Source organism: Saccostrea echinata, unplaced genomic scaffold (assembly GCF_033153115.1).
Source record: "Saccostrea echinata isolate AGI-Se365-2 ecotype Australia unplaced genomic scaffold, CSIRO_AGI_Sech_v1 ptg000004l, whole genome shotgun sequence".
Taxonomy (NCBI): domain Eukaryota; kingdom Metazoa; phylum Mollusca; class Bivalvia; order Ostreida; family Ostreidae; genus Saccostrea; species Saccostrea echinata.
In genome coordinates, this window is record NW_026889753.1 from 11021441 (window position 1) to 11093529 (window position 72089).

General features: G+C 33.3%; 2 protein-coding genes and 1 long non-coding RNA gene across 3 annotated transcripts; all 3 read left to right on the forward strand.

The window, feature by feature from the left end:
* The first annotated feature begins 13253 nt into the window (after nt 1–13253).
* LOC133179326 (uncharacterized) lies at nt 13254–15526 on the forward strand. Its single transcript, XM_061314107.1, has 3 exons — nt 13254–13380; nt 14778–14948; nt 15063–15526. Exons 1-3 carry the CDS (start codon nt 13254–13256, stop codon nt 15524–15526), a joined length of 762 nt encoding a protein of 253 aa, XP_061170091.1.
* A 9497-nt stretch (nt 15527–25023) lies between these two features.
* Nucleotides 25024–55121, forward strand: LOC133179327 (uncharacterized). Its single transcript, XM_061314108.1, has 4 exons — nt 25024–25179; nt 52307–52744; nt 54322–54714; nt 55114–55121. The coding sequence occupies exons 2-4, from the start codon at nt 52375–52377 to the stop codon at nt 55119–55121; spliced, it is 771 nt and encodes a 256-aa protein (XP_061170092.1). The 5' UTR covers nt 25024–25179; nt 52307–52374.
* Nucleotides 55122–55397: 276 nt separating this feature from the next.
* LOC133179483 (uncharacterized) lies at nt 55398–56369 on the forward strand. The gene is made up of 3 exons (XR_009720132.1): nt 55398–55536; nt 55719–55737; nt 56198–56369. It is a non-coding gene; the product is annotated as an uncharacterized LOC133179483 (long non-coding RNA).
* The last annotated feature ends 15720 nt before the right edge of the window (nt 56370–72089 follow it).

Genomic DNA, 72089 nt, shown 5'->3' on the forward strand with positions numbered 1-72089 from the left:
TGTCACGGCCCCCTGTCCACTTTCGGCGTGGGAGTATATCAGACCATATTATTTTGCAACTTGGTAATCTGTTCGCGATTACGCATATGTCATGCTCTATTCTGGTACACAATTCCTCGCTCCTTATTGATGTTATATCATTCCCCCAAGGTGGATTATCAAACATGCGGGAGGAGGACATTTAGCTAATTTTTTTCTCAATACAATCGATAATTTCCCCCATCTCATGCCCCTTTTGCCTATCTCAGTTACCTGTACGCCTAAATTATCCAAACGTAAGTTAGTAGTCATATTTGCAGCTGCCCAGTGCCCATCTATATGCCCAGTAAACAATCGAAGATCCAACAATCCAAACAAGGTGCTCTAGAGAATTAATAAATAATATGGTAAATACAATTCATTAACACCCTTACATCATATCTATTCTGATATACTTTAGGAATGCGCTTGATTTCCAGTGCCCTAGTAACTGAATTTTGTCATGCGATACCCCTTTTAAAGCGAGACACGTTGCGAGAATGCGATTTGTAAGCGAAGTCTGGAGTGGAGTTTGGAGTCAAATTTTGGAGTCTGATTTTTTTTTTAATTTGATTTTTGCTATTTAGTACAAAATTCTTCAGGTGACAACTCTGTAGTCTTATTATATTCCCATGTTGCTTTTAAGCACCAGCTATTGCAACGTTTAACATAACTCCTGTTACTAAAATTAGATTACGAGTATCTTGTTGAATCACCTTAAAATCTGCTCAAAAACAGACAAATGATGTTTTAGATAATGTCATTCATGCCCGTTTGATACTCCGTAATCCATTTTAAGGTATTTTTCTGCTCCTTTGACCTGAAATTTTCCGATTGTTTAGGCAAATATATTCTTTCTTGCAATACCCCCAAAATAAAGAGTTACTGAATGTGAGCTTTACATTGATCAATCTTGGTATAAACATGAGATTTAATCTGTCTTACTGATGTATAGAATAAAGATACAAAATTCTTCAGGTGACAACTCTTTTAGTTTTATTATATTCCCGTGTTGCTATTAGAAGTGATGCGTGTGTTCCTTGGAAAAATGTAGATGAACATTTTAGTTTATATTTCAGTAATTTAAAACTAGAAGTATTTCCATAGGACATGAATGCCCCGTCTAGTGTATATTAGTAATGCAACATGAAAATTTGTATTAGTGTATGAAGTTTGATGCCAACATCTTCTTTCTCAAAGAAACTTCTATAGTTTCTTTAAAATTGAAGTCTAAAAAAATTGGATATAGATAATGAATTTTCACCAAATTATGTATAAGTGCAATTAAGCTTTCATAAAAATATCTTAAATGTTTTTTAAGACTAAGCAAAATGCAAATTAAAGAAAAGTGAGGTCAAGGTCACAGGAAAGTGCAAGGTTAAAAGATTTCATGCAGTTGAATAGCCCTCACTAATAAGTATCAGCATATTAAGTTTTTATAAACATATCTTGAATGGTTTATTTAAAACTGAGGTAAACACTGATTTAAGAAAAGTGAGGTCAAGGTGAAAAATGTTGATGCAGTTGATAGCTCTCATCAGTATGTATTAGCATATGAAGTTTGATGAAAATATCTTAAATTCTTTATTTAAAATTGAGCTGAACATTATTTATCAGAAAAGTGAGGTCAAGGTCAAAAGAAAGGTCAAAGTCAAAAAATGTTAACATCAGTATGTATCAGCGTATGAAGTGAAGTTTAATTACACTATCTTGAATGGTTTCTTTAAAACCGAGCTAAACACTAATGTAAGAAAAGGTCAAGGTCAAAGGAAAGGTCAAAGTCAAAAAATGTTTACACAATTGAAAAGCTTTCACCAATACCTATCAACATATGAAGTTTTGTAAAAAATATCTTGAAAAACATCTTTGAAACTGAGCTTTGAACTGAGCTAAATGCAAAGCTTGATGGAAGGAAAGAAGGACGGAAGACAGACATGACAAACTCTATATGCCCCAACCATATTCACGGCGGGGCATAAAAATATTATGAAGTACACTAGTGGTATGCTTTTTTTTTTAAATATTTATCTGAATTATTAAAAAATATCAATTTTGACGATTTTTCATAATCATTAATCAAATTTCTTAGTAATATCAGTTAGAGCTTTTTTTCACAACCAGATTTATACTTATGAAAGACATTGTATCAGTCATATTTGAAAGCTTATGTTCTAGAATTTGAGATAATAGCAAATATTCATTTAAGATACTGATTGTTAGAACAAGTCAGTCGAAGATCACATTATCTATTACCCAAATCTCAGGATTGATATTATATTAATGTTAAATTTTATTTAGACAGATTAATCTTCTGGTCCAACTCTTGAACTTAAATCTTTTTCATCGAAAATGAATTTGTACTTTAATGAATAGCATACTGATGTGAATAAATGGGTCTATTATAATTGCCTAACACTACCAGCATGCTCTTGTATAAATAACTCTTGACAGATTATGTGGGACATACAGTGGCTGCATCAAATTCCCGCAAATTCTTTCAGATAAGGTCGTGGGTATTAATTTCACTCTCATTGTCAAAAAGTGTGTTATCTATAACAGTGACAGTTTATTCTATGTTTTAATCAATTTTAACTGTTACATAAATAATGATCACCATAGCTTTCAACACATAATTGGAAGGTGATAAAACCATTGGAACGAAATTTTAGCTTTCTGTCACATCTTTGTTATGTCTGCTTAAACTTTTATAGGTTTTTGACCACACAGCTGAACAATGTAGGTTAATATAATTATTGTTACAAGGTTGTTTGTAGAATAAGATTGATGATTTTTCTCTCTATATAATTTACTGTAGATTTGAAACCATCAATTTTGTATTTTAAAATTTGAATTTAAAAAAAAGATTATCAATAATGCATATAAATTTACTTAAATAATTAAATAATATTATGATACTGTAATATAAATTACAATACATTGGTGACTCACAATTTTTATCAATTTAGAAGTTAATGGGAAGGAATGCACTGTGATGCTACTTAAGGGATGATAATATTTATATAAATTCCTAAAGAATGCAATAATTTTAATGTATGCACGCTGTTCAAGTTAATTCACACTAGATCACATGCTCCAAAATTAAATGGTCATCGTTCAAGTTTAATCAGCATCTCTGAAACTGGGTGTAAGGATTCTGGCTCTTCTCTATGAGCCAGTGTAGTCTTACATAGCTTTCACTATCAATTAGAAAACTGACAATTTATTCAATGTTTAATAAAGATAAACTGGAGTACAAACAATTAACACATTGCATTCACTTGAAGTGTGATATGACCCATAGTTGATTTGTTGTTTTTGAGGGTGAGGGAGTGACAACCCAAGGAAAAGGGAGAGATTAGTATGGTAATTGCTATGTCGCTGAAGTAAGGGAGTGAGTGAACCTTTTAGTACACCATATAATAGTGGTATAAAGTGTGAAACTTATTCTAAAACTGATTATATTTTCTTTTTTTTTTGACTTAACATGGAAGGTAAAGAATAGGTGAGTGTATATACTGAAAAAAAGCGTTCTTATAAATTGCTTTAAACACTGAACCTTATAGCTCTTGACAAGTTTGTTAACACGTCGAATTAAACTATATTAAAACAATCAGTAAGACCGACTATATCTGTTGATTAATTATATTCAACAGTTTCCAGATATTTTTAAAGAACAGGGGTTATCTTGTCAGTATCATGTCTGTTTATTCAATACTGATGTAATTTTTAAAGTTACAAATACTTACTTAAGTTTCAGAAACTTAAAAATTTTAATAAAGTCATAGTACCTATGAATTGTCAATCTGTTTAGTTACAAGACAAGAAACAACAAACAAATATACAAAAAAGAATACTTTCATGCTAATGCAATTTCTTGAACATCTTTTTCCATTCATGTTTAAAAAAAAAATCTTAGACTCCAAAATTTGACTCCAAACTCCACTCCATAACTCCATTCCATGCCTCCAGTCCATGAATTACACGGTGCCCCGTTGGAAATAGTGTCGGCTGACTGTCTGCATCCGGAGCTAACTTGTGAAATCGCTGAAATTGTAAACGTGACAAACTGTCCGTCAATGAGTTCTGACAACCAAAGACGTGCTGTGCTTTGAATGAAATGTTCAACTGCAAGCATTTAAGAACGAATTTGCGCAACAAGATCATATCTAAATCTGATTTTGATGTCATCGAATTTACAATATGTACTACTGATTGATTATCAGATCGAAATAAAACTTTTTTGTTGCGTAACTCCCCCCCCCCTACAAATACTGAAACATTCTAACACAGTGATATCCTTGGTATAGCCCTTATTGAACCAAAACTCTGGCCATACGCCGTAAGTCCATGCACCGCTAAAGTAAATTCCCATGCCGTTTCCTCGACGCACCGAACTATCTGTAAAAAGTTCTAAATCTATATTAAAAACCCAAAACTTGTCTTGAAATACAACGAAACCATTAAATCTGTCAAAAAATTCCAGCCAAACATGCAAATCCGCCTTTATCTCTTTTGTTATTCTTAAATGATGATAGGGTTTAGATAACCCACGAGTTGCATTTGACAGCCGCCTGCAGAAAGTGCGACCAGGAGGAATTGCTCTACAGGCAAAATTTAAATAACCTATTAAAGATTGAATGGTTTTCAAGTTGGTTTTTGATATCAGCTGTCTCGTTTAAAGTCATCATTTCGTAAGTTCTATGGTTGATACAATGACCTTGTCAGCAAATACAATTTATCATTGAGTCAAATGCTGACTGACGTTTTTCATACTAATTGTTAGGCCATTATTTACACACCGAATTGTCGACGGATTTTTCCGTTATTTCCCGATCATGACAAGGAGCCGGTCGGCAGGGGATGCTCACTCCTCCATGGCACCCGATCCCACCTCTGATGTTTTAGAGGTCCGTGTTTGCTCTGCTCCTATTTTGTATTGCTTAATGGACTTTTGAGCTTGAATACTGTTCGTTATCTCCATACATTTCATTCCGCAATATGCCATTAATAATCATGCTGATTTCGTAAACTTTTTCTTCCGGTAATCTGACCTGCATTTTCTCAGTATCAATTTCTAGTCCAAGAAAAGTGATAACTTGTTGGGGACCCTCACTTTTTTCCCATGCCAGGGCTCTAATTGGCGTCTAATTTGGTCGCCATGGCGTCTTAAATTTTTGATTGGCGCCTAAATTTTTTCCATAAGTCGAATTGGCGACCATTTTAAATTGACTTTGCGATCGTCGAATTCCTGAAATTTTCACTTTTTTTTTTTTTTTTTTTTTACAGTTTTTCTAATTAGATTAAATTATTTTGAGCAATTGACATGTCATGGGTCCCTATATTCTATTAACTTTTAAAATAGGCGCCTTAGAAAAATTGCCTGGCGACTAAAAATTTGCATTGGCGACTAAATTTTTTTGATAAGGCGCCAGCTGGCGCCTAAATTTTGGAGTCCACTTAGAGGCCTGCATGCTATTGGAACCCCTAATTCCTTGCATACTTGTATGAAAGTATCGACGATCATTTGACACTCGTCCGCTGTATTGCCACCGAACAAAAAATCATCCAAGTAATGTAAGACTTCACTAGACGCGGGGCGCTCACGCACTAGCCACTCGAAAAAAGAAGAAAATTTCTCGAATGTAGAACAGGATATCGAACATCCGAAGGGTAAGCATTTGTCAAAATAATAACAGTAACTTGTTGTCGAATTTGAAACCCAGAAGCTCAAAATCACCAGGCCAAATGGCCATGGGCAATAATCTGAAAGCATTTTTGATATCCGATTTGGCTAGGAACGATCCGCGCCCTAAACGTTGAACCATGCTAATGGCTTCGTCAAATTTTGTGTAATTGACCGAACAAAGCGCATCGTCAATAAAGTCATTGACGGAGTTATGGGTAGGGTAGGAGGCGTGGTGAATAACCCTGAATTCCCCTTCTGTTTTCTTGGGCACTACTCCCAGGGCCGAAACTCGCAAATTTGACATAGGTTGCGATTTGAAAGGACCGGCCATCCGTCCTTAGCAATTTCTTTCTCGATATTATCTCTGGCAGCACCTGAATGTTTATAAAATGAGGGCAAATTACGTGTCTCCGTTTTTTTCTCGGGAACCATAATAATGCAAGCGAAAACCAAATTGAAAACCATTCATAAGTTCTTTCGCTATTTGCAAATTTGGACAATTTGTAAGGGCTTTTCTTAAAGCTGAAGTGTTAATAGGGGAGTTTGCCAATTTAAATTCTCTGGTTTTTATTGATTGCAGCGGTGCTGTTTGAAGCCTTTGAGGTTCGAAAAAAGTCATTTTTTGAACAATTCAATTTCGTGTGCTTTCCCTTACAAATAGAACATAGATGCGTATAACTGCAGTTGGCTGTGTTGCAACGGCCCCTATTGTAGCTAAAACAGACACCAGTTTTGATTGGCGCGTGCGTTGCAGCGAGGCTAGATTCTGGCTTGGGCGGGACAGCGATCAAGCGTAACCATAAATCAGAATTCAATTGTGACCCATTTCGGTAAGAATTTGCTTGGCGCATTCTGAATTGCTCGTCATAATTTCTCCAACCCATGCCGGGAAATTTCCTCGCCGCATCGCGAATAATAAACATATACTGCGCCAATTCGGCCGCCCTCCCTGGATGTCTTTGAATGTAAATATGCAAAAATATAAGAAAGGCATCTGTCCTTCTATCGATGGTTGTAATTTTTTCATTTAACACTTTAGGCTTAGCCTCAAGCTCGCCCTTTTCGTTCAATACAAAACTACTCCCGGCAGCAAACTGCTGCAGCTCTGCACTGCCCTTTGTAAGTAAGGCTAAATTGATATAATTACCAGCCCAAATTTTTGTTAATGAAAGTGGCACATATAAGTGCACCTATATCGTCCCCAGCACAAACCTCCATGTTTGGCATCGCCCCGAAATTATCTGCCGATGTCACGGCAGCTTCCTCCGGGGCAGGCCAAGAACTAGTGAAATCTAACTGCCTACCCTTATTAACCAGCAGCTCATGCCCAGGGTCCTCGGCCGTCCTCGTGGAGGCTGGACTGACTTCTTTCGAGCACATTTCGTCCCTGGCCTGCGATTCTAGCCTGTTTTCAGTTGGGGCTTGGCGGGCGGCCGCTAAATTCCTCCTTCAACCTCTACCCTTCTGCTGCTTTGATCCTCTGGTCCTATAGCTTGCTCCTGCCCTGGTGGAATTGGCAATGGCATTGGTCTTCTTGGATCTTATGGGTGGTATGGTGAAGGTTTTCAATAGAACCGTTCTAGGTTTACACGATTAAAACAATTATTACAAGTGCAGAACGCTGGAGTAGTTAGTTGAGTAAGAGGAGGAATTCACCACGTGCTCCCCTCTTTTACATTCGCGGCGGTCGGGGGAAAGTGTCAAAAACCTATCCCAGCATTTTTCGGAAATCAATTAAATGCGTTTAGTTTGCGATCACATTAAACGATCTTATATAATTTTTTTTTAAAAATCACGTTTTCCTTTCGTGTGTGGAGAGCCACGTTCCGCTGCTGAATTAATAAGAAATAATGTTATATAGAATCATTTTCTTCTAAACAATAATACTTCGTAAATGGAATAAACTGAACTTGGACATTAAATTATACGTACATTTTCTTTTAACATTTACCACATTGTTATATTTCTTCGTCGGATCAATTTTCTTCAGGTAGAGAAATGTTTAAGATTTAAAATAAATACGTATTAGGTAAAGACTAGTTTGCAAATCATTGCATTCCATCATGAACAGTTTAAATTAATTTGTGGTTTAGTTACATTGAATTACGATTTCTTTTAAAATAATACAAAAGTAAGAATTTATCAAAATAGCCAGTCTTCAATGTTTTATATGAAATGAAATATATGGAGATAACGAACAGTATTCAAGCTCAAAAGTCTATGCATCTAAACAGTACAAAATTTGGAGCAGAGCAAACACTGACCTCTAAAACATCAGAGGTGGAATCAGGTGCCATGGAGGAGTGAGCATCCCCTGCCGACCGGTCACACCCGCTGTGTGCTCATGATCGGGAAATAACGGAAAAATCAGTCGACAATTCAGTGTGTAAATAAGGTCTGGCTAACAATTAGTGTGAAAAACGCCGGTCAGCATTTGACTTAATGATAAATTGTATTTGCTGACAAGGCCATTGTGTCGACCATAGAGCATCCTCTGGCGTATTGAATCAACTGAGAACTATAAACCCCGCATGCAGGTGATGAAGGTATATTGCTGCATAAGTAAGGGAAGTTGACGATTGAAAAGTTAAAGTCATGAATCACGTTTATATAAAAGCTTGGTTGTAAGATAACCATTAAGGACATTGGCAAGGTTCTTGGATAGGTGTTTTTACCTCGATCTGTCATATACGCTATATTGGTTTTCGCGGTTTGAAGAATTCTACGCGGGAGGCCACTCTCAATCACTATTTTATAAGTGAAAAAACCTAAGTATTAAACCTTTTGTCTCCGGAAATCCTTGCCTTGCAAATGTCCTTAACGTTAACTTTTCCTTTTTTCTAGTAAAATATCCAAATACATGCATGAAACAGATGTGTCGGACTCTGTGGTACAGTGTATCTTTTTATTACAAGCTCACCAGGTAAAAGAATTTTGAAACAACAATACGTTATTTCTAAATCAATTTAAAGAAGAACAGCCGATCAGATTAAATATGACATCCGGTCGGATTTATACACAGTGGGAAGCAGGGTTTTAAAAAAAGGTGTACAGTATATTGCTGGTTATACAATAGACTGTAATATGGTATCCCCACCAGTCCGTGGTACACTAACAAGAAACAATATATACAACGTACAGCGACAGATTTCGATGATCAATTATTTTTACAGTACAAATTTTAAATTTAATGCTAGCAGAATAAATATAATGATTGTAAGCTAAAACAAATATTTTGATTCCCATTATATATGAGATTTGTTTGTGTTTGTTTGTTGTTAAACGTCTCTCTTGAGATTTTTCTCTCATATGGAGACGTCACCACTTGCCAGTGGAGAGCTGCAAATTTATACCTATACTCGGCACTCAGGGCCATTGAGTAGTGAGGGATCTTTTTCGTGTCAGCACCTACTGCGACATGGGACCTCGGTTTATACGGTCTCATATGAAGGACCGGTCTCCACGTCCCGAAGTGTATTCGAAACCGCGACGTAATTTAGGATCAGCTCCTTACTCCGCGACTCTTAGAGCAGACGCTCTAATCGCTGCGTACTACAAGACGGACAGAAAATTTGCTACAATATTAAGCCTTTGTGAAGAAGACACATTCTTTGGCCTCCAACTTGACATATCAGCCGACGTTTTATCAGTTAAGAGTAGTTCCTTCTATTCATTTCTTCGTCTCAATATATTCCTGTGAACTGTGATACTTGTATCACCCAAGAGTCTTCAGCATATGCTCTTAGACAAAAATCAGCATACATTACCAGAGGTTTTATACAGATATCAAATGATGAAAATCATTGTTTTTCAAAGAAAAATTAACAAAAGTATTATTTTATACGATATTTCTTTAAAATTTAATTTAAAAAGTGAACAGCAACATTAGGTATAATAAAAGACGAAGAGAGGCCCTTCAGCTTTTGGAACAAGTAAATAAAAGTCAAGACTACGTTGCGTATGTCCTTGATTAGACAAAATCAGGTACCGAATATAAGCAACGTTGTTATTATTTTAATATATTTTATTCTTTATCTTTTCTTCATTTTTCCTTCAATGAAAAGAAAATTGACAATCGATCTTTCGGGACTTTAAAAAAAATCTTTTAATTATTATATTAAGAAGGTATAACATCAAGTATTTTGTCTTTTTTTTTTTTACGTTTTTTATGTATATACAGAGAAAATGGTCATTGTTCTAAGACCAGTGTAACTTTGACTAACTTCCTTAGAAATAGCCATTATTCTTCTAACATACGCTGAACATTTTATACTTTCAGCTATATGGGGAAACTGGGGGTCATGGTCGTCATGTCCCGGTGACTGCTCTACTCAGAACATTGTAAGATATAGATCTTGTGTCAGGCCAGGTGGAGGATGTGGAACGGCTCCCTCACAATCAATGGGTTGTCTAAGATATGGTTGTTATTGTAAGTATATGAATATTGTACTTTACTTAAAATGTACTTAAGTGATCATTTATATAATTGTAAATAATTAACAATCAGGATCATTTACGATTAAGCCGAAACTACACAATATTAGAAGAAGGACCATTTGCAATGATGGTTAGGTACTTATCATATCCGTTTATTCTATCTACCATCTAAAGGTATATCAGTCTAAAAGCTCAAAAATACCATTGAATTAGCATAATTTATTTTAACTAAAACAGATATTGGCTAATCCGTATTTCTTCTTTTTTCCTTTAATTTTTGGGTAATATAAGTTATTTTGAAATGCCTCATGTATTTAATATTTTTTTATTTTTACATATGGTAAGGTAGCCATATAAAGATACAAAATGATACAAAAAGGAAAAATTAAAAGAAAAAACCCCCAATTTTTGTGAATTTTTGCTCGAATCTGTACTTAGATTGGAAGTTTTCAAAAGTCAACAAGATTCTAATTGTTTGGAAAATCATATTTATTTTGTATTTCTTTTAAAACTTTAGTTTATCATTATTAACTTAAGTTACAACAGAAAAATGTTTTAGATCTTGGATTGTTTAAATTTTTAACTAAATTCATAATTCTGTAGTAATTCTGAGAAGAAGAAAAACAGATATTTTCATACGCCGTCGTTCCGCGAAAAAATATTGCCCCTGCTTGATTTTAATCTCAGTTTACAATTTCTATTTAAAGTTGTACAATTATGAAGAGGAAAGAAAAATATGATCTTTGAAAATCCTTTTCATTTTAATATATAAACAAATATACTTTGAATATTTCATTTAGTCAGAAATCAGACAAGAATCCCTCCTTAAGAGTTTTTCTTAAAATTAAAAAAATAAAGAAAAATATTGTGTTTCTTAGAGACATCAATCAAAATTAAAGTACACATTATAAAATAAGTTATGGAAGGTTTCTTTTCTTGCTTAGTTCTTGACATTTCCTATCGTAATTTAAGCAGAGAGTGCTAATTACTTTTTTTCAATTACCCCATCCCTGGCTAAAATAATAAGCGGTTAAAAATGATAGTATAGAAGATGTATGTATATTTGTCTTCTTACCATAAAGGGAAAAAAAACTCGAGTAAATATTCAAATGGAGAGAGAGAGAGAGAAGTTAAGTCGAGATCATTTGTTTTTAACATGCACAGAAGATTCAAGGCGAGGAGGGATACATTTTATGCCGCTTCGTGGTCAGGGTGTCTAAAGTCACGTCAAAAATAACATTGCTTGCTTGCAGTGATGCTTAAATCCTACAGGCGGATTAAGCTTACAAAAAGACTATGAGGATCTATAACTTCTTTGATTTTTTAAAGACATGTAAACAAAACATATTTCACAACATTACATTTCAAACATTAGTATTGAACACCAGAGGCTTGTTCAACAGAGCGAACGTCCGCGCTCGCAAACGTTAGTGCTGTTGAACAGGCCTCAGTGTTCTACGTGTAGCTTGTCAAGAAAAAATTACTGCAACAGAGGGAGCAATACGAAAGGCAAAGACGTCACAAAATTCAACAGTGAGAACGTCAGATGATCATTAAATATCTAAACTTATAAATTAATAGATTTTGCAAATAAACTCTGAAACGCCTGCACCAGACTTCATACTTACTCCACTGATATTACGCTTGGTATGAGGTGATGTCCATAAACTATATTCAGATTTCACTTTCATAGTAATTATCGCAAACTTAATTAAATGTCTACTTTAATTTTCGATAAACAGCCATGAAATAGCAAAGAAGAGAGTAAAGTGGTGGTTATGGTCGGCGTATCTAAGTGGCGGACAATTTCTAATGAAACTGAAAACAAACAATTGTTTATTTATTTCATTAAACGTCGTTAATATATTATTCAATCAAAAGCTAATTTAACTGATGTAGAAGAAATAAGTTTTGATTACCGATTAAAAACAAAATATGGAAATCCCTTTCGTTTATATCCGATCTGAATCTAAACGGATATTTCTAGAATGTCAGATGGCATCGAACCAAAGGTAAAAAAAAAAATAAAATAATTATTTTGTAAATGGACAGGGAAATAACGGTAAAGCAATTGATAACATTATGAATATAGTGAATATATTTACATATCGAAAGACTCTTCGTAAGTTGTACTAATGATCCAGCAGTAAATTTTTCTATACATAAGGAAGTTAAAAGCTAAACTTAACCTTTAAAATTTGCTGAAAAAATCCAGTTAAACGTACAAATTCATTTTATTTTAAAATCTATGAGGGAAGTGGAAATTAACTGTACCCAAAGTTTAATATTTAATAACAGTACAATGATTACAATGTATCAAAATATAAAGATGCTAACACGTAAAGAGAAAACGTCAATTAATGAAATTAATATTTTTCAAGTTAAAAAAGAGAGAAAGGGAGAAGAAGGAAAGAAGGGGACTTCCCTACTTTGGAATTTGGTACAAAGTTTCTTCTTGCTATAAACTTTCAATAAACTGTCAGTAGAAAGTATAAGTTACATGTATTTTATTCGAATTGATCAGTCAGCAGTGGAAAAAATTCCGATTCCTGGCCGCGCTTGATCTGGGATCTCATCTATTTATGAAAGAATAATAGAAACTCGAACATGTATATAGCAAACAAAGATACTGTAGTCCATCACGTAATGTGCACGTAAATAGTTACATAACATACTTCCAAGACACACATGATAAAAAAAATACATAACCGACGTAAGCAGTATTTTCTCCCTTCTGTTTGGAGAGAGATTAATTTGTCAATCTGTACATGATGTGTTTTGGCTTATTTTTTCACCAGCATCCTCTGAAATCAGCAGATCTACTCCAAATGATTACACCTATCACAAGTTATCAACAAGCTGTTTTCTTGCCTTGGGGAGGACATCCTTTACTTTTAGAGCCAAGGCTAACAATGACCTTCACGTGTTGGTGAGTACCCAGGATAGCTCCTCTCTTACTTCAGCCTATGAATTCGTCATTGCCGGCTGGAGCAACACTAAGTCTGAACTCAGGATTAATGGAGGATCTAAGTGTGATGAACATTATCAAACGCTTTTGAGCCAATCTTGGTACGACACTTTCTGGATATCGTGGTCTGGGACTTCAATCCGAATGGGGACCGGGACGTCGGTCGGTAGTAACGTTAAATTGAGTTGTACACATTCCCCGAGACACGATGTCAAGTACATTTTGATCAAAACTGGATGGGGTTCTTCAGGTCAATGGAGGTTCCCTAACGGTAAGTATAGAAGCGGGAGAAATTGAAACAACCCGAATTTTAACATGTTTATTTAATATATAAGTAAGATATGCATTTGGGATCCTTTACTAATATAAAGCATAATAGCAGGGATGTATGTATTAAGGCATAAGAAACTTAAAGACATTAGTCAAAAGAGCATTCCTGATCAAATTATGTCAGTAGTGGACCTCCTCCGTGTTGCATGTTGTGTCTTTCTTTTAGGCTTTAGCTCACAAGAAATCACTGAAAGTACCTTTTCATATGAATCGGATCGACATTTCTTCGTGTATCGATTTGTTGGATCGTCTGTCTATCTATTAACTTCTACACTTTGATTTCTTTTTGTAGAACAAATGACCAAATTTCAACTAAACTTAGCACATACTACAGCGAAAGAGGATTGCATTTTGTTCAAATCAAGTTCCATAATCCATTTGAAGGATATACATATATAAGTTTAATTTAAAGATCTGCTTTTCAGGAAACATAAAAGAAAGCACCCTACTTTTTTCCCACTTTCCCGCTAGGGTGGAGTCAAAATTCGGGCTGAAAGTTTTAAATATCGATGAATATGAGAATTTTTTTTCAAAAACTTTAAGAACAGTACGGATTTGAACAGTCAGAAAAATTAACATGAACTTATATCCATATACCCTGTAGTTCTGAAGGAGATGATTTTTTTCATGTCGCAACTCCAAGTGGTAGAATCTGAGAAATGTTATAAACTGAAGTTTTTTGCAGTGAACTAAGTTTTGTTCAAAAAAATTCTCAAGAACAGTAGGGAGAAAAATGTAAGCCAACTATAAAGAAAAAAAAAACATGTTTAATAATTTATGTTTAAATAAAATGTCTGTTCTAACACCTATATGTTTATAACCCCAATAGGTTTAATATATATATATATATATATATATATATATATATATATATATATATATATATATATATATATATATATATATATATATATATATATATATATAACCAGCATCATAGTAACAGCTTAACACCATCTTACTACCATACGCACTTGTTAATGATAAATTTAAAAAATGAAAATATAATCATACTGATTTTTTACCTATAGACTTTCTAAGTTTATCATATTCTACGCATGCTTCGGCTACCAAGCAATTTTACAGCTTTGGAAAGCTCCGATAACCCATGTTCCTTGTAATTGGTACTAGACAAGAATTAATATTAAAATTATAATGATCAACAAGTCATGTGCTTCTCGTTACCCGTCTTTTGGAGGATATATAATTTTTTACGTGTATTGTTAATATAGAAACTTTATATTTTTTTATATATAGATATTATTAAAGATTTTTAAAAATATGTTAAAATACCTTGAATGTATCAAATTTTCTTTTGGTTTTCTTCTTTCCCTCAAGATGTTGCGTGTACCCATGAATTAAACAGTAACGTGAACGTTCCCACAAGCTCTACAGGCTGCAATGGCGTCAGCACCTATGCATGTAACTCAGGATACAAACAATTTGCTGGAAACACACAGCGTACATGTTACGGAAAGTTCTGGACGGGACACCCACTTGTCTGTTCTGGTCAATATCCAAATATTTATCTTGTTTGTCTTATACTTACTTAAATTGAGTGAAAGCATCATAATTTTGGCTTTTAACACGAATTTAGATTTAATGTTTTATTTTCCTTTTCAGTTTCAACTTGCAAGATTGACATCCTGTTCATTATAGAGGCTTCCTCATACACCTCTTCTATTTACTCAGAATTAGTATCAGTTATTGGTGATTTGGTGAGGACAATGCAAATTTCAACCAGTAATATACAAGTTGGGGTGATATCCTATGACAACGCTGTGGACCAGAATATCAAGTTTAACGTCTATTCCACGGCGGCATTACTGGACACTGCTATTACGTCATTATCGATACCAAGTGCTTCTTCAACAATTAACCTCGCCGAGGCATTGCGTGTTGCATTTTATGATTTTGTTAAATTGTCAAATGGGAACAGATATCAAGCATATAAATACATTGTTATTGTTGGTAAATCAACTCCTCACTCTCCCGGGGCAGCTATTGGACTCAATATAAGACAGGTGGCAAAAAATCAGGTTTTCGGAATTGGTAAGAAATGGAAATTTTATGTATTTCTATATTAAATCAAGATAATTCTTTTCTTATTCAGTAGCTTTCTATAGATGCACATAGTTGCTTTTTAAACCTATGCTTATGTTGATTATGCATGCATAGACGATGGTAATTGTAAAGACAATATAATTTTTTTTATTTAATCATATGAATAGAAAGTCAAAGAATTGAAAAAAAAATCATAAATACAAGTTCTGACATAGATAATTTACAGATATCATTTAATCAAACCTTTGAAAAATACAGCAGTAGATTGTATAGTTTATTATAAAATGTAGTACGTTTATTAACCATACATGTACTTTGATTTATTATGTTACTTTTACACCTTAATTTAAAGTATACATGAAATTTTGCAAAATACTTTTGAATAAACAAGCAACAATATCGCATTAAATTTCATCTCAATAATGATAATTTGGAAGTAATAACTGAATAAATTACTAATATTACCTTTTAATATCAGAAAATGACAATAAAATTAGGAATTAATGGAAGTCACCAATTATACCTAAATTGATTTTTGAACGGGAAAAATGTTGACACTTTGATTTTACTTATTTATTGTGATTATTTTTTTTCAGAAATCTTTGACACTTTCTTTTTCTATATATGAAAAGCTTTGACACTTTACTCTGGCAAAAAAATCACAATGACTATTGATTTACCGTGACTTAACAATCAAACAATTAAAAAAAAAAATCAAAAAAGTATTGTACGGAAGCGTACTGCTGCCAGCTGAAAACATTTTTTGCCATGTCGTATTTTTGCTATGTCGTACCTATGAGATACTCAGTCGAACGAACGAGATACTAAGTCATAAAAAGATAATTACGGGATAATATGTTGAACGTACCAGATACTAAGTTGTACGAACGACATAATTAGTCGTAATTACGAGATAAGAAGTACAAACGACATACATACGCCATAATAAGTCGTTATAACCAGATACTAAGTCGTAATAACGAGATAATATGTCGCACATAGTTAAGAGATAATAAGCGTTATTACGAGATAATGTCATTATAACGAAATATTTACATTTTAAATTTCTTCGTCCGAGATAAAACTACAAATGATAAAAACTTGATTTCTTGATAAAGCTATTGGTTCATCGAAAGGCGTAGTTAAATAAATCACATGCTGGGTGGGAGTGAGAGACATATAGAGAGCTAGAGAGATTAGTGGGCGTGGCTTGGATCGAACGCATGAATTTAAGGAAAAATGTAAATATAAGGAATAATTAACTGTCATTTTTTGGTTTCTTGATGAGGATCAAGCAATTGGCTTGGATGATAATTTTTTTGCATGCCCTCGGCGTTTATGCAAATTGCCAACTGCTTGGTCAAATCATGATTAGTCGTAATAACGAGATTACCCTCATACACACAATACACACTGACACTAACGAAATAGATTTTTCGCATTTGGAATCTTACATTTACATTTGTTTAATTAATTTTTTTTTTCTTAAAGAATTTCTGATACATGTGTACATTTTTGCTGTATACAACACCCCCTTTCCAGTTTCCTGGATAGGTCTATAGGTTTCTTATTAACAGAATATGTAAAATATTATCAGTAATTTTGTATTAGTCTTTTCGGAAATAAAACTAATTCAAACTATATGAAATATAACTAAGACTTCTATGCAAACAAGTGAATTTTTTAGTTTATTTTAGTGACAACAGCAAATTTTCTATAGCAACAATACAAGGAAAGTTTATTTTTGCACATGTGCTTCAACATTTGTAAAAGTTATTTCAAAATTCGTCATAAAATTGCGATAAAAAAAATTAACAATGTAATAATTATGTAATATTATTGTGTGAAATAAACCCCTGGCAACATCTTTCAGCAAATAACTGATATATCTTATTAAGAGTTAACGTGTTAGTCTTCCGGTAAAGCGGATTCAACTGAGAGAATATCACTTTTCTCTTTGAAAAAATGTCCAATTGTGATTCATGTAATCACACTGCTCAACGCGTTATCGGCTATTCGGTTGTTATCGGGCATTCGGTGCAAGGAAAGTAAAGTTTAGAAAACATAGGTGATTTTAAATTTCTTAATTCAACGATAATTGCGTACTTCAGCAAACACAGTTTGTGATCTTAGGCAGATAAATGATTATACTTTCAGCAGCAAAAAGAACAAACCAAATCACTCTCTTTCTAAAGATATACAGCTTTTTCAAATGATATTTTATTAAAATTTCGGAATATTTCATCACATTTTAGCTTTTGTAGAAGTCAAAATCAGATTATTCTATAAAACAAAACGGTTTATTTATTCTATGGACAATCATATACCTGGAGAAAGCAGACTGAGATCAAAAATCCAAATGAAGGGTTAGTTAACAGGCATCTAAAATGTCTCGTTAGGTTAAAACATGTTATCGTCAACAAGGTTGATTTTGCCGGATAATTCGGTTTTTACGGGTGTACGTTATCGGAGACTCAGGTTAAAAAGTTTCTTTCAGCTTTAGAAATAGATTGGGAAAAAAGTAATTTATAATCCGTCAATCCTTGAAAATACCAGACGTAATGTGTTTTAAGGATATGCAATCCTCAGCCATGAAGGGTAACTCTTAAAATTATTATTTAATTTAAAAAGTTTCAACATGAAGTTTGAAATACGTTCTATTTCCACTATGGAAGAGTTATACTTCTTAGTGCGCTCTTTTGTGAAAAAGTCGGTAAATGTACAAATCTCGCGGGATTTCAGGGACAAACGTAACGTAAACATGTAAACAGTATGTTGAATGTCGATGAACAAATCCTAAGAAAATGCAAATGAAATATTTTATTGTTGTGGACTTTATATACATCAAGAGTAGGAATGGCAACGATATCAATTTATATCTATATTGTTGATCGTATGTATCTATTTATCGTATGCTACATCTAAATACAGTATACATGCCTCGGAAATGTCGTATTTTTTATTAATGGATGATAAATTTAGGGTTCTCGCTCTCTTACATATGTCTTTTAGTTCTTCCATTCTTTAATTGGAATGACAAATACATTTAACATTAAAAATTGGATTGAGATTGGCATGTTTTGTATTATCCGCAACGCCATGCTGTCCCTGTCAGACGACCAAACGCGCCTCTAATTTTGAAGAGTTCACTAATGGAAATATAACGTATTGAAAACTATTCATGCAACAATTTCCATTTTATGCATCTTAATATAACTTGAGGTTTTTGAAGTCTTAGAAAGGGTCATGTAAAAGGTTGACATTTATTCCTTATACAAGTAAAAAATAAATACAGTGTTAGATGAATAGGATTTTCTTGAGTTTAACCTTAAACACCAATGCTTTTTAGCATAATATGAAATTGGAAGTGATTTGTGATTTCTTGTAATGATAGTACAAGCTTTTTACACTATGTATCATGTAAATTTTGGAAGAAAATAGAAGACCTATACATGTAAAACCAAAAAAGTATTTTTTGAAAAAAAAACATGCAAATTTCCCCCAAATGCCTGGATACCTATTATGTTTTAACTTAAAATATATTTGTTGATCAGTTTTCAATTAGAAAATGCATAGTTGATGTTTCTATTCGTCTTTTGAATATATTGGAGATTTGATTATTTTCCCTATGTAATATGATAAACTAGAATGATTAACTTTGAAGAAATACAGTGGGTAAATATACATTAATTTGTGAATTCAGGGATATATTTGTGAGCATTTTCAATTACATTACTGCCGAGGATCGGACTACCTTAAGTATTTTTTTTTTTAATTTTCCAGCTTTCCATTGTTATTTTGTTTTGATACTCGTACATGTATACAAATAAGAATAATTATTATAATTATGATTTTATAATTTAACTCCCTATCTGTTCAATAATTTTTCTGTTCTCCATTAAACATTATAAATATGACATGTATATAACAAATCTAGTTGCTTTAGTTAGTCACGTCTTCCGATCTAATACTAGTATGTCATTTTTGAAAAACATCGTCACTTCAAGTGCCCAAATGAGCCTAGAAGGCTAAACGTTTTTATGTTCAATATAGAGCAATAACACTGTTTATGTCAAACCGTTTGATTTTAAGGTTTAAAATAGAGGAAATAGAATGAGGTGCATATCGCAAAGAAATATTTCTTTATAAATTAAATTTAAAAAACGTTAAATTTCCCAAACGTGAAAAATACTTTGGGGGAGACAGGTCGATTCACTTCACTTCTTCATATGTTTAACTTTTTCTACAAACAGTGATCCGCGTTTTCAATGAAGGGGGGGGGGTACCAAGGGATTTTTTAATTTGTTTGAGTATAAAAATTCAATAACTCTGCAAATTCCAGGTGAGATTCGAACCTCCCCGACGCCCCCCCCCCCTCCAGGCATGAGCACCACCTACACATTGAATTATCTACGGGTTTTTTATTTGGCCGATAATGATACAGAGCACACTGTGGGTGTGACCGATCGACAAGGGGTGTTTATTCCTTCTTGCCCACTAAACCAGCCTCTGATGCTTTTAGAGGTCCGTGTTTTCTCTGTTCCAAATTTATATTGTTTCAATAGACTTTTGAGCTTTATTACTGTTCGTTATCTTCATAATTTCCTTCCGTCAGTAACTCTTTTTGAAAACTAGTGAAGTCAATCTCCTTTTTTCCCTCAAAAGTTAGAATTCTAGGTCATATTTGGCTTAACACCCTTTTGGGAAATTCATTAAACCACCCTTGAGTTTAGATTCTTTAATTGCTTGATACCGAACTAAAACATGTATGTACTTAGTACTAACAAAAGGTGGTTAAGGGTAGATCAAAAATGCAAAGTCAACGAATAAAGACGAAGCAAGGAAAACAGAGACAAAAGCGAAGAACAGTGCGTAACTGTGAAAGGCAATCACAGAAAACTAAGCATAAATTACTGTGAATTCAACAATTATTGCGCGTCTTTTATATTGCGAATAATGCAATGTAAGAATCGCAATAATTAAATCTGGAATCTGTATTTTAGTTACAATAGAGATTTATGATTCAGAGGTTTTAAAACTTATACCATATTTTCGAACAGGTCAAGATCATATACATTTCAGTGATTATGAGAAATGCCAAAAACACTCATTTTTTTTAAGTTAAGTATTCTAAAAAGAGACAAATGATAGCCAAAAATTCGAATTGTGTGCCTGCCATTTTAAATATTTAGATTTAATGAAGTTTTCTGTTGTTTCTTCACATTTTCCTAACCTATGACAACCTTTGTTTCCGATAACAAAAACCGAAATTTCCGATAACAAAGTGAACCATTCATCCTAAAAGTTAAAAAACGAGAATTTTTACCCTTTAATTGCATCTTTGCGAGATTCTGACGATGTCACATTGTGGACAATAACCAATATAAGGTAAATATAAGGATTTTGAAGAAAGAGGCTACATACTGCAACGCCAATCGGACAAAAACTTGCAAAATATAACAAATTTGACTTTTAAAGTCTTCCCAAGACTCGCAAATACTATAATAAGACATATTGGGGCTTTATTTTGTATCTGTATTCATTCTTGTTCACAAAAGCACAATCAACATTCTCTGTTTCTATTATTACAATGTTTATTTGCAACAATTTACAAACCTGTCAAAATTTGTTATCCACCGAATGCCCGATAACAACCGAATAGCCGATAACGCGTTGAGCAGTGTGGTAATGATCATATATATTTGAAATGGGAAAGAATATTAAACTTTGTATCATTTGTTACCATGGCAAAAAGGAATCTACCTTGCAATGGAGCCCAGAAGATTTATATTTTACCAAGAAAAAATTCTAGTACAATGTACCAATGCTATGGGTGTTGATTTTATATGATGTAAAACAGATTCTTCTCTTCATGTACTGAAAACTGAAACATCTAGAAACGAGGTCTAATCAAAGCATTTCTATGCTTCATAAATCCAAAGCATCATAAAAGAAAAGTTTAAAGAATTCATATAAATAATGAATTCAAGGGTCGTTCCAGGAATTTCGGGGAGGTGGTGGGGTAGGTGGTGGTGTCAATATCCGCTCAAAAAATCCAGCTCAGAAATTCTTTGACCAGAAAAAAAAGAATAAATACATGTATAGTATTTTAAATATTATATAAAAATGAAAGATAACAAACGTGAAATATCTATTTTGTGTGTGTTTTGGCAGGGGGGAGGGGTTGCGTTAATCTCGTTATAACAAATAATTTTGTCATACGTACAACTTAGTACATGTCGTAATTTACGACTTAGTATCTCGTTATAACGACTTATTATCTATTCATTACGACATTATCTCGTTGATAAGACCTACATGTAGTATCGTTAAAACGGCACATCTTGTTATTTGGACTTATGTCGTACGTACGACTAAATTTATGTCTTTGTATGTCGTTTGTACGACTTACTATCTCCTAATAACGACTTATTATGTCGTTCGTACGACTAAGTATCGCGTACATACGACATATTATTCCGTTTTGTTTAATATTTGAAAATTCAATACTACTGAAGCGTATTAGTGCCAGTTGAAAATATTTTTGCTATTTTTTTTAAGGATTTGCTATATTTCTTATAAAGATTGATTTGTATTTTCGGTATTTCATGACAGGTACTGCCCAACATGATTTCCTTTGAAAAATGAAAAACGGGGGAAAGACTCAAAACATGTTCAAAATGCATCATTCTCTTAAAAGGATAAATTGTTATCCGACCTTATTTGTGCCAGAGTAGTCACTGTAGTCAGATCTTTTACATGTAATATCATCTGTTCTGTGGTTTATTTCTGTACCTCAAGTGGCTCAATTGGCTGGTATTTGCAAAAGGAACATAAATATTTCAGTTTACGTGTCGTTTCGGTAGCATGGTAATAAAGTGATTATGAACCTGAAATCTTTACCAAATGTAATCTTTATTATGAGTTTTACAGGAAGAGTCTTTTTTCTCTTCAACTTTTTGGGTCACTTGAGTCACTCGGGCGACCTTTTGCTATCTGTTTTTATATGTCGTCGTTCGTCGAGCGTTAAGATTTGAAAATCTTCAGCCTCTTCTCTAAAATCGCTGAACCAGTATCAACCAATTTTTGCATATAACATCTATGGGTAAAGAGGAATAAATATTGAGAATTCATGGTGTCCCTGCCCCCTGGGGTTTGAGGGTGGGGTTAAACCACCAAAGTTAATGCAATCTTTAAAAATCTTCTTCCTTACTCCTGGATATCAACCAGTCAAACTGTTGGCATGATTGTAATGAGCATTGAGCCCCCTACCAAAATTATGAAATTTGTTTGCTCAGGGTCAGGAGTTCTGATGCTAGGGCGAGGCTATATAGATCATATAGTGAAACTGCATTATTTATTTGAAAATCTCTGCTCCTGGATATTAAACAAACTAACTGAGTACATTGTTATGATGAGGAAGGGTGCCTCTTCCAAAATTGTGAATTTCATGGCCCCTGAGTCAAGGGTTCTGGTATTAGGGCGGAGCTCTATTGATTGCACAGTAAAAATGCATTAATTCCTTGAAAATCTTCTTTTCTGCTCCTGGTTATTAAACAAACTAAGTAAGTATATAGTGATAATGAGCAAGGTTGCCTCTTCCAAACTTGTGAATTTCATGACCCCTGGATCAGGAGTTCTGGTATTAGGGCGGGGCTATATAGATTACATAGTAAAAATGCATTAGTTCTTTGAAACGATTCTTTTCAGCTTCAGGGTATTGAGCAGATAAACAGAGTGCACAGTCACGATGAGCAAGAGTGCTGCTTTTTACAAAATTTTTAAAACTTGTGGTCCCAGGATCAAAGGTTCTGGTGTTTCTCTATTGATAGTGTTAGGTTGGAGCTGTGTTGAATCTGTAGTGAAAATGAATTATTTCTTTGGAAATTTTCTCTGTTCCTGGGCATATCGGAGACAAACAGAGTAAAAGTTTTAACGAGCAAGGGTATTTTTATCGTATAATACAGAAAGTATTTTCATTGTTTTAATGATCAGGTAGACTTGTAAGTGATTGATAAATAAAAATGAGACAAAAATAACTTATTAAATGTTCTTTAAAGACCAAGAGAGGCCAATGTGAAAGGTAAAAAAAAAAAATAGAGATTTTGTTAGTTGTTTGCATGGTGATAGTGATAAATGGGGGACAGACAGATACTAGTCTAATAATTTTGTTGATCCTGATCATCCTATTTTTCTTGGTTTTGTGTAGCAAAGCTTCCTCTATCATGAATTTATACTTTATCATTTATTTTATACTCTATGGATCGTCTAAATTTTTGTATTGTAGCATACTTAAGGCCCTTGGGCCTCTTGTTTGATTTAAGGAAATTTTCTTTTGAAAAATATGCAAAAAATTATATAAAACTCCTGTTTTTAAATACTTCTGATGCATTCTTATGCATACGAATCCTAACATACATGTTCGCATATCCTATACCTTTATAAACGGGTAGAATTAGCATTGTGGGATCTTTGGAAGAAACTTAATACAAAGTATCCATTTATATACAGTGTTATTAATTGATACAATTTTAACTTCAGGTATTGGTCCAACCACGTCTTTAGCCAATGATCTGAAATCGGCCGCTGGAAGTACTGCTAGATACGTTCAGGCTACCTCCCCAGCAGACTTGGCTACAAAATTCAACACCGTTCTAACAAAAATCGCCGTCTGTCCTACGTCTACTTTTCCTGGCCCTACGTCAGTAGGTTAGGATGTCTGAGTAACACAGTGTTATATTGAATATCTCAATATCTCCTACATGTACCAAATTTTTCAACCTGCAAAGTTTTTCATTGAAATATATAGACAACATCTTCCTTTGATTACCTCAGATATATTGTTGTGTAATTGACAAGTCTAAGATATAATTAATGAGGTTGGGACTCCCATCCAGTATACTTCATGCTTGAGCAATAAACTTTTATACAAAAGACCTTAGTTGTATAGTCTACATGAATGCTTCAAATTAGACATTTTCAGTCACACGTATGTGATCTTTCTTTTCAGCTTGCAAGCTCGACATAGTTTTCATTGTTGAAAATTTTAACCTGCGTTTCATAAAAAGATTTGTGGCAGAGTTAGTCGAGGATTTACCTATTTCTTCAGATGGCGTCAGGGTAGGTTTTGTGGTATTTGATAATGGAGCAAGAACCGAGTTTGGGCTCACTTCTTATACGAGTTCCGAGGCCGTCAAAGGAGCAATTGAAGGAATTTCACAGACGTCTAGCAACTATCATTATGTAGACAAGGGATTAATTCATGCCCGTGACTACGTGCTCACGGCTGCTGGCGGAGATCGCGCAGATGCTAATAACTATTATGTCTTTATCGTGGGGCCATATTACAGTGAACCAGTCACAACAGCAAGAATCATCAGAAGAAGTGGGAATAATATAATTTTTGGCGTCCGTAAGTCAATATTTGTCAATTTCTTATATATGTGTAATGTATTAAGCCACGAGTTTCGAGTTTCTGTGTTCTAGAATAATACTTTCCTTTATAATATTTTAGATCTTGGAACGAGTTACATAACTACTTATAAGGAGACTGTTGGTTCCTGTGGTGATCACTCTAAATATACAAACTCAGCTACTTATAACGACTTGATCAACATTAAAAATACAGTGAAAGGAAAACTCACTACCTGTTATCAGGTTCCAGTATACACGCAAGGTATTATGTTGTCGTTTAAGCTTACATGTATCAAAAGTTGATCGAAAATCATCCATCCTCCAAATGAAGCTATTTGTTTCCATCACTTTATTGTCTGACGTCATGGCGTCAGACAGTACTGGTGTCATAATAGTATTTCACTTGAGGTTCACGTCAAATCATGGCTGACGCAAAATAATTCCTGAATCTTCCCTTCCGATTCGGGCATTTTAACACGAGACTGGAGCTGAATTTTTTTATGAGATGAAAAACAATATGTAAACTTCCTGTATTGACTAGATTCATTATAATTTAGGGCGTGCTGACTTTTCTATATACTGTATTTGAGTGGGGAGTGATTAGGCCCTGGACTTGATTTTCAAGCACCTGCTCGACTTCGACCGAAACAAACTTGCGTGCCTTGCTGGATGGCTATGTATTTTTTGGTACTAAAATCTTTATAAAGAATTGTTTTACAAGATCTGAAAAGGAAACTTCTCAAAAGTTTGTTTTCAATTAATACCACCTATTCAAAGTTGTGCATTTTTGGTAAGAATATATAGCGAAATTTAATACTGTTGTGCAACCTGCAGTAAAACCAGATTTTATACTTAGAAAAATTGTAGTCTATAATTTAAGGTTTAATTTCGTGAGTTTAGACGGAAAATGAGAAATAATGGCATTTTTTGGCCGTCATTGCTGTCCGTTCGCGTTTAATGGAGCATAGAAAATTAGTCCAGATTTCCTCTAAAATAATTTATCTTGACCACACAAGGGCCTGATTTCGATGTATCGGGTTGAGAGAAATGCATGAAAATTAGAAAACACTTTAACAAATACCTTGCCATCACACTCGTTAACATTATTTACTCACAAACAATTTCAAATTCTATAAATTTAAAGAATTTAGACTAAACCCGGAGCAAAATAAAAATTCTGAATTTGTGTAAATATCGGTTAATTTGGAACACAGTGGTAACAGATACAGAAATCTGGTTAGAAAAAAGAATTATTTAGGCAAAACAATCATAATTAAGCAGAAAACGCCATGGTATTTCAATAATATGCATTATTTCAATGCTCTTTTTAACCCCACCCCCCTTCCTTATGACAAAGACTACTTCTTTCGCCCTGTTATAAAAAGCAAACATATATTAAATAATTTTTAATCCTTATGTGAATCAGCATGCATTAATTAAAAATTTGAGACGAAAAAATAACAAAAGTTCAAGGCGCAAGATCATGACATACAGTTCAACTTTTGCCATATTTTTAGAAATCCGTGTTCACCGCGAACACCCCTGTCACCGAGTGTCGCCAATATTTTTCCTACCTTGAGACGGATTTTTATGAAACTTGCTTTATTACATTGAATATTCATTACAGATCGGGAAAATAGCATTATACTTGCAAGCAAAAATTTTAAGTTTTATTGCAGTAAAACTAGATTTTATACTTAGAAAAATTGTAGTCTATAATTTAAGGTTTAATTTCGTGAGTTTAGTCGGAAAATGAGAAATAATGGCATTTTTTGGCCGTCATTGCTGTCCGTTCGCGTTTAATGGAGCATAGAAAATTAGTCCAGATTTCCTCTAAAATAATTTATCTTGACCACACAAGGGCCTGATTTCGATGTATCGGGTTGAGAGAAATGCATGAAAATTAGAAAACACTTTAACAAATACCTTGCCATCACACTCGTTAACATTATTTACTCACAAACAATTTCAAATTCTATAAATTTAAAGAATTTAGACTAAACCCGGAGCAAAATAAAAATTCTGAATTTGTGTAAATATCGGTTAATTTGGAACACAGTGGTAACAGATACAGAAATCTGGTTAGAAAAAAGAATTATTTAGGCAAAACAATCATAATTAAGCAGAAAACGCCATGGTATTTCAATAATATGCATTATTTCAATGCTCTTTTTAACCCCACCCCCCTTCCTTATGACAAAGACTACTTCTTTCGCCCTGTTATAAAAAGCAAACATATATTAAATAATTTTTAATCCTTATGTGAATCAGCATGCATTAATTAAAAATTTGAGACGAAAAAATAACAAAAGTTCAAGGCGCAAGATCATGACATACAGTTCAACTTTTGCCATATTTTTAGAAATCCGTGTTCACCGCGAACACCCCTGTCACCGAGTGTCGCCAATATTTTTCCTACCTTGAGACGGATTTTTATGAAACTTGCTTTATTACATTGAATATTCATTACAGATCGGGAAAATAGCATTATACTTGCAAGCAAAAATTTTAAGTTTTATTGCAGTAAAACTAGATTTTATACTTAGAAAAATTGTAGTCTATAATTTAAGGTTTAATTTCGTGAGTTTAGTCGGAAAATGAGAAATAATGGCATTTTTTGGCCGTCATTGCTGTCCGTTCGCGTTTAATGGAGCATAGAAAATTAGTCCAGATTTCCTCTAAAATAATTTATCTTGACCACACAAGGGCCTGATTTCGATGTATCGGGTTGAGAGAAATGCATGAAAATTAGAAAACACTTTAACAAATACCTTGCCATCACACTCGTTAACATTATTTACTCACAAACAATTTCAAATTCTATAAATTTAAAGAATTTAGACTAAACCCGGAGCAAAATAAAAATTCTGAATTTGTGTAAATATCGGTTAATTTGGAACACAGTGGTAACAGATACAGAAATCTGGTTAGAAAAAAGAATTATTTAGGCAAAACAATCATAATTAAGCAGAAAACGCCATGGTATTTCAATAATATGCATTATTTCAATGCTCTTTTTAACCCCACCCCCCTTCCTTATGACAAAGACTACTTCTTTCGCCCTGTTATAAAAAGCAAACATATATTAAATAATTTTTAATCCTTATGTGAATCAGCATGCATTAATTAAAAATTTGAGACGAAAAAATAACAAAAGTTCAAGGCGCAAGATCATGACATACAGTTCAACTTTTGCCATATTTTTAGAAATCCGTGTTCACCGCGAACACCCCTGTCACCGAGTGTCGCCAATATTTTTCCTACCTTGAGACGGATTTTTATGAAACTTGCTTTATTACATTGAATATTCATTACAGATCGGGAAAATAGCATTATACTTGCAAGCAAAAATTTTTAGTTTTATTGCAGGTGTCATAACAGTATTTCACTTGAGGTTCACGTCAAATCATGGCTGACGCAAAATAATTCCTGAATCTTCCCTTCCGATTCGGGCATTTTAACACGAGACTGGAGCTGAATTTTTTTATGAGATGAAAAACAATATGTAAACTTCCTGTATTGACTAGATTCATTATAATTAAGGGCGTGCTGACTTTTCTATATACTGTATTTGAGTGGGGAGTGATTAGGCCCTGGACTTGATTTTCAAGCACCTGCTCGACTTCGACCGAAACAAACTTGCGTGCCTTGCTGGATGGCTATGTATTTTTTGGTACTAAAATCTTTATAAAGAATTGTTTTACAAGATCTGAAAAGGAAACTTCTCAAAAGTTTGTTTTCAATTAATACCACCTACTCAAAGTTGTGCATTTTTGGTAAGAATATATAGCGAAATTTAATACTGTTGTGCAACCTGCAGTAAAACCAGATTTTATACTTAGAAAAATTGTAGTCTATAATTTAAGGGTTTGGTTTTGTGTTCATCCAAGTGAAACTCGTATGAAATAAAAATCTCAATATCTTAATAAATACTTCTTGCTTACTCTTGAAAACTGACCTTTGACACCTTCCATGGGAAAGCTGTCTTGACATGTATGCAGTTTGATTGTCACTTGCAGTGTCATGCAGCAATAATGTGCATATTACACTTGCAGGACTGCACAGCTACAGGTCTAACAAAACAATAACATGACATTTGTTGTATATGTGCAGATAGTTGAACGTCATGGGTACAACTATTTGTTTCGTTCCTAGCAATTCTGAGCGTACTTTTTCCATAACTGTCTGTTTTTTCATCAACTAGGCATGTCCGCCATGCGAAATCTAGGGGCTGCCATTCCGGTATTGAAACCAACTGACTATTTCTGTAATCTGATTCTCTAGTACCCCGATTACACAAAGCAATTAGAGAGATATTTCGTAAAACATCTCCAGCTATTAGAATGATTCGATCTAAATGTTTAATATTGTTTATTATAAAAGTAACATTGATGTTTACGTCATATCAGGGAATGCTCCGTCTTTGATTTTACAAGGGACAGATAAATTAATACGCGCCCAGTTTTAGCAGTTCCGACTGAATTTTACGTCTGTTATTTCTTTCGCAGGTAAGGCTATTAATTACCTTTTATCAAATAAGCATATTAATCCTACAAATGTAGGACAATGTCATATAATATTGAAGAATACTGCACGAAAATTAAAAACTATAATCACTCAGCGTAATTTATTTCTGAGGTCTGTCATGCGATATTCGGCTAAAGTGAAAGTAGGAGCTGGTAAGTCGATTTGTTGTGTTTATTGTGATTTATGAGCCTTATCTCAGAAATACGATATAACTCCTAGTATCAGTAATACATTTTGAGTATGACAACGCCTGCGATCTGATGCACATCAATTTTAAAAAGGTTAAACGTTATACAAAGGATCTGAGAATTTCCACGTGTTTCTTGCAGACCACAATTTGGTAGCGGGCAATATTTAAGGTTCCTCTAATAAATGTTACTATGTTTCAAAATACTAAAAGTATTCGTCATTGTATCAAAATATAGTTCAGTCAAAAACAGGGTTTCAAATATTATGAGTAAAGTAAAGAACTTAATTTTGTTTTCATTAATGAGCGATTTTCGTGTAAGATCCTTCATTGAGCCTCAGACACACCAAGTTAAATGTCCAATGACGGCTAAGTGAAGTGGCTGTACGTAGTACACACATATGGTAAATCAGATGTGTTATTTGTAAATCAAAATTTTGATATTCAAATTTTATTGCTTTTTTGTTTTACTTTTTGTAAAAGAGATGCAAGTATTATTAATTATTTATATAAATAATTTTCACATGTTTGTACTATGTATACAAACCATCATTTTGGACTTGGTCCTTCTAATTTGCAGATTAGTGCAGTATATGTAGTTCTCATGGGGAAAAGTGAATTAAATGATAAAAATTTTCAAGGATATCAACTTAATTTGCTTATTGCTTGATATGTAAATTGTTCATCAAATAAAGAGTGCAGCAAAATTGAAAAATAGTTTTTTTTTAAGATGAAAATTGCATAAAGTATTAATAATTAATATGCTCTAGTTGAAATGGTTAAGATTTAAAACTTGAATTTCTGCAACTGCATTGGTTTCATCAAAAAGGGATAATAAAGGGGTCTTACCTGATCTTAAGTTACCATTGAGCATGCTGAATCAAATGCTACCAAGCATGTTTATTTTTAATTGAATGTTCATTTTATGGAAGTTTTTCATATGCTCAATCAGACTTAGGTTGCTGGTTGCACTTGTAAGGAAGAGATAAGGTGCTGGGGATGGGGTGGGGGGTAAACCTTGGTATTGACCCATAAATACCATAATATTCTTGTAGAAACCTCTAAGATTTTTCTATAAAATTGAAAAAAAAAAATGAATGTACATGTAGCCACCACTTTATCTCAAAGGTTATTATTTTTTTTTTTTGAGAACCTGCATTTTAATGGTACAGGCAAACCTTGTTATTTCTATCCTGATGGGACCAATAAAAAAAATCAAGAAATCTGGTATAGTTTGACACATTGAGGTTAAAATACTTAAAGAAAAAATGGAAGAGACTTTCAATGAAATATGAAGATAACAAACAATAATCAAATTCACATTTATTGATGTTCGAGAGATTGAAGCAAAACTCTATTCTTATAATGTCTCATAGAAAAAAGTTTTATCGGACACAGTTTCAGGAAATAAATACCATTCAGTTAAAACACGGACACCCTTCAACATGTTCAACAAAGATTAATATTAATATCTAGATTTAAAAGAATTGTTTTTGAACTTTTTTCCTAAAATTTATTATAACTATGTTTACCATGTTTACAGAATGCCTTGTTTCACAAAAAAGAACACTGTTCAGATATTTTCTCTGGACTGCCAATTTCTGCAAAGTTCTAATTCAAGTTCCCTCTTTGAGAGTGATCAACAGTATCGTTTTTTTAGTGGTATGTTATAAATCATTTATATTTAATATTTTACAGATTTCAAAGTTAAGGAGATCATTCAAATGACAGAGGTTTTGGTCCATGTTGGTTTATCTCAACAGTTAATCTTTTGGAAAGCAGTGTTGGAGAAAATATCAGCAACATGTGAAGACTGTGATTTAGTTTCATATGATATGGCTAGAGAAAGTTAATATTTTTGATTTCATGCTTGTGTGAACAAATGCATTGAACTTTCCAAACATCATTGAAAAAGAACATATGATGACCAAACAAAAATACATATTTGAACTTTCCACGAGTTTACAATGAAGAACATTTTGGGATCTTGATAAAGGATATTGTAATAGTGTTTTATCTAATTTATTCATATTGTTTAGTGCATTAAATGCAAAAAAATGTTTTAAAGTCACTCTTGTGAAACCCATGCTAAGAACACAGGTCTCAAATATCTTAGAGAGTTATATTAGAGTTATATTGTTAGAATTGAAGCTTATTTACAAAATTATACCTTATATCTTTAAAGAAAGTTTCACAAAAAATAGTCAAACTTGCATATACTGGTTAACATGTTGAAAGAAATATAATATCCTGGAAGTGATTAAGAATAAAAAAAAGTTCATTTATCCTCCTTTTCTTTTGTTCTTCTTGGTGACTTTTTTTTTTACAATAATCAAAGACATTTTACATTTTAGCTCATTTGAGCAGAGGCTCCATTGAACTTTTCTGATCAAAGAGTCTCTGGTGTCTGTCCATCTGTCATCCATAAAAATTAAACCCTAAAATAGGGGTATCAAAGTTTGACATGGGAATAGATAGGAAACAAGATGTGTACCCAAAGAAAGGTCTTGTCTCGAGGAATACACCTGTGAAATTTGAAAGACCTAGATACAACTGTTCAAAAGTTATGGCGAAGGTTAAAGTTTTTTAAATAAAAGTCAAACATCAAGGTCAAGGTCAAAGTGGTTGGTATCCAAAGGAAGATCTTGTCACAAGGATTACATATGTGAAGTATGAAAGCCCTAGCACCAACCATTCAAAAGTTATGGCCAAGGTTGAAGTTTTTCAAAAGTAGGTCAAACTCCTAGGTCAAGGTCAAAGGGTCAAAGTGGTTGGTATCCAAAGGAAGGTCTTGTCACAAGGATTACATATGTGAAGTATGAAAGCCCTAGCATCAACCATTCAAAAGTTATGGCCAAGGTTAAAGTTTTTCAAAAGTAGGTCAAACTCCTAGGTCAAGGTCAAAAGGTCAAAGTGGTAGTTGGTATCCAAAGGAAGGTCTTGTCGCAAGGATTACATATGTGAAGTATGAAAGCCCTAGCTCCAACCATTCAAAAGTTATGGCCAAGGTTAAAGTTTTTCAAAAATAGGTCAAACTCCTAGGTCAAGGTCAAAGGGTCAGTGTGGTTGATATCCAGAGGAAGGTCTTGTCACAAGGAATACACATGTGAAGTTTGAAACCCTAAGCACCAACTGTTCATAAGTTATGGCCAAGGTTAAAGTCTCATAAAATTTCGCAAAATTAGGTCAAACTCCAAGGTCAAGGTCAAAAGGTCAAATATGATGGTACCCAAAGAAAGGTCTTGTCACAAGGAATACACATGTGAAATATGAAAGTCATAGCTCCAACCAATCAAAAGTTATGGGCAAGGTTAAAGTTGACAACAGACAGACAAACGGACAAACAGATAAACAGACAAACAGACAGACAGGACAAAAACAACATACCCCCGGGATCTTTCGATCCGGGGGCATAAAAATCGTCCTTTAATGAACAACAAGGTAATGATTTACTCATAATGTATGCAAGCATCCTCAAGTAGTGAAGATTGAAGTTGGTCAAAATCATGGGCCATACTTAATATATAAATAATATTAAAATATTCCCTAGTTGTATTTTTTTTTTTTTCTTCAAATAAATCTGAGATCAGATTTTATATATAAATTGGTAAATGCATGTATACATGTGAAAAAAAAAACTTTAGAAAACATATAAGCCATGTTAGCCATATTGATAATGAAATATCCTCATGTTGTGGAATCAGTTTTGGATTAGACATGGCCTTATGACCCCAGGGTGGGGCCACAATATTAGGTCAAATTTGTTTTTATGAGAATTAAGGGGGATAAGAATGTCTTAGAAATCTGAAGAACACCAAGATGACTCAAGTGAATGTTGTGGGCCAGGCCTCTTATTTAAATTGCACACTTTCATTATCCCTGCAGATTTTTAACATCTTATTTGGCATATTTTTTAAGGAGAAAATTGTACACACCATAGAGTAATAGTTTAGATACATCTGGTTTAGTTTAGATACATCTGGGCTTTCATATAAAGTGCTATTTTTAGATCAACAGTGAGTCTCTTTAATTCTATTTTTAACACATTGCCATGTGGTTGGGACTACTTTCATGGCTAACATTTTCTTGTTTAACTAACAAGTATGCATTTAAAGAAATGTACCTATTGTAGTGAGTTTACATTTAAAACAAAGGTTCTTCACAAATAGTTGTAGCCACTTAATTGGTTTAATTATTTCATATTTTTTTGGATTTTTTGGTGCACTACTAAAACCTGTGGCTGCGCAGTCCTGCAGGTGTATTGTGCACTTCATAGTTGCAACCTGCTGCAAGTGTCAATTAAGCTGCATATACCCAGAGATTGTTTTCATTATGAAGATGATATGGACCAGTTTTCAAGTGTTAGCAAGGCTTAATTTTTGAGATATTAAGGTTTTTATTTTTAGTGAGTCTAACTTGGCTGCACCCAAAACCAAACCCTTAAGGTTTAATTTCGTGAGTTTAGACGGAAAATGAGAAATAATGGCATTTTTTGGCCGTCATTGCTGTCCGTTCGCGTTTAATGGAGCATAGAAAATTAGTCCAGATTTCCTCTAAAATAATTTATCTTGACCACACAAGGGCCTGATTTCGATGTATCGGGTTGAGAGAAATGCATGAAAATTAGAAAACACTTTAACAAATACCTTGCCATCACACTCGTTAACATTATTTACTCACAAACAATTTCAAATTCTATAAATTTAAAGAATTTAGACTAAACCCGGAGCAAAATAAAAATTCTGAATTTGTGTAAATATCGGTTAATTTGGAACACAGTGGTAACAGATACAGAAATCTGGTTAGAAAAAAGAATTATTTAGGCAAAACAATCATAATTAAGCAGAAAACGCCATGGTATTTCAATAATATGCATTATTTCAATGCTCTTTTTAACCCCACCCCCCTTCCTTATGACAAAGACTACTTCTTTCGCCCTGTTATAAAAAGCAAACATATATTAAATAATTTTTAATCCTTATGTGAATCAGCATGCATTAATTAAAAATTTGAGACGAAAAAATAACAAAAGTTCAAGGCGCAAGATCATGACATACAGTTCAACTTTTGCCATATTTTTAGAAATCCGTGTTCACCGCGAACACCCCTGTCACCGAGTGTCGCCAATATTTTTCCTACCTTGAGACGGATTTTTATGAAACTTGCTTTATTACATTGAATATTCATTACAGATCGGGAAAATAGCATTATACTTGCAAGCAAAAATTTTAAGTTTTATTGCAGGTGTCATAACAGTATTTCACTTGAGGTTCACGTCAAATCATGGCTGACGCAAAATAATTCCTGAATCTTCCCTTCCGATTCGGGCATTTTAACACGAGACTGGAGCTGAATTTTTTTATGAGATGAAAAACAATATGTAAACTTCCTGTATTGACTAGATTCATTATAATTAAGGGCGTGCTGACTTTTCTATATACTGTATTTGAGTGGGGAGTGATTAGGCCCTGGACTTGATTTTCAAGCACCTGCTCGACTTCGACCGAAACAAACTTGCGTGCCTTGCTGGATGGCTATGTATTTTTTGGTACTAAAATCTTTATAAAGAATTGTTTTACAAGATCTGAAAAGGAAACTTCTCAAAAGTTTGTTTTCAATTAATACCACCTACTCAAAGTTGTGCATTTTTGGTAAGAATATATAGCGAAATTAAATACTGTTGTGCAACCTGCAGTAAAACCAGATTTTATACTTAGAAAAATTGTAGTCTATAATTTAAGGTTTAATTTCGTGAGTTTAGACGGAAAATGAGAAATAATGGCATTTTTTGGCCGTCATTGCTGTCCGTTCGCGTTTAATGAAGCATAGAAAATTAGTCCAGATTTCCTCTAAAATAATTTATCTTGACCACACAAGGGCCTGATTTCGATGTATCGGGTTGAGAGAAATGCATGAAAATTAGAAAACACTTTAACAAATACCTTGCCATCACACTCGTTAACATTATTTACTCACAAACAATTTCAAATTCTATAAATTTAAAGAATTTAGACTAAACCCGGAGCAAAATAAAAATTCTGAATTTGTGTAAATATCGGTTAATTTGGAACACAGTGGTAACAGATACAGAAATCTGGTTAGAAAAAAGAATTATTTAGGCAAAACAATCATAATTAAGCAGAAAACGCCATGGTATTTCAATAATATGCATTATTTCAATGCTCTTTTTAACCCCACCCCCCTTCCTTATGACAAAGACTACTTCTTTCGCCCTGTTATAAAAAGCAAACATATATTAAATAATTTTTAATCCTTATGTGAATCAGCATGCATTAATTAAAAATTTGAGACGAAAAAATAACAAAAGTTCAAGGCGCAAGATCATGACATACAGTTCAACTTTTGCCATATTTTTAGAAATCCGTGTTCACCGCGAACACCCCTGTCACCGAGTGTCGCCAATATTTTTCCTACCTTGAGACGGATTTTTATGAAACTTGCTTTATTACATTGAATATTCATTACAGATCGGGAAAATAGCATTATACTTGCAAGCAAAAATTTTAAGTTTTATTGCAGGTGTCATAACAGTATTTCACTTGAGGTTCACGTCAAATCATGGCTGACGCAAAATAATTCCTGAATCTTCCCTTCCGATTCGGGCATTTTAACACGAGACTGGAGCTGAATTTTTTTATGAGATGAAAAACAATATGTAAACTTCCTGTATTGACTAGATTCATTATAATTAAGGGCGTGCTGACTTTTCTATATACTGTATTTGAGTGGGGAGTGATTAGGCCCTGGACTTGATTTTCAAGCACCTGCTCGACTTCGACCGAAACAAACTTGCGTGCCTTGCTGGATGGTTATGTATTTTTTGGTACTAAAATCTTTATAAAGAATTGTTTTACAAGATCTGAAAAGGAAACTTCTCAAAAGTTTGTTTTCAATTAATACCACCTACTCAAAGTTGTGCATTTTTGGTAAGAATATATAGCGAAATTTAATACTGTTGTGCAACCTGCAGTAAAACCAGATTTTATACTTAGAAAAATTGTAGTCTATAATTTAAGGTTTAATTTCGTGAGTTTAGACGGAAAATGAGAAATAATGGCATTTTTTGGCCGTCATTGCTGTCCGTTCGCGTTTAATGGAGCATAGAAAATTAGTCCAGATTTCCTCTAAAATAATTTATCTTGACCACACAAGGGCCTGATTTCGATGTATCGGGTTGAGAGAAATGCATGAAAATTAGAAAACACTTTAACAAATACCTTGCCATCACACTCGTTAACATTATTTACTCACAAACAATTTCAAATTCTATAAATTTAAAGAATTTAGACTAAACCCGGAGCAAAATAAAAATTCTGAATTTGTGTAAATATCGGTTAATTTGGAACACAGTGGTAACAGATACAGAAATCTGGTTAGAAAAAAGAATTATTTAGGCAAAACAATCATAATTAAGCAGAAAACGCCATGGTATTTCAATAATATGCATTATTTCAATGCTCTTTTTAACCCCACCCCCCTTCCTTATGACAAAGACTACTTCTTTCGCCCTGTTATAAAAAGCAAACATATATTAAATAATTTTTAATCCTTATGTGAATCAGCATGCATTAATTAAAAATTTGAGACGAAAAAATAACAAAAGTTCAAGGCGCAAGATCATGACATACAGTTCAACTTTTGCCATATTTTTAGAAATCCGTGTTCACCGCGAACACCCCTGTCACCGAGTGTCGCCAATATTTTTCCTACCTTGAGACGGATTTTTATGAAACTTGCTTTATTACATTGAATATTCATTACAGATCGGGAAAATAGCATTATACTTGCAAGCAAAAATTTTAAGTTTTATTGCAGGTGTCATAACAGTATTTCACTTGAGGTTCACGTCAAATCATGGCTGACGCAAAATAATTCCTGAATCTTCCCTTCCGATTCGGGCATTTTAACACGAGACTGGAGCTGAATTTTTTTATGAGATGAAAAACAATATGTAAACTTCCTGTATTGACTAGATTCATTATAATTAAGGGCGTGCTGACTTTTCTATATACTGTATTTGAGTGGGGAGTGATTAGGCCCTGGACTTGATTTTCAAGCACCTGCTCGACTTCGACCGAAACAAACTTGCGTGCCTTGCTGGATGGCTATGTATTTTTTGGTACTAAAATCTTTATAAAGAATTGTTTTACAAGATCTGAAAAGGAAACTTCTCAAAAGTTTGTTTTCAATTAATACCACCTACTCAAAGTTGTGCATTTTTGGTAAGAATATATAGCGAAATTAAATACTGTTGTGCAACCTGCAGTAAAACCAGATTTTATACTTAGAAAAATTGTAGTCTATAATTTAAGGTTTAATTTCGTGAGTTTAGACGGAAAATGAGAAATAATGGCATTTTTTGGCCGTCATTGCTGTCCGTTCGCGTTTAATGGAGCATAGAAAATTAGTCCAGATTTCCTCTAAAATAATTTATCTTGACCACACAAGGGCCTGATTTCGATGTATCGGGTTGAGAGAAATGCATGAAAATTAGAAAACACTTTAACAAATACCTTGCCATCACACTCGTTAACATTATTTACTCACAAACAATTTCAAATTCTATAAATTTAAAGAATTTAGACTAAACCCGGAGCAAAATAAAAATTCTGAATTTGTGTAAATATCGGTTAATTTGGAACACAGTGGTAACAGATACAGAAATCTGGTTAGAAAAAAGAATTATTTAGGCAAAACAATCATAATTAAGCAGAAAACGCCATGGTATTTCAATAATATGCATTATTTCAATGCTCTTTTTAACCCCACCCCCCTTCCTTATGACAAAGACTACTTCTTTCGCCCTGTTATAAAAAGCAAACATATATTAAATAATTTTTAATCCTTATGTGAATCAGCATGCATTAATTAAAAATTTGAGACGAAAAAATAACAAAAGTTCAAGGCGCAAGATCATGACATACAGTTCAACTTTTGCCATATTTTTAGAAATCCGTGTTCACCGCGAACACCCCTGTCACCGAGTGTCGCCAATATTTTTCCTACCTTGAGACGGATTTTTATGAAACTTGCTTTATTACATTGAATATTCATTACAGATCGGGAAAATAGCATTATACTTGCAAGCAAAAATTTTAAGTTTTATTGCAGGTGTCATAACAGTATTTCACTTGAGGTTCACGTCAAATCATGGCTGACGCAAAATAATTCCTGAATCTTCCCTTCCGATTCGGGCATTTTAACACGAGACTGGAGCTGAATTTTTTTATGAGATGAAAAACAATATGTAAACTTCCTGTATTGACTAGATTCATTATAATTAAGGGCGTGCTGACTTTTCTATATACTGTATTTGAGTGGGGAGTGATTAGGCCCTGGACTTGATTTTCAAGCACCTGCTCGACTTCGACCGAAACAAACTTGCGTGCCTTGCTGGATGGCTATGTATTTTTTGGTACTAAAATCTTTATAAAGAATTGTTTTACAAGATCTGAAAAGGAAACTTCTCAAAAGTTTGTTTTCAATTAATACCACCTACTCAAAGTTGTGCATTTTTGGTAAGAATATATAGCGAAATTAAATACTGTTGTGCAACCTGCAGTAAAACCAGATTTTATACTTAGAAAAATTGTAGTCTATAATTTAAGGTTTAATTTCGTGAGTTTAGACGGAAAATGAGAAATAATGGCATTTTTTGGCCGTCATTGCTGTCCGTTCGCGTTTAATGGAGCATAGAAAATTAGTCCAGATTTCCTCTAAAATAATTTATCTTGACCACACAAGGGCCTGATTTCGATGTATCGGGTTGAGAGAAATGCATGAAAATTAGAAAACACTTTAACAAATACCTTGCCATCACACTCGTTAACATTATTTACTCACAAACAATTTCAAATTCTATAAATTTAAAGAATTTAGACTAAACCCGGAGCAAAATAAAAATTCTGAATTTGTGTAAATATCGGTTAATTTGGAACACAGTGGTAACAGATACAGAAATCTGGTTAGAAAAAAGAATTATTTAGGCAAAACAATCATAATTAAGCAGAAAACGCCATGGTATTTCAATAATATGCATTATTTCAATGCTCTTTTTAACCCCACCCCCCTTCCTTATGACAAAGACTACTTCTTTCGCCCTGTTATAAAAAGCAAACATATATTAAATAATTTTTAATCCTTATGTGAATCAGCATGCATTAATTAAAAATTTGAGACGAAAAAATAACAAAAGTTCAAGGCGCAAGATCATGACATACAGTTCAACTTTTGCCATATTTTTAGAAATCCGTGTTCACCGCGAACACCCCTGTCACCGAGTGTCGCCAATATTTTTCCTACCTTGAGACGGATTTTTATGAAACTTGCTTTATTACATTGAATATTCATTACAGATCGGGAAAATAGCATTATACTTGCAAGCAAAAATTTTAAGTTTTATTGCAGGTGTCATAACAGTATTTCACTTGAGGTTCACGTCAAATCATGGCTGACGCAAAATAATTCCTGAATCTTCCCTTCCGATTCGGGCATTTTAACACGAGACTGGAGCTGAATTTTTTTATGAGATGAAAAACAATATGTAAACTTCCTGTATTGACTAGATTCATTATAATTAAGGGCGTGCTGACTTTTCTATATACTGTATTTGAGTGGGGAGTGATTAGGCCCTGGACTTGATTTTCAAGCACCTGCTCGACTTCGACCGAAACAAACTTGCGTGCCTTGCTGGATGGCTATGTATTTTTTGGTACTAAAATCTTTATAAAGAATTGTTTTACAAGATCTGAAAAGGAAACTTCTCAAAAGTTTGTTTTCAATTAATACCACCTACTCAAAGTTGTGCATTTTTGGTAAGAATATATAGCGAAATTTAATACTGTTGTGCAACCTGCAGTAAAACCAGATTTTATACTTAGAAAAATTGTAGTCTATAATTTAAGGTTTAATTTCGTGAGTTTAGACGGAAAATGAGAAATAATGGCATTTTTTGGCCGTCATTGCTGTCCGTTCGCGTTTAATGGAGCATAGAAAATTAGTCCAGATTTCCTCTAAAATAATTTATCTTGACCACACAAGGGCCTGATTTCGATGTATCGGGTTGAGAGAAATGCATGAAAATTAGAAAACACTTTAACAAATACCTTGCCATCACACTCGTTAACATTATTTACTCACAAACAATTTCAAATTCTATAAATTTAAAGAATTTAGACTAAACCCGGAGCAAAATAAAAATTCTGAATTTGTGTAAATATCGGTTAATTTGGAACACAGTGGTAACAGATACAGAAATCTGGTTAGAAAAAAGAATTATTTAGGCAAAACAATCATAATTAAGCAGAAAACGCCATGGTATTTCAATAATATGCATTATTTCAATGCTCTTTTTAACCCCACCCCCCTTCCTTATGACAAAGACTACTTCTTTCGCCCTGTTATAAAAAGCAAACATATATTAAATAATTTTTAATCCTTATGTGAATCAGCATGCATTAATTAAAAATTTGAGACGAAAAAATAACAAAAGTTCAAGGCGCAAGATCATGACATACAGTTCAACTTTTGCCATATTTTTAGAAATCCGTGTTCACCGCGAACACCCCTGTCACCGAGTGTCGCCAATATTTTTCCTACCTTGAGACGGATTTTTATGAAACTTGCTTTATTACATTGAATATTCATTACAGATCGGGAAAATAGCATTATACTTGCAAGCAAAAATTTTAAGTTTTATTGCAGGTGTCATAACAGTATTTCACTTGAGGTTCACGTCAAATCATGGCTGACGCAAAATAATTCCTGAATCTTCCCTTCCGATTCGGGCATTTTAACACGAGACTGGAGCTGAATTTTTTTATGAGATGAAAAACAATATGTAAACTTCCTGTATTGACTAGATTCATTATAATTAAGGGCGTGCTGACTTTTCTATATACTGTATTTGAGTGGGGAGTGATTAGGCCCTGGACTTGATTTTCAAGCACCTGCTCGACTTCGACCGAAACAAACTTGCGTGCCTTGCTGGATGGTTATGTATTTTTTGGTACTAAAATCTTTATAAAGAATTGTTTTACAAGATCTGAAAAGGAAACTTCTCAAAAGTTTGTTTTCAATTAATACCACCTACTCAAAGTTGTGCATTTTTGGTAAGAATATATAGCGAAATTTAATACTGTTGTGCAACCTGCAGTAAAACCAGATTTTATACTTAGAAAAATTGTAGTCTATAATTTAAGGTTTAATTTCGTGAGTTTAGACGGAAAATGAGAAATAATGGCATTTTTTGGCCGTCATTGCTGTCCGTTCGCGTTTAATGGAGCATAGAAAATTAGTCCAGATTTCCTCTAAAATAATTTATCTTGACCACACAAGGGCCTGATTTCGATGTATCGGGTTGAGAGAAATGCATGAAAATTAGAAAACACTTTAACAAATACCTTGCCATCACACTCGTTAACATTATTTACTCACAAACAATTTCAAATTCTATAAATTTAAAGAATTTAGACTAAACCCGGAGCAAAATAAAAATTCTGAATTTGTGTAAATATCGGTTAATTTGGAACACAGTGGTAACAGATACAGAAATCTGGTTAGAAAAAAGAATTATTTAGGCAAAACAATCATAATTAAGCAGAAAACGCCATGGTATTTCAATAATATGCATTATTTCAATGCTCTTTTTAACCCCACCCCCCTTCCTTATGACAAAGACTACTTCTTTCGCCCTGTTATAAAAAGCAAACATATATTAAATAATTTTTAATCCTTATGTGAATCAGCATGCATTAATTAAAAATTTGAGACGAAAAAATAACAAAAGTTCAAGGCGCAAGATCATGACATACAGTTCAACTTTTGCCATATTTTTAGAAATCCGTGTTCACCGCGAACACCCCTGTCACCGAGTGTCGCCAATATTTTTCCTACCTTGAGACGGATTTTTATGAAACTTGCTTTATTACATTGAATATTCATTACAGATCGGGAAAATAGCATTATACTTGCAAGCAAAAATTTTAAGTTTTATTGCAGTAAAACCAGATTTTATACTTAGAAAAATTGTAGTCTATAATTTAAGGTTTAATTTCGTGAGTTTAGACGGAAAATGAGAAATAATGGCATTTTTTGGCCGTCATTGCTGTCCGTTCGCGTTTAATGGAGCATAGAAAATTAGTCCAGATTTCCTCTAAAATAATTTATCTTGACCACACAAGGGCCTGATTTCGATGTATCGGGTTGAGAGAAATGCATGAAAATTAGAAAACACTTTAACAAATACCTTGCCATCACACTCGTTAACATTATTTACTCACAAACAATTTCAAATTCTATAAATTTAAAGAATTTAGACTAAACCCGGAGCAAAATAAAAATTCTGAATTTGTGTAAATATCGGTTAATTTGGAACACAGTGGTAACAGATACAGAAATCTGGTTAGAAAAAAGAATTATTTAGGCAAAACAATCATAATTAAGCAGAAAACGCCATGGTATTTCAATAATATGCATTATTTCAATGCTCTTTTTAACCCCACCCCCCTTCCTTATGACAAAGACTACTTCTTTCGCCCTGTTATAAAAAGCAAACATATATTAAATAATTTTTAATCCTTATGTGAATCAGCATGCATTAATTAAAAATTTGAGACGAAAAAATAACAAAAGTTCAAGGCGCAAGATCATGACATACAGTTCAACTTTTGCCATATTTTTAGAAATCCGTGTTCACCGCGAACACCCCTGTCACCGAGTGTCGCCAATATTTTTCCTACCTTGAGACGGATTTTTATGAAACTTGCTTTATTACATTGAATATTCATTACAGATCGGGAAAATAGCATTATACTTGCAAGCAAAAATTTTAAGTTTTATTGCAGGTGTCATAACAGTATTTCACTTGAGGTTCACGTCAAATCATGGCTGACGCAAAATAATTCCTGAATCTTCCCTTCCGATTCGGGCATTTTAACACGAGACTGGAGCTGAATTTTTTTATGAGATGAAAAACAATATGTAAACTTCCTGTATTGACTAGATTCATTATAATTAAGGGCGTGCTGACTTTTCTATATACTGTATTTGAGTGGGGAGTGATTAGGCCCTGGACTTGATTTTCAAGCACCTGCTCGACTTCGACCGAAACAAACTTGCGTGCCTTGCTGGATGGCTATGTATTTTTTGGTACTAAAATCTTTATAAAGAATTGTTTTACAAGATCTGAAAAGGAAACTTCTCAAAAGTTTGTTTTCAATTAATACCACCTACTCAAAGTTGTGCATTTTTGGTAAGAATATATAGCGAAATTTAATACTGTTGTGCAACCTGCAGTAAAACCAGATTTTATACTTAGAAAAATTGTAGTCTATAATTTAAGGTTTAATTTCGTGAGTTTAGACGGAAAATGAGAAATAATGGCATTTTTTGGCCGTCATTGCTGTCCGTTCGCGTTTAATGGAGCATAGAAAATTAGTCCAGATTTCCTCTAAAATAATTTATCTTGACCACACAAGGGCCTGATTTCGATGTATCGGGTTGAGAGAAATGCATGAAAATTAGAAAACACTTTAACAAATACCTTGCCATCACACTCGTTAACATTATTTACTCACAAACAATTTCAAATTCTATAAATTTAAAGAATTTAGACTAAACCCGGAGCAAAATAAAAATTCTGAATTTGTGTAAATATCGGTTAATTTGGAACACAGTGGTAACAGATACAGAAATCTGGTTAGAAAAAAGAATTATTTAGGCAAAACAATCATAATTAAGCAGAAAACGCCATGGTATTTCAATAATATGCATTATTTCAATGCTCTTTTTAACCCCACCCCCCTTCCTTATGACAAAGACTACTTCTTTCGCCCTGTTATAAAAAGCAAACATATATTAAATAATTTTTAATCCTTATGTGAATCAGCATGCATTAATTAAAAATTTGAGACGAAAAAATAACAAAAGTTCAAGGCGCAAGATCATGACATACAGTTCAACTTTTGCCATATTTTTAGAAATCCGTGTTCACCGCGAACACCCCTGTCACCGAGTGTCGCCAATATTTTTCCTACCTTGAGACGGATTTTTATGAAACTTGCTTTATTACATTGAATATTCATTACAGATCGGGAAAATAGCATTATACTTGCAAGCAAAAATTTTAAGTTTTATTGCAGTAAAACCAGATTTTATACTTAGAAAAATTGTAGTCTATAATTTAAGGTTTAATTTCGTGAGTTTAGACGGAAAATGAGAAATAATGGCATTTTTTGGCCGTCATTGCTGTCCGTTCGCGTTTAATGGAGCATAGAAAATTAGTCCAGATTTCCTCTAAAATAATTTATCTTGACCACACAAGGGCCTGATTTCGATGTATCGGGTTGAGAGAAATGCATGAAAATTAGAAAACACTTTAACAAATACCTTGCCATCACACTCGTTAACATTATTTACTCACAAACAATTTCAAATTCTATAAATTTAAAGAATTTAGACTAAACCCGGAGCAAAATAAAAATTCTGAATTTGTGTAAATATCGGTTAATTTGGAACACAGTGGTAACAGATACAGAAATCTGGTTAGAAAAAAGAATTATTTAGGCAAAACAATCATAATTAAGCAGAAAACGCCATGGTATTTCAATAATATGCATTATTTCAATGCTCTTTTTAACCCCACCCCCCTTCCTTATGACAAAGACTACTTCTTTCGCCCTGTTATAAAAAGCAAACATATATTAAATAATTTTTAATCCTTATGTGAATCAGCATGCATTAATTAAAAATTTGAGACGAAAAAATAACAAAAGTTCAAGGCGCAAGATCATGACATACAGTTCAACTTTTGCCATATTTTTAGAAATCCGTGTTCACCGCGAACACCCCTGTCACCGAGTGTCGCCAATATTTTTCCTACCTTGAGACGGATTTTTATGAAACTTGCTTTATTACATTGAATATTCATTACAGATCGGGAAAATAGCATTATACTTGCAAGCAAAAATTTTAAGTTTTATTGCAGGTGTCATAACAGTATTTCACTTGAGGTTCACGTCAAATCATGGCTGACGCAAAATAATTCCTGAATCTTCCCTTCCGATTCGGGCATTTTAACACGAGACTGGAGCTGAATTTTTTTATGAGATGAAAAACAATATGTAAACTTCCTGTATTGACTAGATTCATTATAATTAAGGGCGTGCTGACTTTTCTATATACTGTATTTGAGTGGGGAGTGATTAGGCCCTGGACTTGATTTTCAAGCACCTGCTCGACTTCGACCGAAACAAACTTGCGTGCCTTGCTGGATGGCTATGTATTTTTTGGTACTAAAATCTTTATAAAGAATTGTTTTACAAGATCTGAAAAGGAAACTTCTCAAAAGTTTGTTTTCAATTAATACCACCTACTCAAAGTTGTGCATTTTTGGTAAGAATATATAGCGAAATTTAATACTGTTGTGCAACCTGCAGTAAAACCAGATTTTATACTTAGAAAAATTGTAGTCTATAATTTAAGGTTTAATTTCGTGAGTTTAGACGGAAAATGAGAAATAATGGCATTTTTTGGCCGTCATTGCTGTCCGTTCGCGTTTAATGGAGCATAGAAAATTAGTCCAGATTTCCTCTAAAATAATTTATCTTGACCACACAAGGGCCTGATTTCGATGTATCGGGTTGAGAGAAATGCATGAAAATTAGAAAACACTTTAACAAATACCTTGCCATCACACTCGTTAACATTATTTACTCACAAACAATTTCAAATTCTATAAATTTAAAGAATTTAGACTAAACCCGGAGCAAAATAAAAATTCTGAATTTGTGTAAATATCGGTTAATTTGGAACACAGTGGTAACAGATACAGAAATCTGGTTAGAAAAAAGAATTATTTAGGCAAAACAATCATAATTAAGCAGAAAACGCCATGGTATTTCAATAATATGCATTATTTCAATGCTCTTTTTAACCCCACCCCCCTTCCTTATGACAAAGACTACTTCTTTCGCCCTGTTATAAAAAGCAAACATATATTAAATAATTTTTAATCCTTATGTGAATCAGCATGCATTAATTAAAAATTTGAGACGAAAAAATAACAAAAGTTCAAGGCGCAAGATCATGACATACAGTTCAACTTTTGCCATATTTTTAGAAATCCGTGTTCACCGCGAACACCCCTGTCACCGAGTGTCGCCAATATTTTTCCTACCTTGAGACGGATTTTTATGAAACTTGCTTTATTACATTGAATATTCATTACAGATCGGGAAAATAGCATTATACTTGCAAGCAAAAATTTTAAGTTTTATTGCAGTAAAACCAGATTTTATACTTAGAAAAATTGTAGTCTATAATTTAAGGTTTAATTTCGTGAGTTTAGACGGAAAATGAGAAATAATGGCATTTTTTGGCCGTCATTGCTGTCCGTTCGCGTTTAATGGAGCATAGAAAATTAGTCCAGATTTCCTCTAAAATAATTTATCTTGACCACACAAGGGCCTGATTTCGATGTATCGGGTTGAGAGAAATGCATGAAAATTAGAAAACACTTTAACAAATACCTTGCCATCACACTCGTTAACATTATTTACTCACAAACAATTTCAAATTCTATAAATTTAAAGAATTTAGACTAAACCCGGAGCAAAATAAAAATTCTGAATTTGTGTAAATATCGGTTAATTTGGAACACAGTGGTAACAGATACAGAAATCTGGTTAGAAAAAAGAATTATTTAGGCAAAACAATCATAATTAAGCAGAAAACGCCATGGTATTTCAATAATATGCATTATTTCAATGCTCTTTTTAACCCCACCCCCCTTCCTTATGACAAAGACTACTTCTTTCGCCCTGTTATAAAAAGCAAACATATATTAAATAATTTTTAATCCTTATGTGAATCAGCATGCATTAATTAAAAATTTGAGACGAAAAAATAACAAAAGTTCAAGGCGCAAGATCATGACATACAGTTCAACTTTTGCCATATTTTTAGAAATCCGTGTTCACCGCGAACACCCCTGTCACCGAGTGTCGCCAATATTTTTCCTACCTTGAGACGGATTTTTATGAAACTTGCTTTATTACATTGAATATTCATTACAGATCGGGAAAATAGCATTATACTTGCAAGCAAAAATTTTAAGTTTTATTGCAGGTGTCATAACAGTATTTCACTTGAGGTTCACGTCAAATCATGGCTGACGCAAAATAATTCCTGAATCTTCCCTTCCGATTCGGGCATTTTAACACGAGACTGGAGCTGAATTTTTTTATGAGATGAAAAACAATATGTAAACTTCCTGTATTGACTAGATTCATTATAATTAAGGGCGTGCTGACTTTTCTATATACTGTATTTGAGTGGGGAGTGATTAGGCCCTGGACTTGATTTTCAAGCACCTGCTCGACTTCGACCGAAACAAACTTGCGTGCCTTGCTGGATGGCTATGTATTTTTTGGTACTAAAATCTTTATAAAGAATTGTTTTACAAGATCTGAAAAGGAAACTTCTCAAAAGTTTGTTTTCAATTAATACCACCTACTCAAAGTTGTGCATTTTTGGTAAGAATATATAGCGAAATTTAATACTGTTGTGCAACCTACTAGATTTAGCCAAGGCTTGTTGGTCAAGTCGTTCAATAGAATTCTTGTGATAACTTGATCTTGGAAACTTCATACTATCTTAACTATCAATTGGAGAGCATGAGAAGTAAAGGAAACATGCTAAATACCCAAACAACCCATAGTAATGGGCTGATGTCATTATTATCACATTATACATTACAGGTTATATAACATTTGGTCACTCGAGAATGCATCATTCATGTCCAGCAAAGCAGAAGGAATTAAGCTGGTCAGGTCAACACTTGTCGATTATCTTTGTCAGATTAAGTAATGGATGTTTATTTTCAAAGCATTCTAAGTCTCTCTAACCTTAGAATGTTTATAAATCTTCGCTTATTCATAAATTGCAGACGTTTGATTTATTCATAGTTAAAAAGAAAGAGTGAAGGATAGATGTTGAATATTCTTTTGCAAAGATGTTAGCTCATATGTAACACGTTTATTTTTTTAATAAAACATTTCTTAATCATCAGAATTGTTCACCAATTGTTGTTTAAATTTTTAAAGGTTGTAACTTTTTCTTTCAAAAACACTGGTTATATCTTCGTGTGCATGAACAAGCCCGTTGGAAGAAATTTCAGAAATTTTCAGTTTAGGGTGGACACTATCAAGGAAAAATTCTTCATAGAGGATAAAAAAGTATCAGAAGTTAATATTTACATGATATAGGGGATATAGGGGATACAAGCATAAAACAACTATGTATAAAATGGCAAAATTATTGTTGGGCACGACCCCCCCCCCCCCCCCCCCGGTTCCTACGTCCATGAAAAAAAGAAATTAGAAGTAATATAGTGTATATAGAATAAATTCATGTCCAAGCTTTTTTATGTTGATGCCACTGAATTGAACTTTTCTTCATGACTCTGAGTCATGAAATGAATTCTTTTGCTACGAAACATGATTACACTGGGTTTAGCTTTTCTTTGACTCTTCACGTAATAATAAATTTGCTCAAGTCAGACAAGCTTTTTAGGAAAGCTAATACTTGTACGCATTTGTATATCAAGATTTACTGATACGATCGTTGTCGTGTTGTGTTACCTATCGAATTATGGTCGCTTTATTGCATTATGATATAAGCATGTTTGCAGTTAACGTTGCTTCAACAGACTTGCTTTTAACCAGAATTCTCTTACTAACAGCAAAGCTATAATTAAATATATAATTAAGTAATGATCAGTAACTTACTATTACAGGCAAGAAGTTTTAAGAACAGACTCAAGTTTGTTCAAATCATATTCCCAAGGGGTAGAGTGGGACCACAATAGGGGTTTCGGTTTTACATTAAAATATAAAAAGTTAATCTTATTTTAAATCTTCTCAAGAACAGCTGGACTCGAGATATTGCAGATTCCTATTTGTTCAATTCACGGTTTCAGGAATAGGATGGAGCCAGAAGAGGGGTTTAAATTTTGGCATAGGAATACATGTACAAAGAAAACCCTCTCTAGGAATTTTCTTCTCAAGGAAAGCAGGACTATATGATTGATGATACTAAAAAGGCAGTATACTTGGTTTGTTAAGGTTTAAGTTTACTCAAATCATATCCTTAGGTGTAGGATGGGTCCCAATTCAAAATTAAAGTTTTATATGGATATATATATATATATATATATATATATATATATATATATATATAAAGCACAAAGAAATTCACTTTTTTATAAGGATACCCACTTCCGCCCCAGCCCGGGGTTGAACTCTCGACCTACGGAATCTGTCTCCTAGCAATACAGGAACAGCGCGCTAGACCGCTCGGCTATCTAGGCAAGTCAAAAAACTTGCTTTCGATGCCGATGGAATTCTCGCGGCGCTGTCCTACCCTACACGGTCATTGAGAATGGAAGTGAGATACAGTTACAATATGACAATAAAATTAGTAAACCTGATTTATACTAGTTAATCCACTTTTTCTCCAGTAAATCACATACAGTATATATGGTTTTTGGTTATTAAATGTGCATAGACACAGATTTGAAGTTTATATTTTCTCAAATTTTCTGTATAATATCACAACTTATATGTTGCTACAGCATTTCACACGAAAATAAAATTAAAAACTTATTTAATCTGAAAATTATTGAAACTACGAATTTCGGGAGGCGTTTGATTAACACATCCTTGTACTTTCACATTTTTTAACTTTATCCTTAATACTTAAGAAAGTAGCATTTTTTTGTGTTTTAATGAATAATATTACATCTATAATCCAGAAATTCAGAGTAAAAATGTGCGAAAGCAAAACCCACTCACTGAAGTATTGTCAGCCCGTGCTCAGTGTTGTGTAGTTATGTACAGAGTTTAACAAATTGAATACACCCGTGAAACGTAAACTGTTTCTGTAAACAGGGCACGAGGTATGTTGTTGTTTATGTTTACGTTTCACCGGGTGTGTTCAATTGTTAAACTCTACACGCACCACTGAGCACGGACTGACAATACTGGTGAGAGGATTTTGCTTTCTACATTTCTTCTCTGAAATTTCTGCATTACAGTTTTAATATTTTTCATTAATAAACAACAAAATTGCTACTTTTCTAAAGTAACAAGGATAAAGTTAAAATTTGTGAAAGTGCAAGGATGTGTCTATCAAACGCGTCCAGAAATTGAAAGTTTCAATAACTTCCAGATAAAATAAGATTTTTATCAAATTTTCGTATGAAATGCTATAGCAACATATAAGTCATGAAAATATACAGAATATTTGAGTAAATATTAACTTCAAATCTCTGTCCAAGCACCTTTAACCATAGTTATCTGGATACAAACCGCACCGTCCTCAAATTCTTAATTTTTGTTTTGATGCAATTGTGACGCGCCATGATGTCATCGTCATCAAAACTCTCTGAGAAAAATTATAAATAAAAATATTACGAAAAAAAGAGAATGTTTTACATTGATTTTAACTTAATAATGTTTTTGTTATGTTTTTTTTAAGTTCTTAAAATTCTTTTTAAGAGTTAAAATCGTTCTTGAAATAGATACACTATTACAGAAATTTCGCTTTGTCTGAACTTTAAAAAAAAACCTAGCGTGATGAGTTATCGTTCTTTGCAACAATATGCGTAAAAATGAACAAATAAATTAAAGAGATAGAGCTCTGTTTAATTTGAAGAAAGTTTTATTTTACTATTAAACACGTTGACTAAAATTATTTTTTAAAACTTAAAAACACCTCAGTCAGTAATCTAAATCATATTAAATTTCTTTTTTCCCGGAGGATTTCATTAAAAACTAAATTTTATTCCTTTTGCACAACATTCCATATATATACTTCTAAATGTGTTGTATAATTGGAGTTTCTTGTTCTGTGCCAGTGTAAGAAAGGGAATGCACTTAAAGTGTACAGCAGAAGAAGATGCGTTCATGGTGCTATGAAAGTAACTAGTGAGTGCAGGTTCATAGTGGGAGAAAACAGAGAGTATGCATATATATAGATATAATTATATATATATATAAGAAATAATTAATAAATAAAGATATTATAAAGGATATGAAAGCATTAATAAATTGTATTGCATTCCTTACTTGTCTGGATTCAAGTTTATCCATTGATGGGTGAAAGATAGGGCTAAAGTCTTGACTCAAATCTTACATGAAAAACCTTGAAAAAATTCTTCTGCAGAACATTAAGGACATGTCATATTTTTATTGAAGTATGCACGTCAAATATGGATTTCATATTTTTATTGAAGTATGCACGTCAAATATGGATTTCATATTTATATTGAAGTATGCACGTCAAATATGGATTTCTTATTTGTATTGAAGTATGCACGTCAAATATGGATTTATGTTTGTTATTTCTTGATCCCGTGTGGCTAGGGTGGAGCAACAATATGGGGTAAAAATGTTTTTCATGTGAAGAATTAAAGTGAGTGAGACTTTCTATGAAAAACAACAGGGCCATTAAACTCAGTTGAGCATTCTGGGCAATGTTCTTTAGTTTAAAATCTTTGCAATTTGATTATTGAATCTTGGTATAGATTATGTGTGTTTTTATAGATTTTCATTAATACTTACTTTGAATATGATTAACTTTTTTACTATTTCAGCTTGTAAACTTGACATAGTCTTCATCATTGATGATACGGATGCAGTCACCGCTGCTCAGTTCTCAGAAATGAAAACTGCTCTTGAAGTTCTTGTCAGTGAAATGCTTATTGGTGATAATGCAATAAGAATAGGGATAGTGACCTTTGGTGACGGAGCCGCAACCGCCTTTCCGCTCAACCAATACTCAACTGCACCAGACTTGATCAGTGCTATAAGCACACTTACCCAAGGAAACTCGACTTATAGTAGAAATCGCCGGTATGTAGAAAAAGCCATCACGTATACGATGTTGAACTTTTTCACGCAAGGCAACGGAGACCGTAATGACTCAAGGAATTATTATGTCGTACTGACATACGGGGGTACTTATGGATCCAATTTTACAGAATATGGAACAGCAGTGCTGTACAATTCCTCGATGGATATTTTCATTCTTGGTAATTTTTTGCTATTTTTTCCTTCGTTGATTGTAGGAAGAGCTATTCACGTAATCACTTACCCAGATAAGTGTGTTCTTTATCTGTAGCAATGGCCTATTGTTAATTTTGCGTCACATGTGAACATTCATATTGAAAGTGCGTATCGATGAAATTATGAAAAGTTTGAAATTCGTTCAAAGAAAAATTAAAGGCGTGAAATCATACGGCCGGTATTTTTACCAATCTATTGCAGGTTAACCCCCAGCCGATATCCATTGCACCATGGTGAACTGAGAAAATGAACAAAACGTGTCTTGTCTAAGAATACAATAAATAACATTAAGTGCCATCAGCGGGGCTTGAACAAGAGACCTTTGGGTCAATAGTCAAACAGCTATGACCACTGAGGCATGTGCTATACTTGGTCTGAATAAAATGCCGGTGAATATTACTTTGCAATATGTTTTTTTTGTCCTGATCCACTGTCTCCCATTTCAAATCTGCACGTTTTTATGATTTCCATTTTATCAAATGAAAGATGGAGATAACGAACAGTATTCGAGGTCCAAAGTCCATTCAAACAGTACAAATCAGGAGCAGAGCAAACACGGACCTCTAAAACATCAGAGGTGGGATCAGGTGCCATGGAGGAGTGAGCATTCCCTGCCGACCGGTCACACCCGCCGTGTGCTCCTTGTCATGATCGGGAAAAACGGAAAAATCCGTAGACAATTCAATGTGTAAATAATTACCTAACAATTAGTATGGAAAAGGTCAGTCAGCGTTTAACTTAGTGATAAATTGTATTTGCTGACAAGGTCATTGTATCGACCATAGAACTTGCGAAATGAAGTATTACACAATCGGTGATCTTAAGAAGAAGTTTCTCCTTTTGTCCAAACTACTTTTTGCTTCGATATTGGATGTCTTCTTGAAACAGATGTTCATTAAATTTAAGGTGGCAAAAAATCTATAAAAGATAAGGGACTAATAATTACTTGATATGTGATTCTTGATCCATGTTTATCATCACAGAACCTACCCTCAGTCTTTTCAAAAGGATAACTACTATGCTTTGAATAAAGCAGATCAAAGTCATCAACAATTAATTGAAACTATAATGTCGTCCCTTTTCTCATCAGAGTAATGACTTTCTTCTGTGTACTTCACTTACATGTACATATTATCCAGAAAATGTTTTTTATGATCAATCATCATTTTAAAATTTTATGGAGATTTTTATGTAAATTATCTCTAGTCTGTTATTTTCTTCTTTGAAAAATGAAGACATTACATTAATCCCAATTGTACATGTATACAAGAGATAAAACTTCGATTGCTGTTAGGTCTCTTTTGCTCATATATATCTTTCTTACACTGAACATAGAGTACAAACACAGCTTGAATAACAGACCTTTAGTTCAAATAAATAACAGTTTTATATGTACTTAGTTTAATTTCATGAACTAAATAGGGCTGACATGTCACACTTTTAAACTTGTAACAAATCCTTTTCAGTTTGCCAGCAAAAATTTCATAACTTAAGATTAAATTTCGTAAAATTATTGTACAACTTAAGAAGTTATTTATTTCAGGTGTTAATGTTTCCTCCAGTGATGAAGCTGATTATCAGGGGGGCGTCAGCTCAGGGAGATACATGAACGCTACCAGCTTCACCGTCCATCAGTGTGACAGTACTGTGTTCACCACCATCACTCAATGTCCAGGACCAGCTGATACTACTACTAATATTGATACTACTAGTGCAGCTACTACTGATAATACTAATAATAGTACTGATAAAACTACCATCACTACTGATACTGCTACTACTATTCCTACTGCTACTACTGCTACTACTGCTACTACTGCTATTTCTACTACAAATACTACTACTATTACAAGTTCTACATCCACTACTACTGTTATTTCTACAAGTGACAATACGACTACTCCTGGGCAAACTACAGCTCCTACCAAGACTTCAGGTATCTTTAGATTCCACAGAAAGTTAAATTCTTCTATAATCTTAATTGATGTTCAGTCACTACCTGTTGGAAAAGTTAGAAATTCCCTTGAAAATCTTAAAACATTTTTTAAAATTGTTTTAAAACAAGAATTGGCCCTTTTTGTTATTTACATGCATTTCATTTTTTATACGGAATTATTTAGGATATAAATTTCAGTAAATACATTTGATTTTTTTTTTTTTTTTTTTTTTTTTTTTTTTTAAATTATTATTTTTTTTTTGTTTTGATTTATATGTGAATATGAATTTACTACGTTTGGAAACAGCGCCAAAATATGCAGACTTGCTAGAAAAATGAAACATGAATTCTTTCGATTTTATCATAAGTTAATCTATGCCTTAAGCTATTTTTTTTCAGGATTTTAGGATTTGACTAATTCAATGACATCAATACAATACAAATGACACAAGAGAAAAAAAGATAAATGACCTTAATATCTTCATGTTCTTTTTCATATTAAATTCTTTTATATAAGTCTGAACCCTTTCATTTTGAACTGCCATTAAAATTCCTCCAAACAAACGCGCGCGCCTGTAAGTATCTTCCATACGTCATAATAAATTTAATCGTAGCTGAAAACAATTGCAGTGTTGACAAAGGATGATCTTAAATTCATTTTCAAAAATTTTTGAACAGTAAATGGTACGTTTGATGAGCAGAATCAAAGCTCTGGTGTGAATTTGAACACTATCGTCATCATCAGCGTAATAGCAACTGTGGTAGTAGGAACCGTTGTTTCTGTCTTAGTGTGGAAAAGATTCATCAGTCTAAAGAATAAAGGTAAATGCCAATTATCCACTCTCTGTACAAGTCTTTTTGTGAGAATCAAAAAGGTAACGCATCTGGAAAATGGAATAATTTAAATATGTTTGATCCTCAGTAATTGCAAAAAAGACTTCACAGAAATTAACATAATTTGAAGTGCTTAACATGTTATGAAATTCTTATTAATATTATTTCAGTTAGACGGATCGTTGTTAGGTAATGAATACATTTATTTATGATTGTCGTCAATTTTAATAAAATAATAACTTATCATACTACTACTAAACTACTTCTTTTACTACTACTTCTACTACTACTACTACTACTTCTAAATAAATTTATTGCAAACACTTTAAAAGTTTTCTCAATTACATATGCGTTCATATACGTAGCTGCTAACATATGAAGTCATTTTGTCATATTTCATTTGTGTGAACATAAGTGCAAAGGTCAAACTGAAAACCATTTCCGGGAGGAAGATCGAGAAAAGCAAGCCAAGAGTCACCAGTTTCTCACAACAATTAACTTTGACATAAGATATGTTCAGTTAATAAATGAAATTATTTTAAATGTTTAAATACTCAGTAAATATAACATTTGTGTTGTCCGATGATTGTTTATGATTATTTTTATTTATTATTATTTTATATTGAATTGTATTTTTCTTTATTTTCAGCTCACAGGACCAATAAAACAGATAACCATGTGTCCGTGTGTTTCTTATGTACAAAGTATGTTTTGTAAAGAATTATTTGAAATGCTTTCAATCAGACCAAAAAAATAAATAAACATAAGTCGTTTACTAATTCTAAATTCAAATTGTGATACACACATCATGCTTAACAATATCATCAATCGTAACATATATAAAACTGTGTTTAATGAGTAGGAATAAAACTTGTATATTTTAGTCAGAATTGTACGTTTATATGAGTCCTGTCAATGAGAGTGTATCAAATGGTTAAAGTTTTATGCATAATAATCCAATAAATACAAAAATATTACATAAAGTAAATCTGTTTCTATTGAATCTGCATGCTAGTAATTCTTATTTAGCAATATAGAATCTGTCAGAAGGATGAAGTTGCATCAGTTTTGGTTGGGATTGTTTTGATGTAAAAACTATAGGATCGGACATAACCATCAGTTTTATTCCGATTAAAAATATTGGAAAGTCCATGAAATGAAATTATTTGTTTTCTTGAATCATTTGTCTATACAACTATATTCTTTACTGCATGGAAATGGACGAAGAGCATTGCTATATAGCGATAATTCCGTAAACTATAAATAATAACAAGAAAGGACATCAGTTTTGATAATCTAAACTTATTATTTATTACTTTTCAAATAAACTCAGAAACACCTACACAAGAGTTTATTATTATTCTTTAACTATGACACAAGGTACAAGTTGATATCTGTAGACTAAGATTTAGATTTAACTCACAGAGTCTTTCGTTTCCCATAAACATCCGTGAAATAGCAAATAAGAGAAAGCATGCAGTGATGGTAAGGGTGGGCGGATCTAATATACTGGCAATTTGTAATAATACTGAAGACAAGCAATCATTTATATTTAAAAGAACATCGTTAGTGAATTATTCAATCAAAACTTATAACTGATTAAAAAAGCAAAAAATGCATATCGTTTTCGTTAATCTGTGATCGTGGTATTGACGGAAATTTCTAGAGCGCGATGGCATGGAATCCGATTAATTTTCAATAAAACTGACGAGCAATCAATAAATACATGAGGAAATGCAACAATTTATGTTATATAGATCAAACTTATAAGTCTTGATAAATAATTTTTTTTAAAATGTGCATAAAAGTTTTTGTCATTTTTAATTTTAAGTCTTGATGAAAACTTCTAGAGCTCGTCATGGCGGCATCGAATCCAATGTTTAAAAAACATGTATTCACAATATTATACATCTGCTTCCATATGAGTATAATGACAAAGTGATTTTAGGAAGTATGTAAGCGAAAACGTTTTTGAAAGGAGAATAAAGAAAACGAAATCTTCTTGGTATTGTACGTAGTTTAATTTTTTAGTTAGTTTAATACCTTTAAATAAATTTACGTTTAACACTGAGTTTTCAGTAAAATCGTGTTACATTATGAAACATGCGTCATTAGCATGTCTTTCTTTTGAAACATTCATTCAGATTCGTGAATTTATGAGAATGAATAAATCAACTACAAAACATTTCGTGCACTCTCAAGAGAGATGAGTGTTCACAAAAATAATGTTTATTTTACATTAATGAACAAGATGTGTTTGTGAAACACTGATACTCCCGTATGGCAGCACAAGGTCATAGTTAAAGTTTTCGAAATAAAGATCAAACTCCATAGTGAAAGTCAAGAATACATTTTTTGGTACCCAAATAAAGGACTTGTCATAACAAATACAAACGTAAAATTTGTGAGCCCTAGGACCAACCATTCAAAAATTATAGGCAAAGGTTAAAGTTTTTCAGAAGTAGTTCCTACTTCAAGGTCAAGGTTATCAGTTCAAAAATATTGGTATCAAAGGAAAGGTCTTGTCATAAGAAATACATTAGTATTAAACAAATCCTTAGCAGCAACCGCTCAAAAGTTATAGGCAAAGACAAAGTTTTTGCAAATGTAGGTTAAACTCAAAATAAAGGTTTAAAGGTAAAAAAGGTTGGTACCCTAAAAAAAGGTCTGCATGGTCACATTAAAAAGTACATATGTGAAATATAAAAGCCTAAAGTCAGATTGTGCAAGTTATGGCCATGGTATATGCATAATAAAATTTTGCAAAAGTGGGTCATCCTGAAAGATAAAAAAAATACAGGTAATATTAAGAACATTATGTTCTTAAATAGTTTATATGTCTTTGGTCCGAACCTATTCTCCAGGAGAGAAGTGGTCATAATATGAACAAACATGAATAAACACTACTGTGGAATTATTAGATTTTGTGTTGGTTTCATTTTCATGGAATTTGTGGGTGCCCATTATCCACGACTTAACATCCTCCACATATTAATAAACTAGGGTTTCAGACTTATTTTTCCTTTTGTAGGTATGGGTGAATACAAAAAATTACGTCCTATTAAGTACATATCCCCAATATTTTCCAATACATAACTTTGATTCCCTGCTGTGGCTTCACCCTAGTCCTAGAGGTCATAATTCGAACAAATTAAATTTAAACTACCTAGCGATGCTTTTCTTTTAATACATGTATGACTTATTATAGCTAATATGTTCTTGAAAAGACGATTTTTAAATATATAGCGCGCGTTAAATGAGGAATATATGTCACGATCCTTTATATTCTTATGCATAACTTTGATCCGCTATTGTGACCCTGTACTACCCATAGGGGTCCTAATTTTAATTAACTTGAATCTTAAATTCGTGTCTTAAAGATTTTATTTAATATATCTGAATTGTCTTTTTTAAAATAATTACTTTTAATTCATTCAAATACGAGAGAGAGAGAGAGAAAGAGAGAGAGGATTTTTCTTTACAAGCAATAGTGTTCTAAAACAATAGGACAAAAGTAACTTTTGCCATCAGTATCACTGCGAAGTCCAAAGACTTTTTGCAATTATGATAAACTGAAGTTATCGAATTACGATTATTTCACAGTACCATACATGTACCTATACTGGATTCCAAAACGCCATAAAAATCCTCACAAACAAAGATACATAGCGGGTTCCAGTAAATGTTCCACCAAGCCTCTTTCTTTACTCCTCACTAAAATATTTACAGCAGTGAAGGAGAAACTTCAGGAGTAGTTTACAACAGTATATTCGAGAAGTGGTGTAAATCAGATGTTGATACTTAAAAACTCCGAGGAACTTTAGAAAATTTGAAATACCAAAATTTTAACAAATTCAATGACATCAAAACGTGCAACTTTTCAACACTATATAACCATTCCAGGCTTTTTGACATCATAGACAGCTGTTTTTCAATAAATATGGAACTCATAAATATACTTATCTTGTTATTGGTCATTTGCAAAAGTTTTTTCTTAAAAAGCATTCTGATTATACACACAGTACTCTGACGTTGATATTAAAAAAAGATACTTGAGTTTTCTGATTGACAATTTCTATGTAATTTTTGGAGATCAGGTCATTCAACAATCTGATGAAATTCCCATGGGTACCAATTGCGCCCCCTTATTAGCAGACCTATTTTTGTATTGATATGAAACAGAATTTATTCAATAACTTCTACATGAGAAGAATAAACAATTGATGTTGCCTTCAACTCGACATTTAGGTATGTCGACGACGTATTATCAATTAACAATAGTTACTTCCATTCACATGTCGACTCGATATATCCCAGTGAGCTTGAAATAAAAGATACCACAGAGTCTGACACATTTGTTTCATATTTTGATATTTTATTTAAAAAAGACTTTAATAGAAACCTAACAACAAAGATTTGTGATAAACATGATAACTTCAATTTTTTCAATCGTCAACTTCCAACTTACTATCCATTATGAAGTCAAATGCTGACTGACTTTTTCATACTAATTGTAAGGCCATAATTTACACATTGCTTTTTTCTGTTTTTCTCGATCATGACTAGGAGCACACGGCGGGTGTGACCGGTCGGCAGGGGATGTTCACTCCTCCATGGCACCTGATCCCACCTCTCATGTTTTTGGAGGTCCATGTTTGCTCTGCTCCCGATTTGTATTGTCTAAATGGACTTTGAACTTGAATACTGTTCGTTATCTCCATATTTCACAATCAATGGAATTTAAATGTCTGTGGTTTTAACAAGGCAGATGAAAAACTGCAATATTTTTTTTCCTGCTCGTTAATCAAAAAACCTACCTACAAATTCTTGCACCACCTATTGATGAAAAGTTTTTTTTTATAAAACATTTCTAAATCTTAGAACATTCCAAGCTAACATATGAATTTTTTGTTGATTATATAACAAAAATGGAATTTATTGGTTAAGGTCAATTAAATTGAAGGCAATCATGAAGACAGAATTAAACTGGTTGTAATTGTCAGACTTGAGGCACATGAATAGACAAAGATAGCCGTTTACAATTGTCAACGTATCCTTTAGTTTCCATTCATGTGTAATAAATCTGATTAACTTGTCTGAATTGGCACATACGAATATAAGAGTAATGAACAATGAAAAATGTCCATGAACTCGAAAAATGAGGATTGTATTCTTTTTTCAGTGATTCTTGTGATTTTACTTTGTGTTCAGGAAGTCGGTAGGTACATTTCTTCATAAAAATGATACAGAACAACAAATAGCAAAGGCAGGCAGAATATGGCAAGAACAAAAATATGGCTTCATTGCCTTCTGTGTAGTTTTATGCCATGTATTTTGCAAATAATAATGGCTAAAGGATGTAAAAAAAAATATCTTATTTGCTTTGAAATATTTTTTTTATGTTTAGCGTTCACACAAAATTCAAAAACCTATCTTTCTAGCAAGAAAAAAAAATATCACTCGATGATTTTCTCATTTTGTATCAAAGAATTACTAAAAGATTTTTTTTAAATCCAATCTTTGTCCCCATTCTTTAAAAGAATGTAAAAAAAAGAATAACATGGCTATTCAAAGAGATTTTAAAGAGCTACTATCTTGTAGGTCTGTATTTGTGTGTGTGTGTTTATTCTTTTTTTTTTATTTTCATGCCTCAAAAGAAATCCGGCAACGGACTCTTAACAATGGAAAAACATGGAATGCCGTTATCATAAGGAGAAAAATTGGGGATGTGGCAAAAAATCAATTTTGTTAAAAATTCATGGACAAAATAAATGTATCACGTCCAAGCCTATCATTTGCTTTCTTCATAGTTCTTTGATCATCGAATTTCGTGTCCTGTTCAACCACACAATCAATGATAAAATGAGCTCAGCGAAAATTTTAAAACAAAGTATTATTTGCGAGTATCAAATACACTTTGCTCCTTTCCTATTGCTTTAAAAGAGAAGCATAAAGATGATATGCAATTTGAAGTGCATCTCCAAATAACCATGAACAGGTTGTGAATTGTGACCTACAAATGTTTTACTGCGGGACATGGAGACCGGTCTTTCGGATGAGACAGTATAAACCGAAGTCCCGTGTCGCAATAGATGCTGACACGAAAATTTTAAAAGATCTCTCACTGCTTAATGCCCCTGAGTGCCGTCTAAATTTGCAGTCCTCCACCCTCAAGTGGTGGTATCTCCATATCAGTGAAAAATTTTCAATAGGGACGTTAAACAAAAAACGAACAAAAAGAACAAACAAATGTTTTAATTATGAATTGCAATTTTTTTTCCTTTATCATATGTATTTTCTTCCAAATTGGTAATTTTAAAAATACATACCGGCATGTAAAATTTGTTTATTCATTTGACACTTTGAAGTTTATTTAATTGTTGCAAATATACATTGTATTTGACCAAAATGATGGTAAGGATATCTTACGATGAATGCAAATGCTTCTTCTTGACATGTTACATGTATCGCTCGTTGAAGAATCACTTCATTTAGTCAAAATTTGGACATAATATAAAACAATCCTAAAACAATGAAATGCACTTTAAAATAGTATAATGTTAGCAATATTTTAAAGTTAACTTCTGATTGTTTGACATTGACTGCGAATAAGAACATCAAAAAAGTAAGGATAACGAACGGTGATCGATTTCAAAAAACCTACAAACGATACAAATCAATGAACAGGGCATAGATTGATTGATTGATTGTATGTTGTTTTACGTCCCGTTAGAGAATCTGTCACTCATATAGAGATGTTACCATTAACCGGTGAAAGACAAATTTAGATCTTTGCTCTCAGGGCCTTTTCAGGGGTAGACAAATTTAATTTTACATTACTTGCCCTCGGACAGGTTACCATCATAAAATTACTTGTCCTACCAAAAAATATGCTTGTCCGACCTGTTTCTTAATTTAAACAAAATCATTAACATTAAATTATTTCTCAACTGAGACACTACACGGGAATCAACCTAGATCTAAAATCACTAAATTCTCCCAGATTTCTTTCGATATTTTCAGGGCATTGGTAAAGTCAAAGTTTCATTCTATTCTCCTCAAAATTCTTCAATAAGATACTCCATATACTTTCTTTGAATAAATTTAATGAAAAAGGTGAAGATGATCTCAAAAAAAACTACAAACGAGACAAATCTGTGAACACTACTGCATGCCGATTGAGCTATCGACTTCATGACTATGTGATTGCCAATCAACAACCAATTTTAATAACAGTAGCACGTCTGTATTCACAGAATGAATTTAATATTTTGTCAATAAAAAAAGTCTAAAATCCAATTCAACTTTTTTGACGACATCGAAAGATGTCATGTTTTACGACTTGTGTTTATTTTAACAACACATTCATGGGTAAATTCTGGAGAAGTTCCGACCGAGTATTCAATATAGTGGTCAACAGCAGCGAAAACAAATGCTTTGTTGTGATTCATGATATTTTAAAAGCGGTAACACAAAAGACATATTGAATATATGATTTTTTGTAAATGGCAAAAAGCACTTGTCCGCGGGCAGGCACCACTTATCAAATAACTTACCCACTAAACAAAATTGGTTGTCCCGGGCGTCGGGCAATGCTATTTGTCTAGCCCTGCTTTTAAGAGTGAGAGATCTTTATCGTGCCAACGCCTGCTGTGACACCGGTCCCGGTTTTTAATATTTCATCCGCAACTTTCACTTCAAAGTGCCTAGCGCTTGGCAAAGGAACAGTTGCTCCCTATTTTTTTTAATCGACTTAGGTCAGTCGCGGTCGAGGTTCGAATCCAGGACTTTCTCATCAAGGAGCTAGCGCTCTACCGACTGTGCTACCGTGATGTTTACGGAACCCTGGAAATTCCAGAGGTATTAGGACTGTAGGAGGAGTAAGCATCTCCTGTCGACCGGTCAACCCGCTGTGAGCCCTTTGTATTAATCAGGTTAATGGAACATTCCGTAGTTAAATTTAGCATAAAAGCAAAGACCTAACAATTGGCATGACATAAATCAAACAAATGTGAACCAATGTTAGATTATATTTGTTAACAAGTTCATTAAAACGACCATAGAATTTAGGAAATGCTGACTTAAAACGAGATTGATGAAATCCTTTCCACATCACTTTGTCTGTCAGTACCCTCAGTTTAAAAAATATCGTACTTAAAGCATGCTTTTGAGTAGCGGTTAGGTTGGGAAACACTAAAACAATATGCAAGTGATAGCGGAAGATTTCATTATATTTATAAATAAGGACGGTTAACGATAGAAAAAAAAAACAAAGCTATCTCATTTGTCACAGAATTTATTTGTAAGTTGGTCCTTATCGTCTATAGTCAGTAAAACATCCAAACTTGAAACATAAGTTGCAGACTCTGTGGTATATTTATTTCAAGTTCACTGGGATATATTGAGTCGACATATGAATTAAAGTAACTATTATTATTTGATAAAATGTCCTTGAAATATCTTAATGTCGCGTTTGGGGCCACAGGAAGTGTTTTCTTCATCTCATGTAGAATTTTTTAACGAATTCTGCTTCGTAGGGAGGCAATTCCGCTCAAATTGTTTTGATGTTCCTTGTCTGTTCCTCCAATATAGTCTTCATTGCTATCAGTCTGATCCTTTCTTTGAACCTTTGGACTGAGTTAGCTGATATTCACCATATATTTTACTCCTATTCTTTACATTATTTATGGTTAATTATTGGATACCATTCTTAAAGCGGGGAAGAGCATAAAATACAAGAAATAATGCCCTACGAGAGCGTCAAAAAAGTGGCGGCGTAAATCGAAGGTTTTTACAACGCTTGGATCTGTACCTCTCTGCTTCTTCTGTCCCAATTTTCTCAAGCAGAGAGCTACAGTTTTGCAGCTAATATCCAATCAGATATCTGTTTCTCATATAAGTTCAAAGTTTGTTGATGTTCTTACACAAATGTTGCAAGAAGGTCTCTAAATAATAAACCCCTGTACATGTATTTAACATACATTGGTTTATATTTTTCTAGACTGTATTACGCTACAACAGGGAAGTTCACAATACAGATCTTGCCCATCAGGGTTCTACCTAGATATCACGTCGGGGATTTGGCGATGTATAGGCAGTTGGCCTTGCTATAGTAGTTTGTCCGTCAATAAGAGAATGGATTCCCAGTGTAATTATGGTACTTCCTGTACTATTTATGCCAACAGTTCCTGGCTTGGTGGAGATCCATGCTCCACATGTAGTAAACAATTGGAGTGGTACGACACCTGTAGATGTAAATATTATTTTTTGTTTGGTTATGTTTGTATTTTTCTTATTAAACTGTTTCTGTTCAAATGAAATGCAAGTGAAGCTGGTTTAAAAAAAGAAGGAAGGGAAAGAACAGTTTTTACTTCTTTTTTCACTTTATTTATATTATGAAAACTTTCGACAGTTGCATGTAAATAAAGGTAGCTAATGATGATAAAATAAGCACTGTTAACAGCCAAGATTTTCCAGTCTGCTAGTATAAATCCTTCTGATTCAATACATATCGGCCTTGTTTTTGTCCTTCGTTTAAATTGACTTCTACGTACATGTATATTAAGTGGGTTTCTTCAGTGAAACAAATTTCGCTTGTTTATGTCTAAATAACGCATACACAACACTAGATACATGTATTTGTGGAACATGTATGGTAATTATACCCGCAATTTCTAAAGAAAGTTCGTGTATATTGTTGTTACCTTGGTCCATCCGTTCATCCGTCTCCGCCCGTCCGTCCGTCCTTCTGTCACATTTCTTCTTCCTCAAACTCCTCTTTTATATTAAGCAGTAGCCAATTAACCTTTTGGAATATGATAGATGGTGTCCTGTAGATGATGTGCAATGAGGTTTAGGAATTTTAAAATTTTACTATGGAGACAAATGAGGGGTCAAAATATGATGTTTTTCAACAAAAACCTGGTTCCCTTAACTCCTCTTACATTTTACCCTGTAGCCAAATCATATTTTGGAAGACGATTGGTGGTGTCCTGTAGATGTGCAATAACGTTTCGGAATTTTCATTTTCTCCCTGGGGATCAAATGTGGGTCGAAAATGATGTTTTCTTCATAAACCTGCTTCCCAGATTTCCTCTTATATGTAAATCATATACGGTACCAATTTTGATGCACCAGATGCGCATTTCGACAAATTATGTCTCTTCACTGATGCTCAAGCCGAAACGTTGGAAATCCAAAATGTTTAAGTAAAAAACCCTTAAAAGAGCTGAAAAAAGGGTGCCAAAGACTGGAGCCAAATACGTCGAAGGATCAGAGCTTTGCATCAGGGAGATAATCCTTAATTTTGAAATAAATTTCTAAATTTATATTATTATATTTTATTGCAGTAGCCAAATCATCTTCTGGAGGATGACTGGTCGTGACTAGTATATGTGCAGTTTCGTATTTTTTATTTTCACCCAAGGGATCAAATGGTGGTCGAAAAATGATTTTTTTTTTCCTACAAAAAAGCCTTTTGTTCTAGAAGTCTAACCTTGGCCATACCTTTTGAAAGATTGGAGCTAGTGCTTTTATATTACACATGTGTATTCCTTGTCACAAGACCTACCCTTGGGTTCCAACAAATTTGACCCTTTGACCTTGGAGTTTGACCTACTTTTGAAAACCCTATCCTTGGCCATTACTTTTGAACGTTGAGTAAGTGAGCTTTCATATTTAACAAGTGTATTCCTTGTGACAAGACCTTCCCCTGTGTACCAAAATTTTGACCCTTTGACCTTGACCTTGGAGTTTGACTTTCTCGTAAAAACATTAATCTTGGTCTTTACTTTTGAACAGTTGGTGTTAGGGTTTTCATATTTCACAAATGTATTCCTTGTGACAAGTCCTTCTTGTTGGTACTAACAATTTTGACCCTTTAACCTTGACTTTTGAGTTTGAAATACTTTTGAAAACTCTTTAACCTTGATCCTTACTTTTGAAAAAAAATTAAACTTGACCATAACTTTTTAATTGATGGTGCTAAGGCTTTTATGTTTTACGGGGGTATTTCTTATGACAAGACCTTCCCTAGGGCACATTTAATTTTGACCTTGACCTTTGAGTTTGGCCTACTTTTGAGAAACTAACCCTTGGCCAAAGGCTTTCATATTTGAAAGCTGTATTCCTTGTAGCAAGTCCTTTATTTTGGTACCAACATTGTTGATCTCTTTACCTTGACGTTTGACTTACATTTGTGAAACTTTAACCTTCGCCATGGGTTGCCATCAGTGTTTCACACATCGTGTGTTTGTGAGCTTTTTTTTTTCTTTAATTTTTTACAAAAGTCTTCTTTAAAAAATCCTCTTTTAAACAGAATTTACATCATTTAATTCCGTAATTTCAGACTGGTAATGAATTTAGCGTATGAAATACCTACATAACAGACACATGGGCAATATGTTCACATGTGCATATTATGCTCGATTTGACAAATATATGTATATATTTTGTATAAATTATAGAATTACTGTGGTTTCTTCCCTGGTAATCCAATTATGAAGGAGAGGACATTTAGGGAAAAACACCTAAAGTGCGGGTATTACTGTCTTATGACAGCATCTAGTATTTTACTGTAATGAAAAAAGGGATATTATCAAATCAACGTATAAATAACAATTATGGTTTGTTTGACGATCTCTAAATTGATACCTTTTTTATTTGTTCCTTTTGCAACTTATCATCAGTAGTACACGTTCCAACATATTTATATATCATCCAATCAGGTTTCTAATTCTTTTCATAAAATTTATAATAATTGATTATTTTAGCAATTTGGGGAAATTGGGGAGCATGGTCGTCGTGTCCATATGACTGCACTACCCAAAGTGTATTCAGAAACAAAACATGTATTAAACCAAATGGAGGATGCGGGTTATCTCCCTCAATTTTCACATCATGCCTCAGCATTGGCTGTTCGTGTAAGTATTGATGACACATGACATAAAGCTGTGTCATTGTCCTGATTAAATTGAAAAGGTCAATGCGTTGGAGCTAAGAGGTAGTGAATTCTTCTCTAGCCTATAACTTTGAAATTATTTTTTAACTGTTTTACAAACATTTTCAGCTTCTACAGAAATCAGCATCACTACTCCAGGTGATAACACATACTATAGTCTGATCTCCAAATGCTTTTTAGCCATTGAAAGAACGTCTTTCACCTTCAGAGCCAGGGCAAACAATGGCCTTTACTTAGCATTGGCTAGCAGGGATTGTGTCAACTGCGGCTCAGCACACTACGAGATTCTCCTTGGCGGACAGTACAACACAATTTCTAAAATCAGATTTGGTGTAAATTGGAACGATTGTGATTCGCTCAGCAAAGTTATTTTGAATCAAAAATACTTTGATACTTTCTGGGTGTCATGGACTGGTGGTGTCGTTAGAGTTGGCACCGGCAGCACTATCAACAGAAACATTCTGATGTCATGTTCACATTCAACTCCATATGATATCAAATATGTAATGATCAGAACAGGATGGGGTTCATCGGGTGAATGGAGATTTCCCAACGGTATTTAAAAAAGATACAGTATTGCAGTGTAATATAAAGAGATAAAAAGTCCATAATCACAATATTAATCCTGACCAGAGCTCTGCTTTTCTCCAGAAGAATTGAGATTTTTATATTATTATGAAAAATAAAGATCCCATATTATGGCCAAACCCTGATCCTAAGGGGTCTCTGTTTCTTCAGTATCAGTACAACTATTATGGCCTTGCAATTCTGAAGAAAAAACTCTTTTTCGGCATATTGCCTTATGTGAAAAAATTCCACATTAGAATATTCTAAAAATGTTTTCTGATATAGTTTGATATAAAGCCTTTTGTTACTTATATTAGAAAGTTTTCGCATAAGTTTCAATTTTTCAGAGAAATATGGAGATAACGAACAAACACGGACCCGGACCTCCAAAAACATCAGAGGTAAGATCAGGTGCCATGGAGGAATGAGTATCCCTTGCCGACCGATCAGATCGGCAGTGTGCTCCTTGTCATGATCGGGAAAAAACAGAAAAATCCGTAGACGAGTAAATAATGACCTATCAATTAATATGAAAAATGTCAGCCAGCATTTGACTTAATGATAGATTGTATTTGCTGACAAGGTCATTGTATCGACCATAAGACTTGCCAAATGTTGACTTCAAACGAGACTGCTGATATCCTTGTTTCATCAACTTGTTTGTCAATAGCTTGCCTCGTTTTAGAAATTGTTCATACACAGAGCATGTTCTTGCATATTGAATCAACTGGGAGACAAAACCCCATATGCAAGTGATAATGGTATATTGCTACATAAGTAATGGAAGTTGACGATTTAAAAAATTGAAGTTATCAAATTTATCATAAATCTTTGTTGTTAAGTTACCATTAATGTCTTTTTCTAGTAAAATATCCAAATATGAAACAGATGTGTCAGACTCTGTGGTATCTTTTATTTCAAGCTCACTGAGATATATTAAAAAATTCAATATTTTTCTATGTAAAATTTGACTCCCTTTTCTGGCCCCACCCTAGTAAGAATAATCTAACTGTAGCTCGGGACAGGCCCTCACCACAGTGAGAATGCCTCCCATATACCCACAATGTTGCAGAAAATTTCAGAATCGTTTCGAAACGATTTTGGGGAAAATAAATAAAGTTGCATTGAAAATAACTATCAAGTTAATAATAACAAACCTCTTTGAGACTATTAATACCTTTCACCCAAAACTATAATTCGTATTATTAGGGAAGAATTCAACACTTTTTCTCAATGTTTTTCACTTATTTCAAATTTACACACACGTTGACATTCGGAACTCTCTAGCTTTTTCACAGTAAATGCACTGAGTTAGACTTATCTCCTGTGTTTTCTTCGTTCCATTGCAAATACACGGAACGCATTCTATGGTTAAACTGGGTCCATAGGACATTTATCATTTTAACAATAGAACATTCTATCTAGCCCCACCCTACCCAAGATTTAAACAATTTGAATCTTCATTATTTCAACAACAAAAAAAACTCTCGTACAAGATCCATCCTTTCTCGTCAAATGGGTTAAGGGGGTTGGATCCTGCTATCAAAAATATTGAGAATTTTTTATTCAGTATATTTTTAGAATTTACACACATAGCTCAAGTAAAAATTATTTAATATGACGTTTTTGCACTGTAATTACGTCTTACACATACATCAATTTTTTTCAAAGTTTTTCCTCCAATAATTTTTATTCAAACAAAATATGGGAACAAACACAGTCTTATTTTATCTTGAATAGACACATTAAAATTTGTGATAACAAAAATTTTCAAATTACTTCACATGGTCAAGCATGTGACCTTTCTGCACTCAAATTATTTTATTTTTCTGGCATTAAAAATTCAACAAGCAATAAAAGCATTTGAAAATTACGTCATTTTACTGAATTTAAGCAGAACGGTATATTCAGAAAAGAAAAATAAAAGTGGGGGTTTGTGATTTTAATTTTTAGACATTATTAAAAAAAGTATAAATTTCAAGCTTAACTTGTGTCTTTATTGTCAATTATAATAGAATTCATGATTGCTAATTTATTACATAATTTTGTATCAACGTAAAACAATTCTTTCACAAAACTAACTGTGTGTGCAGACTGCACGGAAAAATAGGAATCCAAACTTAACAATACTTTAAATACTTCGAGAGGGAAAAGTTTTCATTCTCTTCTAAATAACCTTCCACCACAAAATATAATCCCTTGCTTACTGCTTTTGGTATTGAATTTAATCATGGGGTTTTAACTGAATATAGCTTAAATTGCATTGTAGAATCCTAATTTATTGAAAGAATTAAAACATTAATTGTGCAGAATTTTTTTAAATAGGGGTCAAGATAAAAATCTGCTCAAAAGCTCAGGAACGAACCTCTTTAAGAAGAAGAAAATTTAGATTTTTCTATGTTAAGTTCACCACCTTACCACGGCGGACATAATTTAAACAGTTAGAATCGACACTACAGCATGATGCTTTCACATAATCTTCTCTAGTCCAATGGTCAATATGATCAAGACTTTTTCTAATTTTTCCAGTGCTTCATAAGAAGAATATTTTAAAAGATTTATCATCATTTCGTAAGTTCTATGGTCGATACAATGACCTTGTGAGCAAATACAATCTATCAACTCAAATGCTGACTGACATTTTTCATACTATTTGTTAGACCGTTATTTACACACTGAATTGTCGACGGATTTTTCCGATCATGAAAAGGAGCACATAGCGGGTGTGACCGGTCGGCAGGGTATGTTCACTCCTCCATGGCACCTGATCCCACCTCTCATGTTTTGGAGGTCCATGTTTGCTCTGCTCCTATTTTGTATTGTTCAATGAACCTTTGAGCTCGAATACTGTTCGTTATCTCCACATATTTCATCCTTTATATTTCAATGTAAAGCTCTGATATCCAATTTTAGCGTCACCCTGCCCTTGGAGGACAAGATTTATACATTTTGGAATAAACATAATATCATAAAGTTTTTCTGCAATTTTCATGTTTCTGGCCCAGTGCATCACGAAAAATTAAGACGAGTTTTAATGCTTTTTCCTATATACTTACATCCTCTGTTGTGGCCCAACCGTACACCCAAGGGCTAGGATTTTAAAAACTTAGCATCTACACCACCTCAGAAAGCTTTCACATAAGTATTAATTTATTTGACCCTTTGGTACTTGAGAAGAAGATTTTTAATTTACCATCCTTTTTTTTTTTTACTTTTCTTCATTGTCTTTTTATAAAGGAAGTTTTGCCCCTCATAAGAAAAAAAGAAATAAAATTTGCATTATTCGAGATTCTTTGTATCAACTTTGATTAAAATTGGCTCAGTGGTTCTTGAAAAGTCTAAATTTGGAATATGTAAAAACTGGCCGACAAACAGATAAACAGGCAGACGGACGAAGGCCGGAAAATTGGTGATCATTAAAGCTCACTTAATTAAGCTCTAATCCCAGGCAAAAGCTCAAAAGGTGCAATTTGCTTTTCGAAAAAAACGCAAAACAACTTAAAATTTTAGAATACCGGATACATGTATTTTTGTAAAGTATATTTTTGTTAGTTTTTCCTTCAAATAGATGTTGCATGCACGCATGAGACGACTAAAAGTGTAAAAGTCATCACTGATAATACATCGTGTCACGGAGTAAGCCACTACGCATGCACTTTTCCATACATCCCGGTTGATGGGAACACACAACGTACATGTGGTATAGGGAAAGTTTGGACAGGAAAACCTCTGATCTGTTCAAGTATCTATAATAATATTATATTATATATGATATTTCATCATCATTTTGATTATATATATATATATATATATATATATATATATATATATATATATATATATATATATATATATATATATATAGGGATGTCAACGAGTACCCGGTTAACCGGGTACTCGATCGAACGTCCGAGTATCGAATACTAAGAATGGTACTCGGTTACTCGGAAGTGTAGTTTTTCTTATTTCAAAGTACATATTTTTATCAAAAACTTATCAAAAAATAACTTAAATA

What these genes read in the sequence shown, in the direction of transcription:
- LOC133179326 (XM_061314107.1), top strand. Translation starts at nt 13,254, where the DNA reads ATGGGGACCGGGACGTCGGTCGGTAGTAACGTTAAATTGAGTTGTACA. An exon ending in TCAATGGAGGTTCCCTAACG is followed by an intron (nt 13,381 to 14,777) that starts GTAAGTATAGAA and finishes CTTTCCCTCAAG; the next exon opens with ATGTTGCGTGTACCCATGAA. An exon ending in ACACCCACTTGTCTGTTCTG is followed by an intron (nt 14,949 to 15,062) that starts GTCAATATCCAA and finishes TTTCCTTTTCAG; the next exon opens with TTTCAACTTGCAAGATTGAC.
- LOC133179327 (XM_061314108.1), top strand. Translation starts at nt 52,375, where the DNA reads ATGAAAACTGCTCTTGAAGTTCTTGTCAGTGAAATGCTTATTGGTGAT. An exon ending in GATGGATATTTTCATTCTTG is followed by an intron (nt 52,745 to 54,321) that starts GTAATTTTTTGC and finishes TATTTATTTCAG; the next exon opens with GTGTTAATGTTTCCTCCAGT.